General features: G+C 40.6%; 1 pseudogene; it reads right to left on the bottom strand.

Annotated features, from left to right (window-relative positions):
• Positions 1-13,792: 13,792 nt before the first annotated feature.
• On the bottom strand, positions 13,793-32,729 carry LOC130874145 (Golgi SNAP receptor complex member 1-like; annotated as a pseudogene).
• Positions 32,730-72,089: the final 39,360 nt, after the last annotated feature.

Genomic DNA, 72,089 nt, shown 5'->3' with positions numbered 1-72,089 from the left:
AATCTCACAGCCCTCTCTCGAGAGCTCTTCTCACTACCTTCTTTGCCTGGCAAATTCTTTTGCAGCCAGAGCCTGGTTCAAGGTCATGCCCTAAAAATGTCTTCTGTAACTGGTCAAGGGCAAGTTGACTGTCTTTTCTCTAGCCTTACCCTGTTGCAGCAGTGCACTGTCTCTCAGAGTGAATGACATCCCTGAAATAGAATACTACATCTTCTGGTTGATGTGTGTCTCTGTAAATTAGGCTGATTCCATCGTGACATCTTCAAAGTCAGGAACGTTGTCTCCTATGCTTTGCATCCCCAGTCACTGTCAGTGCTGAAACAGAAAAACAACTCAGTAGAAGTTAGGATAGGTGAAAGAATTGAGAAGACTCTTCAGAGCATCAGTTTAACATGGAAGAAAGGATGCCTGTTTCTCAGCGTGTATTTGGATGCCATTGCTGAGATGCTGTATGCAATCATGTAGTCTGGACAGAGTGATAGTCATAGCTCAGATGCAATGCAGGGATTGTTTTATGGCAGAAGTCAGCACTTAATCTGTCCTTTCCCTGATTCTTTCTCAGGGAGGACTTCATTAGAGGGTCCCTAAGTCTGTTTACCAGAGAACCTTGAAAAGTCTGCTGTTCTGTGGGCAGAGTCTGACAGGGTACATTTTCTATTATCTTGCCATTTGACAAAGATTTGTCTTCTTCAGTCTCAGGCTCAGTAACTGCACTTCTTCAAAATTGTTACCTGGGATTTCAGATCTTGTGGATTTGGGACACGAGGTTTAATTTTCTTTAAGATATATATACACACACACACATTGTGTGAGGGTGTGCACATGAGCAGGTGCCCACAGAGGCCAGAGACATAAGATTTCCTAGAGTCCCAGGTGGTTGTGAAATGTCTTGACCTGGGCTCTGGTAATGTCCTCAAAAGCAGTCTCTGCTCCTAACCACTGAGCATCCCTCCCGCCCAGGGCTTAGGGTATAATTTTTCAGAAGAGCTGATTGCTCCCCTTCTCATCAGATTCAGCCAAATATTTTAGCAGGACCTTCAGAGATTAGGGAAAACTTGCCAGAGAGAGCGCAACCTGCACGGCACAGCTGTAGGTGCCGAGACTATTTATGGATCAAAAAAACAAACTCCTTGCTTCCACAATAGAGCACTCAGCTACACCGCAGCTATTTTAATCTGTTGGGAATAGGGGTTTTATTTCTTCTTCCTTTACACTCCTTCCAAATACTTTCCACAATTTAGCCCACCTGGTTACTCATAGTATAATAAGATGGAGGTGGCTGCAGACCCTGGCTTTGGGCAGTGATTCTCCACCAGATATCCTCTTTCTGTTGTGACAAGGACAAGAGGGCATGAATATTCTAGAAAACAGAGACTGTAACTGCATCATCAGGTATTTGCAGACAGTTTGCCCATCACTCTGGAATAGGATGTCCACCCTTTGTGTGGTCCCATACAGGCCTTTGGTGACTCTCAGGCCCAGAGATACACAGCTGAAGAGCCCTGGCCTCCCTGCATGCCACATGCACCGCACTGTGCCAGCATGCCACAGATGGCACTGCTCACTCGCAGCCACACAACAGACAGGAAGTTGCAATGTGCCCCAAGGTGCTGTAAGATGCTGAGTGGGCACTGAACGTTTAAGCTTGCCTCAGAGTTCCAGAAGCACCCAGGAGTGATTGATTATAACCCAGTGAGGCAGCTGGTGTACCAGCCAGGCATCCCGAGGCCAGGTTTCTGTTTGGTGGTTTTGTAATCAGGGGTCAGGCAAACATAGAACGCAGTGAATCTGTGATGCGGTACAGGCCCCTACTCTTGAACCCTGGTTGCTCTGTCAAGCATATATGAAGTGACACATGCTAAGACCACAACTTCCTGCATGAGACAAGGTCACCCAGTGTTAGAGCATCTGTTCTGCTGCTACTAGACACTAGTAACAACCCATCTCGGCACTGTCCAGCATGCACTGCGCTTCTCAGCTAACTTGGTGACAGCATTCAAACTCATCTTGCCTGAATGCTTATAGGAATGTCAAAAAGGCCATATTTGGGACATACCTATTCTGATTCTAAACTAGCCTCCTGAATATTTCTGCCAAGAGGGAAAGTGAAGGAGTCAGCTTTAAAAAGCAACAGCCATAAAGACAACCGGATATGACAACACTAGCCAGAAGCGAAGTTTGGAACTGTTTTCAACTGTCTGGAGAGGTGAGCCCTGTGTGTTCCCATGCACACCACAGAGTAAAGGTGATGTCACATTCTTTAGCACAAGGTTTGTTAGCTACAGCCAGATCACTAGCGAAATGGAGAAAACACTTCACCCTCCTCGTCTCCGGCTTCTCTCCATACGCCCTCGTTTCCCACTTTAGGTCACGGATTGCTTTCTTTTAAGAACAATAATCATACATTGATAGTGCATGTTGAAGGGATTTCCTCTGATGTTTTCATACATACAAATAGCTCGCACTGATGAAACCCAACCTCATCTTTCCCAGCCATCCCCAAGACATCGACCTCCTAGTCTCTAGAATACTATTCTATTTTCAAGTTGTTGCTTTTAGCTTCCACATATGAAGAGTACGTGCTGTCCTCACATACCTGGCTTGTTTCACTGATATCCTTTACGTCCACCCATTCTGCTGCAAATGACAGAGTGTCATCCCTTTTGGTGGTTGAACAATGCTCTGATGTGTAGATGGCCCACATTTTTTGCTATTTATTCATCTGTTAATGGGCGCACTGGCCGACTTAGCATGGTGCTTACTGTGAACAGTGCTGTGGTAAATGTGGGTGTGCAGGGATTATTTGGATGCTGATTTTATTCCCTTCGTGTGTTCAGGAGCAGGGTGACATTTTCATTTTATTTATTTAATTTATTTTGTGTGCATGTGCACATGCATGTCTGTTACATTACATGTGCGGAGGTCAGAGGACAGTTTAGAGGAGTCATTTTCTCCTCCTACCATGTGGATCCCAGAGATCTGATTCAGGCTTGGCAGCAAGCACCTTTACACGCTGAGAAATCTCACAGGCCCTATTTATATATTTTTTGAAGAAACTCCAAACTGCTTTTCATAATGGCTGTACTAATTTAAAAGCCCACTAACAGCATGTAAAACCTGATTTTCCTCTAAATTCTCAACAGTATTTATGGCTTAATTAAAAAAAAAAATAGACACTCTCACTGCAGTGACATGACGTTCCACTGTGCTTCATTACATTTCTCTGATGGCTAGCGATACTGAGCATTTTTTGTCTGATGCTTGGAAGTTTGTATATCTTCCTCTAGAAATGTGCTCAGATTGTTTTTCTCTTTTAATTGGATGGATAAGTTATGCGATTCTTCCTGCATTCTGGGTTTTAACACTTTGTCAGAGGAACATGACAGATGCTTTCATTCCGTAGCCTGAGTCTTTATTCTGCTGATTGTCTCCTTCTCTGCACAAAGGCTTTTCAATGGTCAATTCTTGCTTTTGCTATCTGTGCTGTGGGGCTTCTGACCAGAAAACCAGCACCATAGCCAAGGTCTGAAAGCGTCTCTCGGCTATTTTCTTTTAATGGCTTTACGACGTACTTTTCGGGTCGTTGCTCCATTTTTGAGTTGAGGTTTGTACAGGATGAGAGATAGAAGTCAAGTTTAATCTGCACACAGGGATCCAGTTTTCCCTCCATCACCGATTAAAGGCTATCATTTCTCCAATGTATTTTTGAAGGTTTTCTCTAGATTCAGCTGGCTGTGTACACTTATTTCTAAACTCTTTATTCTGTTCCATTGGTCCGTGTGTCTGGTGTGTGTGTGTGTTGTTTTTCCTGCCAACATTATCCTCCTGTTTTTGTTTTGTCAGGGTTACCATTACTGTGATGAAACACCGTGACCCAAAACAACTCTGGAGAAAAGGATTTATTTCACTCACAGTTCCATATATCAGTTCATCAGCAAAAGCAGTGAGGGCAGGAACTCATGCAGGCCCTGAACCTGGAGGCAGGAGCTGATGCAGAGACCAGGGAGGAGTGCTGCTTACTGGCTTGTTCCTCGTGGCTTGCTCAGCCTTCTTTCTTATAGCACTCAGGACCAACAGCCCAGGAATGGCCCCACCCAAAATTGTCTGGGCCCTTCTCCATCATTCATTAATTAAGGAAATGCCTTATAGGCCTGCCTACAGCCTGGTCTTATGGCAACATTTTCTTAATTGAGGCTCCATCCTCTCAGATGACTTTAATTTGTGCCAAGTTGATATAAGATTATCCAGGATGCCTACCATAGCTACTGTGGCTCTATAGGATGTCTTGAGAGCAGATTCTCTGAAACTTCCAGCTCCATTCTTTTTGCTCCAGATTGTTTTGGGCTGTTTTGTGTCTTTTATACAACCATATAGGCTATGATTATTCTTCCTAATTTTGTAAAGAGCATCATCTGTTTTTTTTTTTTTTAATGGGAACTGCAGAGAATTAGTTCTACCTCATGAATATGGGAAATCTTTCCATCTTTTTCCTGTTCACTTTCTTTTACTAGCACTTTGAAAATTTCATTTTGAAATTTGAAATTTGAATTTGAAAATTGCCTTCCTAGGTTGAGTTTATTCATATTATTATAATAAACAAGATTCTTATAATAATAATAATAGTAATATTTATTATTATTATAATAAACAAGATTCATCTATATGAGAATCAGCAGTATGAATTGTTATTAGTGTAGATAAAAGTTAAGGAGTGTCATTTCTAGATATTTGATTGGATTTACTGGATTTGTGGGTGTATATATTGATAATGCCTGGTGAACTTATACAAGCCAAAAGAAGCAAGTTGGGGGTCCAGATTATTCAAGGGTAACCTACTGATTTGAGAAGTGGTGGAGGTTTGTCATTTCATGGCTTTCAGAGCCGTATGGCCTTCTTAAAAGTCAGTTTTTGTTCCTGGGGCAGGGGTATTACTTCTCCCTTATGGAGGACTGTGGTGGTTTGTATAGGTATGGCTCCATAAACTCACTTATTCAATGCCCAGAAGGAGTGGCACTATTAGGAGGTGTGGCCTTGTTGGGATAGGTGTGGCCTTGTTGGAGGAGGTCTGGCACTATGGAGGCAGGCTTTGAGATCTTACCTGTTCAAGCCATGCCCCATGTGGGATACATTTGTTTCCGCTGCCTGCAGGTCAAGGTACAGAACTCTCAGCTCCTTCTCCAGCACCATGTCTGCCTGCACACCACCATGACAATTATGGACTAAGCCTCTGAAACTATAAGTTGCCCCGGTTGAGTGTTTTCTTTATAAGAGTTGCTATAGTCATGGTGTTTCTTCAAGGCAATGGAAACTCTAACTAAGATGATGACGTTCTTGGTAGTAGATACAAGCCAATTTCCTTTTTCCTGTTCTGGTTCCTAAAAGTCTGTCCAAAAGTCATGCCTTCTCATGGGACCAGTATCACCCCCTCTCCTTAGAGCTCTTTCTTTCTCTGACTCTTGTGAAGTTATAAAGAATTTTCGTATGTTCACATGACTTACCTCCCTGGTCTCTAGTGATTTCTTCTAAAATTGTGTGATACCCAAAGTCAAGCATAGGAAACCGCCCTGACACTCAGTAAACTAGCGTTCAACTCAGACTTATCATTTTTCAAGAATATAAACAACCACATATAAGCACTGGGCATTGCCCGTGGCATGTTCACTGCCATATGAAAGAAAATGAACTGTAGTAATAAAAGATACAGGGGAAAGTGTGGAGGAAAGAAGCCCTAATAGCGGTACAGGCTCTGCCTTCTGCCTGACATGCCCCTGTCCCTTCTATGATTTGCTTGCTAAATTCTTATTTGGTTACATGTATTATTGTTTGGTATTATTCTTATTCTTAAAATAGCCTTTTTTGTTTAAAAAGTTTGAGCTATGGGTCATTTGTACGAAAAAATTGTACTTAATAAAAATGGAGAAGGGGGATTTTGCAGCTGATTAAATTTAGTAATTTGTTTTCAAAAACCCATTATAAATTGAAAATATTGTAAGTTTGAAGCGAATTTATTACACCCAACTACTGAATATCATAGGTTTCTTAGCCTTGTTTACCTTAAACTGTCTTAGAACATATTACTTTAGTATATAGGCTTGATCTAAATTACCTAACATGTAAAATGTTGCATTACTTATGTATACATACACAGAATTTTTTTATAATGATGGGCTATGAAAACACAAAGTACAAAAATTTACATAATGCTAGCAGCCCAGTCTACTACAGGGTATTAGTTGTTTTGTTGCTGATGGATCACTAGACACTGTGGTTCATGGTTGGCACCCAGTATCATGAAGGAGGATCATACCACATATAGATTTGACAAAGATCACAATTCAAAATTCACAGGACAGTGTTTACTCAACATGAATCACTTTTTGACCATCAAAAAATTCAAGCATCATAAGTTGAACCATCTTAAGCTAGAGACTCCCTGTGTAGGCAATACATTTTTCTAGAATGTTATTCTTTATTTCTTATATTTTACAGGTAGCAGAGCTGGATAACAATGATATTCAGGACTCTAATCAAAACCATTGACTCCAAGTTTGCCTATATCCACTTTACTATACATATTACCTCCCATGGACACTCTTTCACAACCAAATCTTCATCACCTTGGCATTCTTAGCAACATTCTTGTCCCTTTGTGCCACCTTCTATGTTGAATAAATGGAGTTAGACTTGGTTAGAAATTGTCCTGAACACAAAGAGCTGGGATAGGACCAGGCAAGATTTGGCAGCCTCTGCAAATAAGGCATTTTACATAATTGATGTATTACTTTAAACACGTCTAAAATTACATTTCCCTGAACTAGTAATTCTTTAAATACAGAGAGAAACTTTCTCCCTGAAGGAACCTAGGATAAATTTCTTTAAACAATAATTAGACCCCATTTTAGCTTTTGAGTAAGTCTAGGTTTTCCCATAATGCATTTATTTAAGTAAGAGTTGCATACTGGTAGTCTTGGGCTAAATTTGGATTTAAATATTGAGATAATTGTCAACGTTTACAAGTAGGAGTTTTTATAGAAAACTTTGGAGTTTTTGCTTGGTTTTTACTGGGATGGCATGGATTTGTGACCTTGATGCCGACGTGAGAGCATGTGGCAACAACCAGCTGAATGAAGAACTGAATGCATCCATGGAGTCACAGTCCCCAGATGATTCTCTATGTGTACGCATGGGGGCTGCAGGGGAAGGGTATATTGCACCTGTGTTATATAGAGACTGAGAAGAGCACATGCATATATTGGGGGGGCTCTCTGCATTTCTAAGGGATCTTTGTCTTAGAGTTTCCACTGCCATAAAGACACACTATGAGCACAGCAACTCTTATAAAGGGAAAAATCATTAATTTGGAGCTGGCTTAACAGTTCAGAGATTTAGTCCATTGTCATCATGGTGGGAAGCATGGCAGCGTGCAGGGCAACACAGTGCTGGAGAATGGGTGAGAGTTCTATGGGGGCCATTTTCATTCAAACCACCATAATCTTCAATGAGGGAGTCTGGCAAAAGTGTTAAAAGAAAAATCTGCTTTTGCTAGGTGCCAGTGAGTTCTGGTTCACCCTGATTTCCTGTATAAACTTAGCATTCTCAAAACCGGCATGTCCATCACCAGTGAGCCATCCCCTCAATTACTGTCCAGGAATCTTCTCTATTGACCTGAATGCAAAGCAAGAGACCAGAACCCTGGTAATTAGCAGACCCATTTGTTGACTCGGTAAAAGAAAGACAAATCTGATGTAGAGGAGAAAATTGGTTTGTTCCTGTCATGGTTTTGAATAGTTTTGCATTGTCTTGTTTTGGTTTGAGTTTCTTGTGATGCAACCCCACTGGGTTGGCAAAGGAGATACGGAGGAACGTTTATATAAACCACCCTATCTCCATGAATTTTCCCCTTTAAGCCACATCTAATGGCTACACACTGCATACAGCAAAGCAAAGATGTTCCTGCATGTCGGCTCAGAGCCAGAACAGCCAAGTTAGCATTTACTAGCACATGGTTTTTCTCTTCTGTCTTATTCTCATTGCGTTATCTGCCTATTACGTTTCAGCTTTCTTGTGAGAAAACCCTGATGACAGACTGCCTGAGTTTATCACTTGCTGTCTGTATATTTTGGGGGCAGTAATGAACTATTCTGGACTTGTCTCCTCATTTTTTTTTTTACAAGAACAATGGCTGTAAGTACGTATCTCAGAGGATCATTGGATTACTCAAGTATAATTTTTAAAAACATTAACTACACAATTCTCATTTAAATATATGGTACTAAGAATATCAGTTATTTGCCTCTTTTAATCATGGTGCCAGGAACCTGGTATAAAACTGGTATAAAGGGGTCAATAAAAGACTTGGAAAACAGAACAAGATGTTGGAGTATAAATCAGGATCTTTGGACTTATCTTTTCCACAAAGTAAAAAGAATTTTTAAGCAACTTCTGCAACATTATCAGCTTCCCAACTTAAAAGAAGAAAACTGATTTTTACAGAGCCTGGGGCCTGATCAGTAATAAATCAGTTTACCTCACCTAAAGAGTCACATGACCCATAAATACAGGTTTATTGTTTAAGTCTTTGAATGACTGCATAATATAGACATTTCCTGTACTTCCAAGTTTTGTATAATTTTATTTAAGGAATTAAATGCAATGATTCCCTTTTGCCTTTAGAATAATGTGGTCAACTCAAAAAAAAAGTGTCAAGTATTTTTATCATTACCTTTAAAAGAAAAAAACTAAGGTTTTTGAAAAATGATCCCACATGGTTGTTATAGTAAGTAATAAAATTTATACAACCTCTTAGCACCATGCCTGGCACACAGTAAGTACTCACTAAATGTCATTTGTAGTTGTCAATTGTTGAGATTAAAAACTGTGCAGTCATACTGTATAAAGGCATAAGGAATTCATCATGTAAACTTCATATATGATCACAAATTTTATTAACATTAAAAGAATGTCCCAAATTTAATTTAAGTAGTTCCATTAGCAATGCTGTATGTTCTCAGTCATGCTCATAATTTTCTTTTTTTTCCCAATTTGCACCAGAAATGTTTAAACACTTGAGAGTCTTTTCAGAATGATCAGTCTGTCAATCAGTTTAGAAGTCCACTGAGCTGTTCACCCTGGCTTTCATGGTCGTGCTTAATATTCTTGTTCTTAGAGGAATAAACGCTTTATCCTCTTTATTTCAGTGTTGAGCGTGGGTACCCACTTCCAAATCTATTGTGCTTTAGACATAATGGATGGCTGATTCAAAAAAGCTCATGAAGCACAGTTGTGAAGCTTGCTACCATTGTCACTATAGCTCACAAAGAACAGTCGTGAGCCTTGCTACCATCGTCACCATAGCTCTGAAGAACAGTCATGAGTTTTGCTACCATTGTCACTATAGCTCTTCTTTCCTGCCCTGATCCAATGAGATACTGAAGTTCTATAAAATGTTCAAGGAAGAAGTAGGGTATCTATGATTAAAGAGTGAACATAGCTAATTGTTAAAGAGCGCACACCTAATAATGGCATTTAGCGGCAAGCTAGCTCTTTTTCATTCATGTTCAAATATAATTGCGCAGCCAACTGCTTCATGCTCCCCCACCTAGTACCTCAGTTTCCCGTGAGAGCAGACACCATGCTCTGGGAGAACTATTTCACACTCAGCATAGCCATGGTTTGGCCTGTGCATACAGATCCATTCTAGGGGCACTTGGAAATCCTGAAAGAGAAAAAGAAGAAATAAGCCATAGCAGCTGCTTTGAACAGCTTTACAGAAGCAAGTTACAGTCAGCAAGGAGCCTAGAAGATTTGTAAGCATCCTGCACCTAATGAGTTTTCCCAGAGAAAAGCAGAAAAAAACCCAAATCGTTCAACTTGGAAATCCCCTCCGTGTTCCTCTATAGGGTTCCAAGGACTTGAAAGAAATTAAGAAATCAATCTTCGAATATACACAAATGATGTGGCATTAACACAAATAAGAAAAATGCTTTTTCTTTCTTTTTTTTCCTTTTTTTAAACAAAAGCAACCCCAGTTGCTATAGTCCCTGACCAATCAACAAGTACATTTGAGCCTCATTGCTTTCCATCCCTCTTGTAGATACGCTGTATCTGAACTTAAGAGACAGAAGAATCTTAACTATAGAAACTCACAGAGACTCATGATAAGAAGGGACTGCCTTCATTTGAAGGCAGTGATCTTTTTTCTTCTTTTGTTGAAAATAGATTCTTCTCTTATAAGATATATCCTGACTATAGTTTCCCCTCTCTCCATTCCTCCCAGCTCCCCTCTACCTCCCCTCTCCCCTGGATCCACTCCCCTTTTGTCTCCCTTCAGAAAAGAGCAGGACTCCAAGAGACAACAACCAAACACAGCAAAACAAACAAACAAACAAAATACAGTAAGACAAGGCAGTGCCTTACAGCAAGGCTGAACAGGGCAACCCGATAGGAAGAAAAGGTTCCCAAGAGCAGACAAAAGAGTCAGTGGTACACCCACTTCCACAGTTAGTCTCACAGAAATCACCAAGCTAACAGGCATAAAACGTAAGGCAGAGGACCTGGTGCAGACCCATGCAGGCCCTGTGCTTGCGGCTTTGGTCTCTATGAGCCTATATCTGCCCTGGTTAGTTGATTTTGGTGGGCTGAGTTCTCCTGGTATCTTACGTCCTCTCTGACTCCTACACTCTTTCTGTCCCCTCTTCTGCAGGATTTCCCAAGCTGTGAGGTAAGGGATGCAAGGAGACCTCCAATTTAGGTGCTGTCTGCATAATGTCTGGCTCTGGGTCTCTGTATGAGCTCCCATCTGCCGAAGGCAGTGTTCTTATTTGTGTTGAGCCCTTAATTTTCCTCACTTCACATGTCTGGAAGAGGAAAGTCTCCTCCTAGAGGCAGGAAATTAAGCTGAAAAAGAACAATTTAATAAAAAGAAAAAAACATACTTAAAAAATAATAATAATGTGGAGGATAAGAGAGTTCACAGACTTGAAAAGCCTAAGAAGTTGTTAGACTCAGAATGCAGATACTGTTTTAACAAAGCATGATAAATGCGAAACTAGGAAAAGACATAGGGGAAAAGGGCTTGGTTAGAGACAACAGATTGCTCAAAAGTGACTGGGAAATATATGGGGCAAACTACAGGAAGACAAGGGTTATTTTCGTGAGGTTTGTTTGTACAGATTCATCTCAGGAGATCGACTTCCTGTCTCCAGTGATAAGAATGTGTTCCTCTTCCTGGCACAGGGAGGGCATCATTCTCACGGGAAATTTATATTCTTCCTTCAGAAGAAAAGGGACAAGCCAAGAACCCTTCATGGATGGGATGTTTTTCAAAGGCCTTCAGCTCAAAATAACCAATATGATAGAGTAGCATATTCTGGGTCGAGAAACTGTCTTTTAGTTCAGATGGTTTCATATCTGAATGTCATTTTAGTCACTCTTCAGACTGCAACAAAAGCCTGTTGGGAAGTGACCACAATACCCCAGAGTGCTATAACCAACACCAAGTGTTGAAAACCCACCGCATCCTTCCGTCTGATCCCATGGCTCACGTCAATGCTATCGAAGCTGAACCTGAGTGTTGGCTGCCACAGTGCAGAGTACTGACTCGCCTCAGCCTCTCACACAATTCCCAGAGTCTCTGTCACCTTTGCCATCACTAAATGCTGTTTCCATGCTTTATTATTGCAAATGCTTTCTTGGGAGCAGGGGTACAAAGAGCCAATGTTAATGCTTTAGTGGATGTTCTTAGGTGTAATGTCTTTATTAACTTGTTCATCCAAACAAGTTGTATAAACTTCCACTATCAGCAAACATTCTGAAAAATGCAATCCAAAGATTTATTAATTTGATACTTACATGCTGATGGTAGGAAAATATTAAAAGACTTTTTTGTAAGTAAACTAATTGTATAAGATTATAAACCTGAGCATGTACAGTGGATAAAAACACTGCAATTTTACACACAATTGAATCTGAGTGGAGGTGTACCAGAGCGCTCATTGGCACTGCCGTGGTGTGACAGCATGTGCAGGGCCAAGCGTGCCTGTCATGTGTTCGCAACCACAGCTGCAGTGAAGGTGTACATCGCAAGGGTGAGCACTGCTGGAAACATCTCAAATTCATTGCCCATTTGATTTTTTTAAATTAATTTTTGTTTGTATAGTCTGTAACCTTTTACTCTTGTGAGATTTTTCATGATCCCCATGTTCAGTTCTGTGATTCCCAATTTGAGAAACTGAGCTCTTGTGGGAGGGGGTGAGCTCAGATAAGACCTGAGTCTAACTCACCTGGGTGAATACCTGCACATTCACTGAGAGAACAGAGGCAGATGAGCAGAAAGGGGATTCTTTTGGTTTTGTTGTTTGTTTGCTTGGGCAAAAAGTGATGATAGTTCCTCTTTTGAACACAATGAGTTTGATCTCATCATGGAGATGTCAGTGGTTGAATTGAGCACAAGTCTGTCAAGCTCATGAGCAGATAAAAGCTGAGATCAGAAATTGGAAAAGCATTAATATATAGATAAGAATGTTGGAGGAGGACAAGAGGTCAGAATCAAGAAGAAGGTGTAAGAAATTCTTTAGATTCCAGAAGAGACAAGGACTCCAAATGACACAGGAAAGGAAAATCTCAAGGAAGAAACTTTCAGTTGTGTCAAATGCTGCCTGGAGTTGGTTCGATATGTTTCTTTCATTACAAGTCTTTCATTGAAATATCAGCAAGAATGCCACTCCATTCGTTCATTCATTCAAACAAGTATTTTTAAGTCCCTATTATATGCCTGGAACTCATCTAGATCCCGGAGCTAGCACAAGTAATAAAACGGCAGTGGGTAAGCAGGCTAAAATGTTCATCAAGATTCTGACTCTTGTGTTGTGAGGAATCCTGTGATGCGAGGAATGAGGTAACTTGTGTTTCTGGTAACTTCTACCGTCCTAATCACATTTAGCTTAGAGTTTGTGTTCTCTCCCCGAAGGACACCATGAAAGAACTAGTCAGCATCTAGTCTGGAAAGCAAACCCAGCTTGCCTTGTCCTCATGTGTTTTGATCTGCTGAGGTAGCTACGGCTGATTTCCCCACTTCCTAAGATGAGGAGCTGTGAGAAACTCAGTTTGGAAGTCTTCAGACACTTGGATTTTGGCCAAGGCTATCACATTTCTGTTGAAGATCTGCCTTGCTCCAGGTGTTGTTGCAAAGACTTTAGTTAGCAGGGCAAACAAACTGATAAAGCCTCTAGCTTACTGTAGAGGGTAGGGTGGGTAGTACTTGAGGGCATGGACTAAGGCAAATGTCTATCTATTCACTGCTAAGTTACTTTGTCTTTCTCTGCCTCAATTTCATCACCAATCAGGATGAGCGAAATGAGTTAACAGTAAAGCCATCATGTAGTTAAAAGGTAAGCTTTACAGAGAGGAAAAGCAGACAGGTTGAGAATTTTGCTTACATCATAAATGAGGGGACCTGTGAGATATTGCAAATAAGTCATACAAAATATGAAACCTTCTCATAATCAATGATGCTAAAATAAAATTTAAATAGATATAAAACCAGCCATCATGATCAGAATGATGACTAAATTTGTTAGATTTGGTAAGTATCACTTGAGTCAGGTAGGAATTACCTAAATGATGGTCAGGGAGTGGGTGTGGGAAGGAGAAGGTGAGTCTGAAAGTGAGAGTAAATTTGAAAAACTCGGGGTACTGAGTGTCACCTAACCTACTGCTCTGTGGATTATAAATGGGTGAAAATGGTGAGCGAATGTTCAGATCTGGAGGAGCCATCTGCAGCATGTCCGGAGAGCTAGATTTTAAGGACAAGGGAAAGAGACTGGAAAATCTGACACAGAGTGGGAACTAATTTGTATTTTAATGAGGTTTCATGGCAAAGAGCTGTGTGGAAAGAAAACAGACTGAACAAAGGAAGACGAACTGGATCTCCCTCTCTCCCATATGTCATAATCCAGACTAGAAATGGAGGTAGCCTTGACTAGGGAATTACAAGTAGTTATAGGTTAGAGATTGATTCAAGGTAATACAGTCAGTTGGACTTACTGAGCAATGGATTATGGTGGACAAAAGAATGGATAAAAATCAAACTATCATTCATGTTGCTAACCTGGGTACCCGGAGAGATGGTGAATCCACTGACTGAGCAATTGGTATAAAATCAAACTTTGGAGGGTTTGATAGTATAGGTAAGTGGGTTCTCAACCTGTGGGTCATGACCAGTTATTATGATTCATAACAGTAGCAAAATTACAGTTATGAAGTAGCAACAAAATAATTTTGTGGTGGGGGGGTCACCACAATATGAAGGACTTTGTTAAAGGGTCACAGCTTTAGGAAGGTTGAGAACCACTGGTCTAGGTTGTAGCTTGACTGGATCTTGAGTCAGCAAAGGACACGTGGATGCAGGTCTGATAAGAAGGATTAACTCGGGGTGGGGAAAGCCTGCTCCAGGGTGAGCAGTGGCTTCGGGGAGCAGCCTTGATATGAAGAGGACCAAGGCAAAAGCATGCTGTCTGTGAGTGTGCCCTTGCTGCTTCTTGCTGCTGAGTGAGTCCATCCTGTTGTTGCTACCTCCATCTTTCAATATTATCTTGGTTCAGCTCCTGCCACCTTCTAGTCTGGACAGATGACCGTTGGCTCCCCAGGAATCCTCCAGGCCTTCGGCACCATGTTTGGACTGCTGAGGTACTCCACTTGGTGGCACGAGAAGCAACCTTGTTCTCAGCCTGTGTAGTGTGCAGAGAAAAAGAAACTCCTAAACAGGAAAAGGTGATGATCAGCTAGGAAGACAGAAAACTAGGAGCGTGTCAAAGAAGGGCTTTAGGGATGATGGGAGGTGGAAGGTGTGGTCGACCATAACAATAGCCAACAACACACACCATGTGCCCATCACGGTCGCTCTAAGAGCTGTCCCCATAGAGCTCATCCTCCTTCCCGAGGACTCCAGAGGTAATTGCTGTTATTATTCTCCTTATAGTAAGTAAGGAAGCCAAGCCAAGGAAAGACAAATAACTTGCACAGACGTCTTGCTCAGAGAAGAGTCGGGATTCTATGGTCACGGAGTTTATGCTTGCCACTGCTCTGCTATGTTATGGTCTCATACTTACCACACAGCAGGATGGGAAAGTACATTCCAAGAGAGGAGTGGCTGGGACACAATTGCAGCTTTGTTTTGTTGTTGCTGTTTCTAAGTTTAACTGTAAAGGGGAGAGAGGCTAATACCTGGATGTGAAGAAGGGGAAAAGAGAAATCGCATTGTGTTAGATGTGTTGTTTCTATGTTAAGATGAAGGGCTGGCAATGTCACTGCCAACTTGAGAACCTAACAGGGCCATGTGGAAGGGCAGCTGCTAGGCACTCAGGTACCATCATAAGTGATGACTCAGGTCTCAGAAAGCCCAGATCCCACCCACCACAGCACAGATGCCTCTCTTGGCAACTTCTCAGGGTTTATGCTAGCCAAAGCCTTCTCCATGGGTCCTTTGATCTCCACCTTTTTTTGTATTTGAATTTTTGTAATGATAAAAATAACTCCTACGTTCCTATCTTGGCTCATTTTTGATCAGGAAAACAAAAATCAGAACCTAAATTAGCATCTGGCTTGTTAGTTTTTTTTTAAATTGAAGTATTTATTACATCCTGCCTGTAGCCTTACCTCCTCTCACCCCCTCCCCTCCCCTCCTTATTGTACCTCTGTATCCCACTCAGAAGGGGGCAGGCCTCCCATGGCTATCAACAAAGCATGGAATATCAAACTGCTGCTTTAAGACCAAACACCTCTGCCTGTATTCAGGCTGGGGAAGGTAATCCAGCATAAGGAACAGGTTCCTAAGAGCCAGCCAAAGCACCAGGTCCCTGCTCCCATTGTCAGGAGCCCCAGGAAAAGACCAAGGTGCATAGCTGTCACTTATGTGCAGAGGGCCTAGTTAGGTCCCAGACAGGCTCCTTTGTTGTCAGTTCAGTCTGTGAATTCCCATGAGCCTGGTTAGCCATTTCTATGGGTTTTCCTGCCATGTCTCTGACCCCACCCCCACTCCCTGGCTCCTACAATCCCTCCTTCTTCTCCACAGCAAGTCTTCCCAAGCTCAGCCTTATGTTTGGGTTTGGCCTTGGATCTCTGAGTCTTCCTCCATCAGTCACTGGATGAAGGCTCTCTGATGGGGTACTCACCAAACTGATCACAGTTCAGACTAGGCCAGTTTAGACCAGGCGTCCAATGCTACTAGGACTCTTAGCTGGGACCATTGCTATTGACTGGTGTGAGTTTGTCTTACATGAGACTTCTTTTCCACCCATTCATCTTCTTGCCAAAAAACTTCACAGATGCCTAAGGTATACCTGTAGACTGTTTTTGTTGTTGTTGCGGTCATGAGTCAAACAAATGAGATGCTACTGTAGTTTGCTGGCTCTCACAGGGATTCCCATCAAACCTGAATAACCTCTAGACAGACAGCTAATTTCTACTGCAACATTCTTTTGTGGGGCTTTTCTTTGGAAGGCAAATATTAGTGTATATAATTTAGAGATCTACGATGAGCTGATAATCTTCTCTGGTGTCTCCTGAACAAACAAAACAAAACAAACAAAAACCATTTCCTTCTGTAGAAATTGTGAATGAGGTTTGAGGAAAGGAGCACATGCTTGTCTTGTGTATTTGCAAAAAGAGCCCCACCCCCCAAAAAATCTGTTTGATGTTTCTCTATTCTCTTTGTATTTTAAACTATTACAGTAAGGTATGTTTATAGGACAAATGACAGTCAGATAGATATATAAGTAAATGTTCTTTGATGGACTAAAATGACAAGATATAAATGGGACCATAAGAAACACGGAAGTAGGATGCTAAAGATACCTCACAAAGTCTAGCAACATCGTCAGCACCCCTTATCCAGGGTGTAATTCAGTACCAGAGATGAACTAGAGCCAGGGCCTTGATGTCTGTGAAGACTGTTGAGAAAATGAGTGTGCATTAAACTCTCTGTGGGACAGCCATTGCTTCTCCTCTCCAGTCCTCCATTTCAAGTCAGTGGTTCTCTCTTCAACATTTATACAATATTTTAAAAAAAGCATTTACCTAGATCCCTATCTCAGATACTCTCTTTCCTCAGAACAATGTTACTGATGTTGAACATCTGAGCTAAACGCATCTGTAATAGTTTCATAAATTTGGATTTACACATATGAGACCACCATTTCAACCCAAACAATGAACACACCTGTCACCAGGAGGTTCCTCTCTCTTGCCTTTTATAAGTGTGCAATCTTACTACTCTAGCCCCACTTCCAGACAACCACTGATACGATTTCTATCATGATGCAATGATTCCAGCGGGGGGGAAAATGACATCTTGAAATTTGCAGGTAGATCTAGAAATTTGCAGATAGATCTAGAAAGCATCATATCGAGTGAGGTAACCCAGACCCAGAAAGACAGTTATCATAGTACTCACTCATAAGTGGCTTTTACACATAAATCAAAGACAAAACAGCCTACAATCATAATCCCAGAGAACCTAGACAACAAAGAGGACCCTAAGAGAGACATACACAGATCTAATACATGGGAAGAAGAAAAAGACAAGATCTCCTGAGTAAATTGGGAGCATAAGAAAGTTGGGAGAGAGTAGAAGGGGAGGGGAGAAGGGAGAGGAGTGGAGAGAAATATATAGTTCAATAAAAACAATTTTAAAAAATCCATGTCTCCAAGAATTTCATGTAAATAAGATCAATAGATACTTTAAAATTTTCTTCTATCAGTTATAATAATTTTGAGATTCAAACAGATTGCTGGGTAAAAGTTCACTCTTTTTGACTAGTATTTCATTATACAGATAAATGGCAAATTTATGAGTCATTCATCTGTTGATAGATATTTGAATTCTTTCAAATTTGGGACTGTTATCAATCAATCTTTCATGAACATCCATGTAAAAGTTGCTGTGTGGGAATAGTCCTGAATTTCTTTGGAAGAAATATGTAAAGTAGAATAACTAGGTTATATAAGTGCATACCGTTTTAGGAGATGGTCCAGTGTTTTTAATAGTGTGTATGCTATTTTATTCTCTTAGCAGCAGCGTGTAAGAATTAGAGTTCCTCCACATCGTTATCAAATTTGATATCAGTCTTTTTAATAATAGACACACCCAAAGCCATGTGATGGTGTCTCACAGCAGGTTTAGTTCACATTTCCCGGTGGCCAGTGATGTACATGTTTTCACAAGCTTGTGTGCTGTGCTCTGTCTTTCAATGTGATTTGTAACACTTTCTCAATCATCCTGTTTGTTCTTCTAAAATGCTTTTCAAAGAAAACCTTTACTTTTTTCAAATTTATTCACTGGTTTGCGTGAGTATGTAGGTGGGCACATTTACCGTATTATGTATGTGAAGGTCAGGAACCATTAGAGGAGTCAGTTCTCTAGTTCCACCATGGGACCCTGGGGATTGAGCCCAGGACCTCAGGCTTGGTGGCAAATGCTTTTAACTGCTGAGCCATTTCTCTGGTCCAATTTTAAAAGTCCTGATATTGTTTTGTACTTAGATAAATGGTCCTTTAGGTGTCACACCTGAAAAAAAAATCTTTGTCTAAACTGTATCCAAAGATACAAAGATTTTTAAAGCACATATATCATCTTAGATATTATGCATTTTGTATTTATATCCAGTTGGACGATCAAAATTTGTGGAAATGATGACTCTTTCTTTATTAAATTGCCCTTGTATCTTTGTCAAATACTGCTTTTTACATTTCTGTGCTGAGTCTTGTGTGTTACTGGCGTTCTCTTCTATTTTGAGACCAAAACCATACTGAATGTTCTCATTCACTGTAGTTTTACAGTGTCATGAAATGAGGTGGTGTTCATATTTAAATTGTTCCTTTATTTCAGATGCCTATGTGATTAGATTCTTTGCATTTCCATGAATTATGAAACCTATTTGCCAATGTCACCAAAAGGAGCTTGCTGAGAGTTTTTTTTTTGTTTGTTTTTTTGTTTGTTTTTTTTTTAGCATTATATTTAACTTGTAAAAACAAAACAAGAACAAAACCGGGAGATCTGATACCTAACTGAGAAGCTCTGCTACAGACATGGCAATTCTCTCCCCTGCATTATGAGTTCTAATTTCTCTCAGCAATATTTTTGCATCTTTCAATGTATAGTCATACCCATGTTTTATAAATTTTATCCCTAAGTATTCTGTACTTCTACTGTATATTTGTTTTGTTTCAAACAAATTACCCCTCACTGTGTGAAGGACACATAACTGAGGCAGGGGACTGATTGATTTTCAGTGAGATCTGCCCACTGAGCCACATATGAAAAGACATTGAGTGGTGGCTCTCCAGGAAATTCCAGATTACCTGGAGATTCTGGGTAGAAATATAATTGATTCTTACACGTTAATTTTCATTTCTGAAAAAGATTTATATTTAGTTGTATGTGTGTGTGTGTGTGTGTACACGTGCATAAAAATGCATGCATGGCCACCTGTGCCTGTGGATGCACATGGAGGCCTAAGGTATTGGTTGTCAGCCATTCAGTATGAGTGCTAGGAACTGAAGTTGGATCCTCTGCCAGAGCAGTCTGTGGTCTTAACCACTGAGCCATCTGTCTCTTCGGCCCCCTATGTGTTAGTTTTCTAACCTTGCTGAGCTCAGTCCATAACTTTAGTGAGATTTCCATAAAGAGCTTTGTACACAGACGAGTGCACTGGCTTGTGCACAGGAGTTTTACTCTTCCTTTCCCACCTGCGTAGCTTTTGTTTTTCTTTCCTTTTTGCACTGGTTTGAACCGCTAATACAATGTTTAATACAGATGATGGCAGGCATTGTTGACTTATTTACTAAGAGAGGGTTGTTTTAGTTGTTGTTGTTTTAATTTTTTTGATTTTTTGGTTCTTTTGTCAAGACAGGATTTCACTGTGTAGCCCTGGTTGTCCTGGAACTTGCTCTGTAGACCAGGCTGGCCTCGAACTCACCGAAATCTGCCCACCTCTGCCTCCTGAGTGTTGAAATTAAAGGTGTGCACCACTACCGCCCAGTCAATACCTTGAATTTTTTAAATAAAAGATATAATTACATTAAATTAAAATAATTAATGACCTCTGGCCCCTTTTTCTTTAATTGTTGTGATACACACACACACACAGATATATACTCACACACATATATATGTAAGCCAATATATGTATGTATATATGTGTCCCTATAAATGCAAATACAATCTGTTCAGTCCATATATTGTTACTTGTACGTATATGATGTCACTACTTGGTATTGAGTTATCAAGTTATGGACTGGCAAACACGTTCCTGCAGAAGGCTCTTTTCTGCCGCTCTCCCCATTCTTTAGTTGCCTGTAATTCTTTGTCGGAGTGGGGGTGGGGAAGTTGCAGTCCCATGAGAGAACTTAACAAATGAAACACTTCCCCAAATCTTTAAGGTTACAGTAGGAAAATTTAACTTCCTTTTAAAGGAATTCTCAGTCAACAGATTAAAAGGAGACATCATAATCAATAGCCCTGGGGTGCAAAGAATCATTCGGGATTATTGAGGACCCACATACTAACTAGACACACTTGATAGATACTGAGGGCTGGCTGCAGGTGAACTACACACATCTTGGTGGGTAGTTTATAATTCCGGCATTGTCGGGGCCCGGTCTAGGAGATGGGTGCTGGGAAGCAGATGGGTGCTGGGAGTCATAACCTTCAGCAGTGAGACCTTGCCTGGAGAATTGGAGGAACCTAACAGGTTTGGGATGAATAGATTTGCACCTAGCACAGGGTGCCTGCTACTTCAGTCTTGAGGGATGGAAGTAGAACAGTCTGGCTCTGGAAAACTTGGCACTGTGAGAGAGGAGTCCAGCCATGGGGCACATGGGCTATCAGGCTTCAACACTCACTGAAACCCAAGCCCTCTGTTTTCAATTGCTTATATACCTCCTCAGGAGAAAAACAAACAAACAAACAAACAAACAAAAAACAGATGAAAACCTTTTTCTTGTTATCTGTTTTCATTTTAAAATTAAGAACAATGTGTATTCAAGACTAGCCTGGTCTAGAGAAGCCAAGGCTACACATGGAAACCCTGTCTCAAAACAATCAAGCAACCCAACCAACCCAAAGAAAAGAACGACATGTGTTTGCGAAGTAGCCCAGAAAACTGGCGTCCACTTGGTCCAGCTAGGTCACGGCACCATTGTTCTCGGATTTGAAGTCATCGTTGCGCTAGACTAACACTTGGTAGCGCGTTCTCCCTTCCTAGATTTTATTCCAGATCAGGGCATGAATGCAGGTGGCTGTTGTGGAGAGTCCCCGGAGCTGTCGTGCCAGTGTTAGTAAGCACAGGGCAGCAATGGGACGGTACAGATGCCAGCCACACCACCGAAGAAGAATGAGGTTTTGATTCTTCCTAAGTTGACCCAGTGAAATAGGCTGTTCACTGGAGGGAATCGCTAACCCACATGTTCATTTTGCTATGAACTAACTTGAGCATTCCTCTCTGTGGAGCCATATTGTCTTTTGTTGCCATAGCAGTGGTATTTATTATTTCCTCTATCAGGCTATCTGAATTTGAAGGCGGTCATGATCTTTCACAAGTAGTTCAGCTCCTCCATTGTTTTCTCCAGACCCTCTTTTATATGGCTCCGTGTCTTTCAGACTGATCCCATGTGATTCTCCTTTGCTGTCACTGCCATTGAGTTTGCTTTGGCTGTGTCACTCATGGGTATAATCTTGCAACATATGTCCAGGTGGCTGCAAAGAATGTGTCGGTGATGGATTAAATGAAGGGGTACCTGTGCTGTTGCTGTCTGCCATTTTATCATTTACTCCTTTAAGTGTTGCCAAAACCTGTTTAATTTCAACGTCATTGTCTAGAACATTCGGGCTTGGCTTGATCCGTTTACTAGGGGTATTGTGTCGGAAATATAACTGTCTAGTCTTCCACTTCAGGAACTGCTGTCGCATGAGCTGTATGTAGCTTGCTGATGGACACTAGTTTTAGGTCAAGCTCATTGCCCAGCTTTTGAGCTTCTCCCCCATGGTCTCCCCAGCAATCATTGCTTCCTGATGCCCTTAGTGTCAGTGGGGATCAGTTAATTATCTTCTTAATGTGATTTAAACCAGAAAACCCATCACATATTTGCTGTGTAGCTGCCATTTCCATTCCTCTTTAATAAATGCAGCCTTCCATCTGAAGGACTTCCTTTAACATTTATTATGCTAAAGATTTGCTGTCAAAATGCCTTTCCAGTATTTGAGTGTGAAATGTTAGTTTGTCTTCCTTTCTGAAAGACATTGTCAATGGTTATACAATCCTGGGTTGAGACAATATGGCTTGTTTTAAGTAATTTAAAGTGCAAGCCACCATCTCCACTCCTGTTTTCTCCCGTCTTTCCCTTGTGTTGTTTCTATCCCTCCACGTGCTCTCTTCCTTATCTCGGTTCTTCCAGGAAAGATCCCCTCTTCTGCCTGACATTAAGATGCATTCCTATCGTTGCTTGTGAAAAGTTTTACTATGCTGTGTCCTTATGTTTATTTGCTGAAAGTTATTTGAATTCTTTGCATATTTGTTTCATTATCTTCAAACTATTGGGAACCTTTCAGACTGAGCTCTTCAGGTATTCTTCCCTGAGTCTCTTCCTCACCCCTGCTCCCTTTCCCAGGCACACCTTGGGTACTGTAGTTAACTGGCTAGGCTGCTGGAAGATAGCCCACAGGGTAACGCTGGTTTGTACATTTATATTTCCATGCTCCTCTTTCTGTTTCATTTCGAATGGTTTGTAATCTTCTGTCTTTACAGTGTAGTGATCATCTTTTTATTTCTTTCTGGGTATTATATTCTGTTCAGTATTTTTGTGAGTGTACAGATGGTTAGTCCTCCATGACTCTCATTTGATTTTTTTCCCCTGTTCATACTCTTGCCCCTTTACTATTGTCATCTTGACTCTGTTCTTTTCATATTAAATCTATTGTATGCAGTCTTTTCTTAATTATTTTTATCTCCTTTTGCCATATGTGATCTGCTGTTATTTTCAAGCAATGAATTAGAACTTCTGGCATTGTTGCTTTTACCTCTGAAGTTTGCTTTGGTTGTTTATATCGTCTATGTCCCTAGTTGTTTTTATTCTACTTGATGTAGAATATAGTTGTGGTACCTTGTTTAGTGTTTTGGCTAATTCTAGTGCTTGTGCCAGTTCTAAGTCAGTTTTAGCTATTTAACTTATCTCCTCATTTTATATATTTATATATTTAGTCTCATGCCTTTAATATATTTTCCTTTTCTTCTTTTGTCTTCCTCTCCCTTGCTCTTGTCTCCATTTTGAAGCTTACGTTGTTGAGGATTGGATATTTTTGATACTTTTACAAATAGTTCTGGGTACTTCTGGAATGTAGTTAAGTTCCTTGAAAACAGTCTAATTCTCCTTATTTGCTTGTTAGAAATATGTTGGCCAGGACCGGTACAGTTATCAGCCCAATACTAATTATTTCCCTGCTGCAAAAACCTGTTTGACCCTTGAATATTGGGAACAGACACTATTTTTTTGGCCCTGTGTGAAACTCAGATACTTGTCTTAAGATGTCTCTATTGCCCCCCCCCTTGTTCTCGTGTGTGTGTGTGTGTGTATGCCTAATGCTTTGGCCAGCAACTCAAAGGTACCCTGTAGCCCTCCACTGTTTGCTCATGATCCCCTTCTGGTGCTTAGGTATGCCTCCTTACTCCCTTGCTTGCTCACTCTTTCTTTTCTCTTTGAGCCTCTGTCTTGAGAATCCTACCAATTAAACATCATCAGATTCCCAACTTTCTTGCTTAGCTCAAATAGTTCATGGAATTCCACTTTGCGCCAGAGGCTGGAAGCATTTTTTGGACTGTGAGATAGGACCACTATAATGCTTATCTACCCTTATCCTGCCCATGTCCCTGAGATCACTGCCCTTAGTTCTTTTATGTCCAGTATCATGTAAACTGAGACTTGATGTATTTTGTCCATTTGCAACTATTTTATTTTTTAAACAACAAAAAATTAATATGTATGTGTTTGCTTGCATGTGTGTATTGTACCACATGAATACCTAGTGTCTACAAAGACTAGAAAGTACATCAGGGAGCCTGGATCTGAAACTGTAACTGGAGTTACGGATGGTTGTCAGCTGTCGTGGTGTGCTGACAGCCCTTCCTAGGCCCTTTGCAAGAGCGACAAGTGTTCTTAACTATGCAGAGTTTTTGGCTAATGCAAATGCAATAGCTAAACGTGGTCCCTGTTATTCAGCTTAGCCATAAATAGAGTCTCCTGAGGTCATTCCTCTGTAATTAGTCAATACAGCTAAGCAGATGACTTTGAGGAATGACCAAGCTTGAGAAAAAAAAAAAAACCCCAAAAACCCCAAAAAAAACACCACAACAAATATCTTCACTCTGCATAGACAAACAATTGATACATTGGAAGGAAGTATTCTTCATTGACTTCTTTGAAAATCTAAAACTAGAAACTTTCCTTCTGGCTGCTGTAGCCTTCTATATAGCTAAAAGCCCCGGTATCATGCTATCTGACACAATTTTCTTCCTTCCTTCCTTCCTTCCTTCCTTCCTTCCTTCCTTCCTTCCTTCCTTCCTTCCTTCCTTCCTTTCTTTTGTGTGTGTGTGTGTGTGTGTGTGTGTGTTTTGGATTTGAGGTCAGCCTGGTCTACAAAAGCTAATTCCAGGACAGCTAGGACTACACAGAGAAATGTTATCTCAAAAATCGTGTAGGATAAGCGGAAATGCCAGGAAAAGTTTGGAAAGGAACTGGAGGAAAATGGAAGAAAGTTTAGACCATGATGGAGTTCAGAGAAAATGGGCGAAAAAAGAAGGAAAGAAGGAAGGTCAGAGACTGTAGTATACTGTTTAAAACAATTTGGGAAAGCAAGGTGTCTCCTGGACAAAGCCACACAGCAGGAGAATCTCCATCTTCAAGGGTTTGACTTGCCTCACTGCCTCCGGAACTGACGGGGTCAGTCTGCGGAAATGGATCCCAGGCAGGAATGCTGTGAATATGCCTAAGTATAGCATCTCAGCTATCAGTTAACTCCCTCCAAGATCTGAGAGGGGCAGGAACAGGTGTGTGTGTGTGTGTGTGTGTGCGCGCGTGCGTGCACGCACATGCTTGCACATGTGTGTGCACACACATATCTACAAAGACCAGGAGAGTGGGTCAGGTCCCTTGGAGTTACAGTCTGTTGTGAGCTACTTAATGTGGGTGCTAAGAACCAAATTTAGGTCCTCTGGAAGAGCAGCAAGTGTCCTTAGTGACTGAGCTCCCTCTCCAGTCCTAAGGGGCATTTTCACAGTGGTTGTTGCTGCAAAGAAGTCTCTCAGACCAGAGCAGCTGCTTAGAAAAAGCAGCAACTCCCCAAGCTGCCCTGAAGGGGAGCCACTAAGATGGGGCACTCTCCAGCTGCTGAGCAGGCTGTAGGTTGTACAGCGTGCCAACTTTGCAGCTTCTGCCCACTGTTACCCAAGCTGGGGTGACCTTTGGTGATGTAGCTGTCTTTGGATCATTTCTGCCCCTGTAACTAACCCCTCATTCGTATTCATGCAAGTGACCCCAATAAAACTCATTGGTTCACCAAGGTGGACTTTGGTGGCTTCGGTACTTTGATCTGTGGTGGACTCCCTATCTGTGGTGAGTAGACATGGGTGTAGCTTCTCCGAAGGAAAAGTCATACAACCTCTGACAGGAAGCTACTTAAAGGAGGAAGGGTTTGCTGCTTCTTCCAGGTCAAGGGGGTCATTCAGTCCATCATGGCAGAGGACATTACGACAAGCAGAGAAGGGATGATGGCAGGGTCCCAGCCGGTTCCAGTGCATCTCTAGTCAGAAAGCAAAAGTGAACAGGAAGTGGGACCAGGCTATTAAATCTCAAGGCCCACCCCAGTGACCTGCTTCCTCTAGCAAGACTTAGGATCCTAAAGGTTCTGTAACTTTCCCACTTGACAACCAAGAGGTCAAATGCAGAATCTTAAGGGGAACAGTTCACATTAAAACCACAACAGCGACTGTAGGAATATTGTCTGGTTTATGACAATATCTTCAACATCAGGTGACTAGTATGTGGGAAACACGTTTTATCAACTAAAGTATTTCTTGGAATATACAAGGTACTTAATATTTGTCAACTATGAGAAAAGAGGTGAATAAATCCCGTGGGATAATGGTTTTACCCTGTAAAGATTTGTTTCTTGTACTTGTACAAAATGCTGATTGGCCAGTAGTCAGGTAGGAAATAGAGGTGGGGCAATGAGAACAGGAGAATTCTGGGAAGAGGAAACTCAGTCTGCAGTCAGACGCAGAGGAAGCAAGATGTGGCTGCCTCACCAAAAAAGGTACCAAGCGATGTATGGGGCTAACACAGACAAGAATTATGGACTAATATAAGTTACAAGAGTTAATAAGAAGCCTGAGCTAATAGGCCAATCCGTTTATAATTAATGTAGGCCTCTGTGTGTTTATTTGGGACTAAACGGATGTAGAACCTGGTGGGACAGAAACCTCAGTCAACAAATAAATAAGCACACAAAACAAAAACAAAGTCTCCTAACTCCTTGGCCATTTTCCCATCACTGTTCCTGCTTTGGTGAAAGTCGACATGGAGAAGTGGGTTAGGATCACAGAGTACAAAATCTGCCTGCTTCCCCTTCCCTTGCGGTGATTCCCCAGTTAGACAGTGATTTACAAGGACAGATATATTCCCCCAGGGAAAAGAATGAGACTTGGCTGTGGTCTGGGCAGGTGCATTTACGGACACTTCAGCCCTGTACATCTCAAGCACTTAATCCACATGAAATAATGATAGCTCACACTCCTGAATCCAGTCCAAGCTAGCAAGATCTATATCTTGGAGGAATATATAGCCCAGAAGCTTACAGCAGGGCCTCCAAGGCCCTTTCTTTATTTATTTGGCTTAAAACAGTAAAAATTACTCTGTCCCAGTTCTAGAAGTCTGAAATCAAGGTGTCAGCAAGGCCGGGCTCCTCTGAAGGCTGCAGAGGAGGCTCCTGTCTGCCCAGCTCCCGGCTGTTGGCACGCTTTGGCGAGCACTTCCTGCAAGCCTGCTATAGTCATTGCTTGTCATATGGCATTCTCCCCATGCGTCTCCTGTCTCTACATCCAAAGTCCCTTGTGCGTTAAGTTTCTTTTTTGTTTGAATTGTGATACAATGTGCATATCGTGAAATTTTCCATTTCGGCTTTTTCAAGTGTGTGTGTGCTGTGGAGTTAAGCGCATGCGCCCTGATGCACCGCCATTCCTCGCCAACTTTCTCCTTTCGCAGAACTGAAATTCTGCACACGTACTTTCTCATAAGTAAATACTTTCTCTTGTTCCCTACTCTCTCAGTCTCATCCCCAGGAAGCCACACTGCTGCTCTCCTCTTTGTGAATTTGACCAAATTGCTTTAGGTGTTTCCTGTAGGGTCCTTAGATTGTTCCAAAAGGCCCGAAGACACCTGATATTCAATTGCAGAGAGCAGCTTTATTCTCGAGAAAAACCAGCATGCTGGGGCCCACCCAAAATGACTTCGACCCCTGGGGAGGATAAGGCAGCCCCTTGTAAGCCTGCTTAGGGGAATTATAGCTGTGGGTAAGTGTACTTTGAAGTGATTGGTTATAGACCCTTATTGACACAGGAATCATTTTGTGATTGGCTCGATATCTGGTCAGCAACTGTAGCTGTGGTGCCAGGGGTCTGTCTGCTGTGTTAGGGGTTTGTCTGACTGAAAATACCAAGAACAGTTTCTGTTTGTGTTCAGGTCATACCCTGATTGGCTACCAGACTTGACATACTTCCCAAGAGTCTGGTTGAAGCCAAACATGAGTCAACATGGGATGTGGGATAATATGGGGCAGAGGATTTAGCAAACTGTCCCCTGTGGGGGGGGGGGGGGACAACTGGCCCAGTTCCTTCATTTCCTATGAGTGGAATAATGTCAATTGAGTTTTAGGTTGTCTTCCCTGTTTCTTTTTAACATATATACATAAATATATACACACACATAGATATACAGATAGATGATAGATAAATAGATAGATAGATAGAGAGAGAGAGAGAGAGATAGAGAGATAGAGAGATAGATGTATATCTATGTGTGTGTATGTGTGTATTAAGACAGAGTCTCTCACTAAATATATACTCACCCATTGGGCCAGAGATTTGCTTCCTTCTGCTTTTCCAGTACTGGGGTTACAGAGAGGTGTGTCCCACTACACCTGGCTTTCCCCTTGGGTTCTATATCTTATAAAATGGTAAGTTTCCTTGTGATTTTCCCAAACATTAGTTTTCTACTTTCTCCTCTTCCTCCTCCTCCTCACTTAATCTCAAGTCCCATGTTATAGACCTAACCTTCCAGTGCTCCAGAATGTGACTATTTGGAGACAGTTTTGAAATGTAGAAATTAAGGCTGAGTGTGGTGACACACCCCTTTAATCCTAGCACTCGAGAAGCAGAGGCAGAGGCAGGCACCTGGATCTCTGTGAGTTCGATGTCAGCCTGATCCACATAGTGAGTTCCAGTACAGCCAGTGCCAAGTAGAAAAACCTAGTCACTCAAGCACGTGGCTCTGACAGGCCTTGCCCTTCTTCCTGATTACCTCTGTTTTGGTAAAATCCATTAGATTGCATTTCTAAAGCTAGCCCACAAGGTCTAGTCTCTTATTTGGTCACTTTCTCATCATGAGGCTGACTACCAAGGTCCAGGTATTCAAGTATTGAAGTTCAGTAGTCAACCTCTACCCCGTTTGGCACACCTAATTACATGCCCAATTAAAATAACCTCATCCTAACACAGGTTTTTCACTTGAACCTTTATAAACCACCATGTTCCTATGTGCCATGCCAGTCTCCTCTCTATCCAGACGCAGTCTTTTGTACCTTTGGAACAAATACCACTGCCCCTTTCCCTTGTTCCCTTCCCCTTCTCCCTCATCTTCCATCTCCTGTCTTTGTCTCTTATTCCCTGCCCCTTGTCCTTCTAAGGAAAATAAGTCTCCTCTGTGCTGAGAGTTCATCTTGGGTGTCCTGAACTGATTTTTCTTTCAGACCTTGTCTCAAACAACAGAAGAAAAAAAAGGAGAAAAGAAGAAGGAGAAGAAGAAGAAGAGAAAAGGGGAGGGAGGAGGGAGAGGGGGGAAGAGAACAAAGAAGAAGTGATTAAACAAGAGGTAGGAAAGTTTAATGTTTAATCACTTCTTTTGAAGACCATCTTCAGTGAAACATTGAAAGATTAGCCCTTTAACATAAGAATTTTAGAACTGTGTAATTCAACCAGTCACCATTTAGGGCAGCTATTGCACTCAGGAAATTAGTATCCATAAAATTCTCTTAAGTATTTGATAGGCCTTGTTTACATTTGCTAATTGCTCTCTGTCATTTTCCTGACCCATGATTAATGCAGGGTTCCATCTCGAGTTTAGTGACCTCATCTTCTTAGTCTCCTTTAATGTGAAACAGCTCCTTCATCTTCCTTTGTTCTTCATGATCTTATTTTGAAGTGTGCTGTTCAGTTATTTTATACAAGATCTTTTAATTTGCATGATGACTCCTCATGATTAAATTTAGGTTGTGCATTCCTTCAAGAATACCACAGAAGTTATCTTGTGTCCTTCTCAGGATATCACATCTTGAGGCTGTCATGTAGGCAGGGGCATTTAAAGACACTTTCAGACCCGCATGCTTCAACCATTCAATACATGAAAAAGACAATAGTTCACTTCCCTGAATCCATTCCAACCTGGCAGACTTCAGTGTTAATTTGTCTCATTGCTGGCAGTGTTATCTTTAACCATTTGGTGTAGATGATGTCTGCCAAGCTTATCCAATATATATATTTCCTTTATAACAAATGCGAGTCACATGAAGGATACTTTGAGACTATGCAAACTCTCTCTTTTTCAAAGTTGTATTATTGTTATTATTATTATTTGGATGAGGGGGTATGTGCTCATGAGTGCAGGTACCCATAGAAGTCAGAGGTGCTGAGGACCCCTGGAGTTATAGGCAGTTGTGAGCTGCCTGATGTAGGTGTTGGGTACCAAACTCAGGTTCCTTTGCAAGAGCAGTTCATGCTCTTTACTGCTAAGCCATCTCTTCACCCTCTGAAAACTCTCTTTGTATCCTTACTGTAAGTCTATGTGTTAATTTCAGCCTCAATTGATCATTTTTTTGCTTCAGTAACTGTGACTACAGTATTTTCTAGATGGTGATCCAATCTTCCTAGTATACCTTCTACACTTCCTAACAGGAGCTGAATGCAAAACAAAGCTTCTCTGCACATCTTTCATCTTAGAGAACTTGTAGATTTTACTTTATTCTGTTGGTGGTAATCCAACACTAGTCATTGTTACAGTGCTCAGAGTTGTCATTACTGGATCATTGGGATCCATTCATTTGGCTCCGGCATCATTTTCATGTAGTCCTATCATATTTCAAAAATTTTCTAATCTCTGACACCACAAAATACTTCACATCATCTTTTTGTTTCTCTCTCCCAGCCTGGAATATACCTTTTTAATGGTCCTGGTTCACTTTACTGACATTTTATTAAAACAGTTCACATTTATAGATAATAAACACTTAGTTGGCTTGCTGCTGACAGTTGCTTCCTGACAATCTCTAGAGTTCAGGGGATGAAATGCGTATATGAATGCGCACATATGCACAGACCTTCAAGTTCCTTCCTAGATCCAGTTACTGGATCTCTTAAACCTTGAGTTACCACACCATCTCCAGCTCCAACCCAGCCTTTACAGAAGGTATCTAGTTTTTCTGGTTTCCTTGTCAACAAATGACAACCTCTTATCCTTATTATCCCTTTCGTCACAATTCATCTGCTGATTCACAGAACACACGTGACAGTTCAGGAAAGCTAAACTAACTTTCTTGAAGCAAGCCTGTTACTTCTGGTACTCACATGCACTTTCTCTTCTCCTCTGGAATTGGTCTGTGTAGTCAAAGCTGCTGTTTTCAAAAGTCACTGTCATGAGTAACCACCCCCATGCCCTTCAGTATGCTTCATTACCTGTCAGAGTTTGATTTGTCCTTTTAAAAACTCATATTCCATTTGGATCTTCTTCCTCTTAGTTTCCATTATTTCTTCTCCCTGTCTGAGAAATGTTAACACAGTCCTAAAAGTCACAGCCATACAAGTTTTGTTTTACTTAAGAACTGTCACTCCCCCGTCCTTTCTCCCACACGCCCATTCCTTCCCCGCCCTGCTTCTGTTCACCATCTGTAGATAAACATTCTTAAAGCTTTCACTTGATTCTTTCTCATTTATTTCCCAGCAGTCAACAAATCCATGTGTATCTTCTCATCTCTTCTTTCTTACACTCAGACTTAACTCTTGCATGGGGCTTCTGCTCACCCAACACCACAGCCTAAAAGTTTTCTGTAGTGGTCCATAGATTACTCCTGTATGCTTTTTTCTGGCTGCTTGGTCCTGCATTGAATACATCTTTTTATCCAACCTATTTGCTATATTTGATTGTTTTTCATGCTGCTAAATGACTACATTTAATGAATAGCTTATATGTGTGTTCATATTGCTGAAAGTATACTCTTTGAATAAACCTCTAGAACAACTTCTGGCAATTGTTTCCACTCGTGCTGGGTTAGCCAGTGACCCCCATACTTATTTTTTATTATGTGTTGCCAATTCTCCTTCAGAAGAGCACTAGACTATATCCACACACGAGTGTTGGTTCCATATAGCACCACTGGGAAAACGTTCTCACCATTTTTTAACATATCTTTCTGATGGATGAAAAATATACTTCAGCGTCATTTACCTTATCACAGATTAAAATTTGTATAAAGTTTACTTATAAGGGGAGTTGACCAGGTCTTTATAGATTTGAGAGTGATTTATTTATTTATTTATTTATTTATTTATTTATTTATTATGTATACAATATTCTGTCTGTGTGTATGCCTGCAGGCCAGAAGAGGGCACCAGACCTCATTACAGATGGTTGTGAGCCACCATGTGGTTTCTGGGAATTGAACTCAGGAGCTTTGGAAGAGCAGGCAATGCTCTTAACCTCTGAGCCATCTCTCCAGCCCCTTGAGAGTGATTTTTATATTTTACAAAAACATCTGTTTAAGTCTTGACATTTTAAGTTAGGTCTTTTTCTCTTGCTTAATTTTTGCATACTAGAGCTATCATCTTTGAAATATATTTCAAATATTCCTCTCTATTTTCCAAATTCCTTCTGATTTTTGTTAGGGTGGTTTTGCTGTGCAATTTCTCCTTTGTGTTCTTAAATTGGTCACGAAGGTTAATGGATTCAAAACTGTGTCCTTGAAATAATTTCTAGAGGAGCTTGAAGTGGATCCAGCAATAGGTTTTTCCCCGCCTAGTTCTGGTGGACAACCTACAGCAGAAGCGATGGCCTATTCTGTTGGCTGTGGGGCTGTATTGTAGGGAGGTGGCCCACTCCTGTCAGTGAGGTTTCCACTTAATAACCCATGACTTCTGGGGAAGTTTTTCCCCTACACTCTTTTCCTCCTCCTTTTTTTTTTTTTTGGCTCACTCGTCTGAGCTGCCTTCTTGCTGACTGTTCCCATGGTCCTTTGCCTGTAGATCCTTGCGTAGCTTCTCCCCTGGCTGGGTCTCTCCGTCTTCATCTCTTTCCAGATAATTCTCCTCTAAGTTTCTGATGCTGCCTCTTCCACCGACTGAGCAAAGTTCCCAGTTGAGCATCCTCACAGTACTCTGTACTCTCACCAGTTCCCCTGGAAGCGCTCATCACATATAAGATGACACGTGCAATGCCCATGTGCCACCATAAATTAAAAACCATTTTTGTCTTATTTATCTGTATATTTATAGAACCTGGTTCAATTTTTTTGCATACTGGTTATGCAAAACTTTTGTTATGAATATTTTGTAGATTGATTGGAAACTATGATTCAGATTTGGTTCTGCTGGTTCCTATGTAACACCTTTTCAGTTCTATTTTCTGAACATTCTTTCCCTGGGATGCAAGTGGATCCTGAGAAGGATTAAGTATTTTCTCTGAAGATCACTGAGTTGCTAGTTGTGCTTAAAGATTACCTGATTGAGAAATATATTTGGTAGATTGGAGTGAGTCAAAGATACATAGATGGGGCCTCACTTGAGATAATCATTTTTATTTTTATTACATTAGTTTTTATTATTTAAAAGAATTTTTATGTTTAAATCTGTGTTGACCATATTCTTTCCTTCCCCTAAGTCCTTCTAGATCCTCTCCCCTTCCCTATCTACCCAATTTAAGTTCTTTCTCAGAAGACAATTGAAACCCAGTACAAAAACAAAATAAAACCACCCCCAACCCCACCAAACTGTAACTAAATAAAAGTATTTGTGTAATCCGTTATATGTTGGTCAACTCTCCCGAACAGGAGGCCTGTCTTTGGTGGTTGATACCCCAGTGCCACTCTATTGGAGAAGAACGATTTGTAGGGCAAGAATAGATTCTTGGTTTGACCAAATCCTGGGTCACAGAAGACGTCCAGGATGGTCTAGGCAGGAAGAATTAGCTCATCAAGCTGGTGTTCAATGATGCCTTCACATCCATGAGTTTTTGAGAACATAGGACTCCTAGCGGAGTTCAAATAGTTGGTTTGGAACAGTAAGGCCTCAAATGCTGTTACTGTTCAGCAAATGGAGAAATCTACAATGAAATTTTAAGTAGTATGTTTCTTAATATATTTTCTATTAGGTTTTCATTTATATATGTTTTAAATAATGTAAATACTCTTAGAGATTATTTAGTTTACACACCTATTTCAGAGCACAGTGTATCAAGGTCCTGAAAATGTACATGACTTGTCTGTTGTTTCCTTTTCTTCCAGCATGCAACATGCTACTGGTGTGGTGTTTGTAGTTTAGAAAAGCAAGTATCATGATTAATCATAGAAACACGCATACATAGAAAACACCTTGTCCAGGTCACTCGACCTTGTAATCCTCAGAAGCTAACATCACTCATGATACTCATTATTATGAGATCATTCTGGAAAAATCTTTCAGAAGCCAAACCAGGAAAGGTAACAACAGTAGGTGTTTCAGTAGGAAACTGTGATGGACTCTGCTTTCATTAGGGAATAATTACTACCTTGTTTACTTCAGAATATTTTATAAAATACTCTCATTAACTTGATTCTGTTGGGTTGGGACTGGGGACAAATTTTATGGCTCTCATGAGGAGTCATTCAGCCATACAGACAGTCATTGATTCTAATCCTAATTTAAATAATAGTCAATATTTTTAAAAGCTCTTTTGCAGGCACCCTGGAAATTCATTGATTAAGAATTAGTTTCACCAGGCCCTGGTGCTTCGCTTTAACTTACACCCTCTTTCTTCTTATCATAGTTCAACTATGCACTGTGGTTTCCCAGAGAATAATTTGTCTAGGAGTCAGCACAGTCTGCTAGCTTAAATTCATGTCACTTTACATGAAGCATAGTGAGTAAATTACACAATTTCTTCTGTAGAGAAAGATAATAATATATGTCCCCAAATGCATGTTTTATTCCCCTTGTCTCTAACTCTCCACTATAGTCATGAATAGGTGCTGCAAGACATTTGATCATACAGTGAACCCCAAGATTGTGTTATTTACTGGAAAAACCTGCTTCTGGCTGTGGTGTGGCTCAGCCCTTGCACACACCTTTAATCCAAGAGCTTTCTGCTTGAATATTGTAAACAGGGTTAATAAAAATCAGACTTAGGTGAAGAGGTGGAGCAAACATCCAGAGTAAGAGGAAGTCAAGAGAACAGAGAGCGAGACAGAGAGAGAGAGAGACAGAGAGACAGAGAGAGAGACAGAGAGAGGAAGTAAAAGTTGGAGGAGTTTTGCTTCAGAGGCATAGGGGAAAGCTCTCTTTCTGGGGTGATGCCAGAGGGGGAAGCGGCTGGGTGTTTTCTCCCCAGCATCTGGCTCAGGGGTTATTTTATTGCTAAAATAGAACAATAGAAACTTAGTTAAAAACAATAAATAGGTTTCTTTCACACTCTAGTTACTTGTTTAACTAAAAGGATCTATAATTTCTAAATGGAATTTCAATCTATAAAAAAATTTTTCCAACTTTACAGCAATCATATTGCCCACTGTTTGGGCCATCAGCTCATTTGGGAAGTGACTTCCACAGTTACTACAAAAGAGCCACACCAACACTGATGAATAGAGTCCTTTATGATGGAATATTTTATATTTCACCATTCAATATGTTATTCTAGTACTTGAAATGTAGCTAGTGTAGCCGAGAAACTGTATTTTTCGAGTTTTATTTAAATTAGTCACCTGAAGCTGGTAGCCATTTTACTAAATAGCACAGGGATTTATGAATGACCATATTTCTCAATATACCACTGACTAGAATCTATGTTTATTGCTGCAACCTAATGCAAAATATGCAAAGCATTGAGGTCTCTGCATGCTCCAAAATGGAGGTCAGTGGGTATACAGCACGCCTGTGCCCTGCTCTGCCCATTTTTTCCCAGGGAAGTCTTTTTCACCCTTGGTTCCACATGAAGAAATACTTGCCAAGAACATCTCATAGAGAACCTCCACCAGTTCCCTGCTCCAAACTTAATGCCCTAAGAGAGAAGATTACAGCCCTCTTTGGTCGCAATAGAGCACAGCAGAGATCTCAGATGACCTAATTATATCCCTAGGGTCTTAGAGAAATAAGCAACAGATAAACCAAAAGAAGGAAAGAAATAAAGCAAATTCTAAATAATAAGAGTTCAAGCTAAACTTATTAAAACTAATTCTAAAAGAACAATATAAATCCAATCACTAATTCGGATGCTAGCGAGCAATTGGTTAATAACCAAAGAGACATATTCAAGAGATGTACAAGTGGTTAATATATGCATGAAAAACATGCAGCGTCTTTAGACATTAGAGATTTTCAATTCAAAACTACTTCAACATTTTACTTCACCCTGATCAAAATAGCAACTATCAAGAAAAGGAAAAAAATCAAGGGCTGGTAAAGATAAATGGAGAGGGGAACATTTATATCCCATTGGTGGAAATGAAAATTAATTCATCCTTTATGGGAGTCAGTAAGTTCCTCAAAAACCTAGGACTGCTTCAAGACCTAGATACCTCACTCCTTAGTTTATGTCCACAGAAACCAAATCCAGTCTATGATAAAACCGGCACAGCCACATGGTAATTTAGCACCATTCCTAACAGTCAAGTAGTAGCATCAACAGATGATTAAATAAAGAAAATACAGTATTTATGCAAAGTGGATTATTTGAAAAGAGCAGAGTCCTGTCATTTGCGTGAAGTGGATGGAAGTTGATATTATATTTAAGTGAAATTAGCCAAACTCAGATAATCATGTATCTCATGCTTTCTATAGTATATGGAATATGAAAAAAGAAAAGATGGCATTAGAAGGGACACTATTAGAGAATAGGAGGTCAGCGGGAATGGGTAAAAGAGGGAAAGTAGGGTGTTGATATGGTCACTTTGTTATATGCATACATGAAGCCATAACGAATCCATTCTGTAGAGCTAATTCATGCTAGGAAGATGCTGGACTCTCTCCAAACTGTCTCAGTGTGAAAACAGTCACGGAGATGAGGATGAGGTGGTAATGTTAACAGTCGTGATGGCCACAGTAGCATGAAGCTGAGAGATTCTGAACTCAGTATGTGCTGTGCAGATTCTCTGTTTCATCTGCCACACTCCCAGCCCCCCCCCCCCAGGGCGGGTACACACCCTACCATTGTTCATGGCTGAGGAAAGGGGCACAGCCTGTTCACTGCATATGTGTCAGGCCAGGGGACCAAAGGCACGAGCTCAGGCTTGGGCTCAGGTGCTGTCCCTCCACCCATAGGGTGGCGCAGGTGTGTTGGCAGGATCAGTTTCTTCTGGTCAGTGAGGGCGGGAACTCTTTTACCCTTCTCTTAGTTTTTTGGTGGCTACCTCCCTGTGTCTCTATGTCATCTTTCTCAGTATATATCATGGCAAAATTTGCCTTTTTTAAATTGGGAAAGTAGTCATGCCGGATTAGGTCCATAAATGTTTCTATATAAAGACCTTATTTAAATTTAATTATTTTAGATGTATCTATTTTATTCTATGTGTGTGAGTGCTTCACCTGCATTATGTGCACAACATGTGTGCCTGGTGTCCATGCAGGTCAGAAGAGGTTGTCATACCCTCTGAAACTGGAGTTGTGGATAGTTGTGGGCCACCATGTGGGTACTGAGCCTGGGTCCTGTTAAAGCTCTTCACCTCTGAATTATCTCTCCAATTTTAGAGACCTCACTTTCTCTAAAAACATGTTTATTTTATACACTAATGGAGTCCAGTGAAATGTTTCCAGGCAAACATTTACCATGGGCTGATCACATCCGGTCAACATTTTCCATCTTTCCAAACCTCCCTCATCCTTCACAGGCCCTAGCAATCACTATCTTATTTTTTGACCAGCATTTGTCTGTTCACTTCCATACATGAGAACATGTGATACTTGTATTCCTATGTCTGGATCTTTTCATTTAACCTAATATCATTCTTTTCCATCAATTTTGCCACAGATGACAGGATTTCGTTCTTCTTTGGGACTAATACTCCATCATGAATGCACTCCATATTTCCTTTATCTGTTCGTCCACTGATGGGTACCAAGGCTGATTTGTCTATCTTAACTGTTGTAAATACTGATAGAATAAACACTGGTATGCTGAATCTATTTCCTTTGGATGTATGCCCAGAAGTGGGGCAGCTAGATCGTAATATATAGTTCTACTTTGAGTTTGTTGAGAAACCTCCACCTTGTTTCCCACATGGCTATGCTAACTGACATTCCATAAACAGGACACAAGTGTTTCCCTTTCTTCACAACCTCAGCAATATTTGCTCTTTGTTTTGTTTCAGTACAAGCCATTCTGAATGGAGTGAGATGGCGTGTTTCTTTTCTCGTTGCTATGGTCAGAAAATAATGGACAAATAAAACAACTTTAAAGGAGCCAAGATAATTTATTTTGGCTCACAGCTTAAAGAGGCTGGGTTGGCTGGTTTTATTTCAACTTGACATGAGTAGAGCCATCTGAGAGGAGGGAACCTCAACGGAGAAAAAGAGATTGAGCTATAGGCAAACCTGTAAGGCATTTTCTTAATTAGTGATTGCTAGAGGAGGATCCAGCTCGTTGTGGGCGGTGCTACCCCGGATTGTGTGTTCTAACAAAGCTGACTCAGCGAGTCATGAAGAGGAAGCCAATAAGCAACGCTCCCCCTTAACCTCTGTATCAGCTCCTGCCTTCACAGTCATTCCTGGATTTCCCTCAAGGATGGACTGTTGCCTGCAAGCGTAAATGAAGTGAGCCCTTCCCCCTCCCCCAAGCTGCTTTTGGTTGTGTTTCATCACAGCAATAGAAACACTAAGACAGAAGTTGGCACCAGGACTTTTGGGTATTGCTGTGACGCACTTGACCTTGGATTTTCAGGGAGGGTTGTGGAAAGACTTTGGAATTTTGGGGCGGGAAAGTCACTGTGTGCTCAGGGCTCAGTGGGCCGCTCTCTTGGAACCTAGAAAATAATACTGCAGTGCGGATAATGGAGGCCCGGCTTGTGACGTTTCATCGGGAAGAAAAGACTATTGGGGAAGCTTGATGTTTTCACTTAAGAATCTGTGGTTCTGAGTCAGGTGGTGGTGGTGCACGCCTTTAATCCCAGCACTCAGGAGGCAGAGGCAGGTGGATCTCTATGAGTTTGAGGCCAGCCTGGCCTACAGAGCTAGTTTCAGGACTGCGAGGGCTGTTACACAGAAAAACCCTCTCTTGAAAAACCAAAAATGGAATTTGTGGTTCTTGTAAGCAGAGGGGTTCAAGAATCAGTTGTGATTAACAAACTATCAGCACTGCTGAAGGAGAACCTTTGCTTTACTGAGGCAGTTGATGCTGGCGAGCTGGAGCTGAGAAAGTGCTGTGATTCGTTGCGGATCATCAATCTGGGAGTATTTCCTCAGCGTCAGCACATAGAAGCCAGGTGGTACTGGTTTTGAAGGCACGCAGGGGTCATGGAGACCAGCTGAGGGCTGGCACCGGGAGAGGCCAGGAGAAGCTATTGGTGAAGCCTCTGTAACGGTTTCAACTCCAGGACTGAGAAGGTCATAGAGAGAAGTGGAGGTTTGACGCCATGACCAGAGCCTAGAAGAGGCCGTTGGTGAAAATGCCGCCCAGTTACAGGAGGCACCCAGCATTTTGGAGCTGCCAGTATCGTGGGGTGACCACCAAGGACAACACCACTTGTGGAGAGGAGTGGACTTGAGCCTGGGAATTATGTTGTGTGTGCTGCAGAGGGCAGAACCAGAGAAGTGACCCAACCCTTTGGAGGACACCACAAGATGGTGAGTGAATACCAGACGCTGGACAGTGAGGATTTTTTGTTGTTGTTGTTGTTGTTGTTGTTTTTTTACACTGTTAAAGTTAGTTTTGCTTTGTTCAGATTGTAACTGTGCCCAGGTTCTTCCTTTAAAAGAAAATATTTGACTGGTTTTGCAGAAGCTCACGGTTTTGAAACTTTCAACTTTCAAAGTGATGGTGGAGTGTTACAGACTCTTTGGATTGTCTAGAGACTGAATTTTTAAAGTGTTTGAGTTTGAAAAGACTGAGGGAGTTTTAAAGTTATTGGTATTTTATATTGTGATATTATTAACATGCCATTTGGGGGACAGAGGAGAAAGCAAAGATTCTGGATGGAAAGTGATGTTTGTGTGCCAATTTGTGTTCTCTCTCTCTCTTTTTTTTTTTTTTTTGGTCAATTTGATCTGGCCCCAGGCAATCCTGTAGGACATTTTCGTAGTGATTGATGTGGGAGGACCCAGCCCATTCTAGGTGATACCACCCCTGGGCTGGTGGTCCTGGGTGCTAGAAGAAAGCCAAATGAGCAAGCCAGTAAGCAGCACTCCTCCATGGCCTCTGCATCAATTCCTGCCTCTAGGTTCTTGCCCCGACTTCCCTCAATGATGTGCTGTTAGGTGGAGGTGTAAGGGGAACAACCCCTTTCCTCTACAGACTGCTTTTGGTCATGGGGTTTCATCACAGCAGCAGACATGAAGGCAGAGGGATGCAGTCCATCATGGTGGGAAAGGCATGGCAGCAGGAGCATGAGGCAGCTGGTATCCTTGCATCCTCAGTCAAGAAATAGAGAACATTCAGGAAGTGAAGGCAAGCTATACAAATACTGATTAACTTCTGCTACCTCCTAAAGATTCTACAGCATCTCAAAGTAACAGCACCAGCTGCAGGCCAAGTGTTCGGACACAATAAATAAATGATCTGAGGTTATCCACAGTCAAACAATAGATAGTATCTTAATGTAGTTTTGATTTGCATGTGTTTGATGACTAGGAATATTGAACATTTTCTATATATCTTCTGGCCATTATAATTCTTTGGAAAAATGGTTCTGTGCAGACCGTTTACTCACTTTTAGTACAATCATTTAATTAGTTCCTTGTGTATTTTGTATGTTTACTCTCTATCAGATGAGCAGCTGGGAAATACATTCTACACATTGCCTCTTTGATCTTTTTTGTTTGTTTGGTTTTGATTAGTTTTCTAGTTAGGATTTTTTGCTTTGTCAATTTGTGTTTTCAGTTTTTTAAGGATCCTGTCCAGGAAACTATTACCTGACCAGTGTCTTGATGTGTTCTTTTTTCTTTTCATATTTTCAGAGTTCCAGATCTCTAAGATACTGATCCACATTGAGCTGCTGACATCCTCGCACAGAAATACATGTAGGCAAGACACCAATGCACATAAAATAAAATAAATTATAAAAATAGCAAAACTTGCTTTGTATGTGAGTAGATGGTCAATTTTGGAGAAAGTTCCATGAGGTGCTGAGAAGGTATATTCTCTTTCTTTCTCTCTCTTTTATTTTGTGTGCACTGGTGGTTTCCTGCATGTAGACCCATGTGAGGGTATCAGATCCCTGGAACTAGAGTTACAGACTGTTGTGAGCTGCCATGTGGGTGCTGGGAACTGAACTGGGACCCTGGAAGAACAGCCAGTGCTCTTAAACTCTCCAGCCCAAGAAGGTATATTCTTTTGTTGGGTGAGATGTTCTGTGCATATCTGTCAGGTACATTTGGTTTATAACCTTAGTTAGCTCCAGATCCAGAATTTCTCTTTAGTGTTATTCTGGCTCTCTGTCTATTGGCGAGAGCCGGGTATATAGCCTCCCATTGCAGTGTGTGAGAGAGTGGGGTGTTACAGTCTCCCACCATCAGTGTGTGACTCAATGTGTAATTGAAGCTGTAATAGTGTTTCTTTTCCAAACTTGAGTGGCCTTGTGTTTGGTACATTGAGCTGCACATTGCAATGTCCTCTTTGTGGTTTTTTCTTTTGAGTCTGTAGGGGCCTTCCCTATCTCTTCTGATTAATTTTGATATGAAGTCTATTTTGTCAGATACTAAAATGACTACACCAGCTTGCTTCTAGGTCCTCTTATGTTGGGACTAATGAGTCCTGGCCTTCAGCTGCTCCTCCCTGCTAGAACCTTCTAATTGAAGTTACTAGAAGCTGTGCCTACCTTAGAGAATCAGATGATGGGATTTTCACCTGTTGGCCATTGACTGCAGTGTATTTAAGCCTCCATGGTGTTATTAAAGGGGGCTTTTGGTACCAGTGTTTGAAGGTCTGCGTGTCGGTCTGTCTCTGCGTGTGTATTCTCAACCTCCAGCCCCTTGCCCGAAGCTGGCGAACTGGGGTCTAGCGCATAGAATGCATACTGGGGCTGCGGTGCACGGCACATTTATTTGGAATATCTTTTTCTGTCCTTTTACTCTAAGGTGTTGTCCACTTTTGTTTGCTGTTAAGGTGTGTTTCTTAGATGCAATAGAAGGATGCATCCTGTTTTTGCATCCATTCTGTTAGTCTGTGTCTTTTTATTGGGGAATTGAGATCATTGATCATGAGAGATAACAACAATCAGTGATCATCATTTCCTGGTATTTTGTTGTTCGTAGTAGTAGTAGTGTGTGTGTGTTTGTGTGTGTGTGTGTGCACATATATGCACATGCTTCTCTTTTGATTTTACTGGTATGGAGTTACTTACTCCTCATGTTTTTTGTATGTAGTTATTCTCTTTAGGTTGGAGGCGCTTTTTTGGCATATTTTGTAGGGCTGAATTTGTAGGTAGATATAGCTTGGTTTTATCATGAAATGCTTTTATAATTCCATCTATTGTGATTGAAAGTTTTGCTGGTATAATCCGGGCTGACATCCGTGGTCCCTTAAAGTCTGCAGCACATCTGTCCAGGACCTTCTGGCTTTTAGGGTTGGATAGGTCAGGTATAATTCTAATAGGACTGCCTGTATATGTCATTTGCTCTCTTTCCCTTGCAGCTTTTAATATTCTTTCTTTGTACTGTATGTTTAGTTTTTTATTATGTGCCAAGGGAACCTCGTGTTCTGTCTACCTTCTTCCCTGACCTGAGTGATTTGGGTTTTTTTTTTTTTTAACATACATTCTGATTTCTTCATAAACCCATGGTTTGCTTAAAAGTATGCTCTCCCTCTATTTTTTAAAGTTTCCTTTCCTACTTAGCCCCATCTTGAGATATGGCCGTATTCTAGTCAGTTGACTAGACAGCAAATGTTGGAGAGAATGTGGGAAGAGGAACCCTTAGCCACTGCTGAGAGAAGCACAAACTAATACAGCCATCATGGGAATCAGTTTGGAAGTTCTAAAAAGTTAGCACTACCCTGAGCCCAGGTCGTCCTCTCCAAGGCAGACGTCTAGAGAGCCCCACATCTGAAGTGCACGTCAGGGTTGTTGCTGCTCTTTTTGTGATAGTGAGGAGATGGCACCAGCCTGGATGCTTGCCTTCTTTCTTGATGAATAATTTTGTAACTTTTTGATTGACAATTTTTTTTAAAAATGTTACCTTTATAAACTCATTGTCTTCTGAACCTACAAAAGTTTCAAAGTTTCTAATGAAATAATATCTGATAGTTCTATTGAGGATCCTATGTAAGTCACATGAACGCTTGTTCTTTGACTTTCAATAGTTTTATTATCATGTGGCTTATGTTCACCCATTTGGTATGTGTTAAGTTTCTGGAATTTTTAAATTTATATATTAAATGAAATCCAGAGGATTCCAGCAATGATGACTACAACTTCTCTCCCTCTCTCTCTCCCTCCCTCTCTCTCTCTCCCTCTCTCCCACTCACTCTTTCTGTGATCTAGAATTAGTGTACTGGTGATGTATGATGTGGTATATGTCCTATGGGCTGCATTCACTTTCTTCTATCTCTTAGCCTTCTGGCCAGCAGTTTCCATCTTCCTATCTTCAGGGAGCTGATCCTTTCTCCTGCCCACTTTCATCTTCCCGGGAAATCCCTCTAGTGAATATCTCATTTCAGGTATATTTTTTCAACATTGGAGTTGATTTATTGATGTCCACTTGTCACATTGTGTCCATATGTCACTTTCTGATTTTCTTTACATATTCCTTTACTTTTTGTATTCTTTTAAAACTAGTTATTTGAAAGGTTTTTATTTTTTTCTAGTAAAGCCACCATCTTCTTTTTCTCAGGGACAGTTTCTATTGGCTTCTTTGTGTTTCCTTTGAATAAGCTCTATTCATTCTTGCTAAAAAATGAAATTGACTAAAATTCATTGTCTTAGTTAGGGTTTCTATTGCTGTGAAGAGACACTGTGACCATAGCAACTCTTACAATGAAAACATATAATTGAGGTGGTGGTTTACAGTTTCAGAGGTTTAGTCCATTATCATCTTGGCAGAGAACATGACATGGTACTGGAGAAGAAGCTGTTACATGTAGACTCAAAGGCAATAGGAAGTGGTCCTTCTCACTGGGAGTTAGCTTGAGCATAGGAGATCTCACAGCCCAGCTCCACAGTGACACAGTTCTTCCAACAAGGCCACACCTACTCCAACAAGTCATGCCTCCTAATAGTGCCACTCCCTTTGGGGGGCATTTTCTTTCAAACACCACATTGTAATTTTCTATCTGTACTGCCTAGTTTTTAGGTCAGCTTGACAAAAAGTAGAGTCATTTGGGAAGAGGGAATATTGACTGAGAAAATGTTCCTACTAGACTGGCCCGTAGGGCATTCTCATGATCAATGTTTGATGTGGTTGGGTCCACTTCACAGGCAGCTGGTGCCACCACTGGATGGTATGTGAAAGCAGACAGAGCATGTCAGTAAGCAGCGTTCTTCTGCAGCCTCTGCATCCATTCCCATCTTCAGATTCCTGCCTTGAGTTCCTGCCCTGGCTTTCCTCATTGTTGGAAAGTGTTTGATGAATAAATCCTTTCTTCTCCAAGCTGTTTATGGTCATACTATTTCATTAAAGCAGTAGAAAGCTAACTAAGACACCATGCAAGCCTGTCTCTGGGAGATGCATGCCTTCAAAAAAACTCTAACATTTCCAAATAATTACCCCACACAGACTCCGACAGTTGTCTGGAAAGACAGATTTCTGATGGTTCTGAATCTGCAATCTTCTCTTATCCTCCTACAATGATTGCTTTTGGTATGTCAAACCTTACATTCTTAAAATATGCCATCTGGCCAGGATACATTATCATTTTTATATATGGTTGAATTTGGTTTGCTAGAATTTGTCTCAAAAGTTTGCACCTATATTTATGAGGGCAATTTTGGTACTTGACTTTTAGTAAATTTTGTGTGGTTGAGCATGAGCTGAATGGTAACCTCATTGAATGACTTGAAAAGTCATTCCTCCTTTTCAATTTTATGGAAGAATGTGTATAGAATCTCTATTAAATTTTCAAAAATATTTAGTTTAATTAACTGGGGAAGCCATCTGGACCTGGAGTTTCTTTTGTGGAAAGATTGTTAATGACATATTTCATCTAAGTTGTCAAATTTATTGGCATAAATTTATTCATAATATTTCCTTATTAGCCTTTTAATATCTCATGAGTCTGTAGTAATGTGCTTTATCTATTTCCTAATACCAAATATTTCTGTCATTTTTTTTGTTCAGTCAGGCCACCCATTTATTGCTTGATTTCAAAGAGCTAGCTTATCTTCTCTATTTCATATTTTCTATTTCATTTATTCCTTCAGGGATATATATTAGGGTCCGATTCTTTGGATTTGGGTGCTGTTTCTTTCTGTTACTGCTGGCGGAAGTGAGTGTCCTTCGTTTCTCTCCTCTCTAGTATTGGCATTAACCCTATAAAATTGGGTTATCCAACATGTTAAGGTGTTGAAAGTTTTTATTTTTATTAAGTTCCAGATACTTCTACACTTGATTGTAGCCAAAAGACCAAGAAGCTGTAGAGTTGAGGCTATTTTTCAGTTTGCCTTTTGGTTTCTCTGGGACATGTCTTACTTTAAAAGTGTAGTATTAACACTCTAAGCTGTCAGGGTTTTTCAGAAATCTTCTAGTTACTGGTATTTAACTTAATACTAGAAAGAGAAAATAGCATTCCTGCTTGATGCCAGCCCTCTAGGTACCTTGGCAGAAGGCCACAGGGAAAAGGGAAGAAAAGTTTCCTTGGCTAACAGCTTTAGAGGTTTCGTTCAGCTCATGGGTAGTGAGGGCAGGGAGAAGCTCACACTGGTGGACAGGAGAAAGAGCAGAGGGAGAATCAGGAGAGGAGCAGTGAGGATATAGTTCCCATTGACACACCTCTCTCTTCCTACTTTTCCATCTAGGCCCCACTTCCCATATTTATCAGCCCTTACAAATAACCTGTCAAAACCCTAGATCCACCAAAGAACTAAACAATCTAATAGGAAGTATTCCCGATCTTCTCATCTGTGGAAATTCCTTCCTACACATACCCGAGGTGTGCTTTACTGATGTCCTAGGCATCTCTCAGCCCAAAGAAGTTGACCATTAAGAGTTACTGTCACATTTCAGTATTTTTAATTTCTTGAGCCTCTTTAGCACCCCACAAGATGGTATATCTTTATAAGTACTGCTTACAAAGATCACTTGAGAATAGCACATTCTCTAATATATAGATTTCAATGGGTTTTAACGAGGTAAAATTAAATAATACTTATTGAAGTTTACTATACCATTGTCTTTATGTGAACCTACTTTGTATCAATTATTGTGATAAGACTATTGAAATCTCTACCAACAGCTGTCCAGTTTTACTTGAATTTTCTATGACGCATAATTCTACTGAGGGGAAGGATACCTTACTATTGTGAAATAAATTTCTTTACATTAGTGATAATTTTTATTCTGCAACATATTGTTTCATTTTAAAACAGTTAAAAAATCATACATTTTTATCTCAGTCCATTTATATCTTTATCCTTTTGAAGTGAGTTCCTTATAAATATAGAGTTGCATCTTGTTTTTATTTAGTCTGACAACCTCTGCCTTTTAACTGATGAATTAAAGGCATTTACTTTAATTATTGAGGATTTAGTTCTATATTTTCAATTCCTTTTTCTGCCTCCTTTTGCATTAACTGAGTGTATTTACAACTCTATCTAATTTTGTCACTTATTTAGTACAACCGTTTTGCCACGATAGTGGTTGTTTGGTTTGGGGTTTATAGTCTGTATCATTATTTTGTCTATTGTAAGTGACAAACTACTCATGAGAGACTCACAATCGTGTCCTTCATTTCTCCTCTTACAACCTTTGATCTACCATCATAAATTTTGCTGTATAAGTGTTAAAAATCATAGAATGCATTATTACTTTTATTTATACCCTGGTATTTTATGGATTTTTAAATAATATAAAAGTTTTGTATTTCTTTATGTAATTACTGTTTCCAAAACAGCACAGCATTATGGGGTGGGTATATATATTTGAAATAGATCTCATCAGGTTAAAAATCGAAATATAGGCAGAGCAGATTTTTTTCTGAAGGCTGGGAGGGTGCACATCCATGCATTTTTCAGCTCTGAAGCCGTTTGATTCTGAGGCTGAGCCCTCATATTGCTGTTGGTCTGTTTTTCCTTCTGCTGCCCACTCTTTCCCACCCTTATGATTATATTGCGCCAACTCAGATAATCAAATGTCTCCACATTGCAAGGTTAACTGACTTGCAAACTTAAATCCATCTCCTCCCTTCATTACTTCCCTTATATAACCTCTTTATAAAGATTAGAACATGGACGCTCAAGGAATATGTTCTGCTTATATACCATGTCCCTTTTCTTCTCTGAATGCCTTTGAGGTTTTCCAAAGCAATATTTTCTTTGATTCTTTGAGAATCTCATACAGTGTATTTTGAACAGATTCACCTCCCCCCTACCCCTTACCATTGCCACTCTTTCCCAACTTTGAGATTGCTCTTTTCTGTTTCCCTGTCTGGTCCAGTTTGTGTGGCCCAGTGAGTCTTGGGAGTGGGGCTTGCCCTGACATAGAGTCATTCTACTATGGGTCACATTTTTACAAAAAACTAATTCTTCCTCTCCCAGTGACCATCAGATGTCCATAACTCCTTGACTACTGGTTAGACTTTGTTCCCTCTTCCCTGTCTCTGTGTTGGGACTGTGTTTGGCTGACGCTTGAGCAGGGCTTATGTATGCTACCACAGTTGCTGCGTGGTAATATGTGAATCTGTCGAGCCGTGTCTGAAAAACACAATTTCTTGATATTATCCACCATCTCTGCCTCTTGCAATCTTTCTGTCCCCTCTGCCATGAAGATTTCTGAGTCTTGGGGGAGGAGTGTGATTGAATTCAAGGCTGAGCATGCCACAGTCTTTTGCACATTGAGCAGTTGGGGGTCTCTTTGTTAGCACCATTTACAGAAAGGAGGGACATCTCTGACGAGGGTGGAGGGATGCGCTAATCTATGGGTCTTTTCCTAATTACTGACTCTTAGAAACTGGTAATGATATGCCTTCCTGTGATTTTTTTTTTGTATTGATTTTTATTGAACTCTACATTTTTCTCTGCTCTTTTCCCTGCCTCTCCCCTCCCCTTCAACCCTCTCCCAAGGTCCCCATGCTCCCAATTTACTCAGGAGATCTTGTCTTTTTCTATTCCCATGTAGATTAGATTTATATATGTCTCTCTTAGGGTTCTCGTTGTTGTCTAGGTTCTTTGGGATTGTGATTTGTTGGCTGGTTTTCTTTGCTTTATGTTTAAAAACCACTTATGAGTGAGTACATGTGATAATTGTCTTTCTGGGTCTGGGTTACCTCACTCAAAATGTTTTCTAGCTCCATCCATTTGCCTGCAAAATTCAAGATGTCGTTTTTTCTGCTGTGTAGTACATCCTTACTCATCAGAGAAATGCAAGTCAAAACAACTCTGAGATTCCATCTTACACCTGTAAGAATGACCAAGATCAAAAACACTGATGACAACTTATGCTGGAGAGGTTGTGGGGTAAAGGGAACACTCCTGCATTGCTGGTGGGAGTGCAAGCTGGTACAACCCCTTTGGATGTCAGTGTGGCAATTTCTCAGAAAATTAGGAAAAAACCTTCCTCAAGACCCAGTAATACCACTTTTGGGTATATATCCAAAGGATGCTCAATTGTACCACAAGGACATGTGTTCAACTATGTTCATAGCAGCATTGTTTGTCATAGCCAGAACCTGGAAACAACCTAAATGCCCCTCGACCAAAGAATGGATAAGGAAAATGTACATTTATGCAATGGAGTACTACATAGCCTATGTGTGATTTTATTTCTTATTCTTTTCTGTTGACTTTTTTCTGAAATTAAGTTTATCAATTTTTAGCAATTTTGGAACATTTTTCAATCATGTAATTCAAGTAGTTCTACATTTTGAGGAATTTACATTATTTTATAGTCAACTAGTACTTTAGTTTTTATCAAAACATTAATTATGCATATTTGTGGGACTTAGTATGAAAAACCATGCAAGCATATAGTATGTATTGATCACATCCAGCTGCATTCTTTATCCAGGCTTCCAGGCCCAATTCTAGTATCACCATTCTGCTGTTTAGCCTCCATACAAGTAAGAACACCTGGCACTTACATTTTCATGCCAGGCTTATTTCTATCAGTTTTGCTGCAAGTGGAAGAAATTAATTCTAATCTATGGTTGAATAATGCTCCATTGTGTTGGTGTATAACATATTTTTATCCATTTACCTATTGGTAGGCACTGAGGTTATCTAGGGTATTGTGAGCAGTACCACAATAAAAATCAGCATGAAGAAATTACTTATATGTAATTTGAATCTTGAGAATTTCATACCTATATGCAATATGTTACTCCTTCCCATTTACCACTTCCTGCCTCCAGCTCTTCCCAGAGCTCCCAACATACGTTCCTTTTCCTAATTCATGTCCTCCTCCTCCTCCTCGTCCTCCTCGTCCTTCTCCTCCTCCTTCTTCCTCTTCTTCTTCTTTTTTTTTTTTTGTAAACAATCCCTTGAGTCCAATTAGTGTTACCCTTGGGTGCATGCATTGGTGTGTGGCCATTCACTGGAGCGAGGGCAGTCTACCAGGACCACACTACTGAAGGAAATGGTTCTCTGTTCAGGACCTATCAGTTTTTACTGCTCCTAAGATAGGGGCAGGACCTCGTGAGTCCCTCCCTGATCCACGCTGGAATTCTAACCAACTTGATTTTGTGCAGATCTTATGCAGGCAGCCACAGCTGCTGGGAATTCATGGATGCAATGGCCCTGCCATGTCCGGAAGATGTTGTTTTGCAGCAGTCTTCTCTACCCACTGGCCCTTACAATCTGCCCCTTCTTCTGAAATACTCTCTGAGCCTTAATAGAGGGATGTGTGTGATATAGGTGTCCCGTTTAGGTCAGAGCACCCCATAGTTACTTTTTCTCTCTGTTTTAACCAGTTTATATAAACTGATATTCACTGCAAAATTAATACTGAATCTTTGTATTAACTGATATTCACTGCAAAATTAGTGAGAGCTGAGAGCTGCACTAATCTATGGGTATAAAGATAAGCATTTAAAAGACAGTTCGTTACTCTATCTGTTTAACATAATCATAGTAGTAGGTTTCCCCCAGCTCTATCATAGGTTATTAAATAAGTTTACAGTTCCAGGAATTCATCCTATAGAGTGGGCTTATATCCAATCAGAAAGTGGTTGGTAACCTCCATAACAGTTATGTCTCTATTGTACCCATAGGCATACCTTGGCATGCCACTCCTTATTATAGCTCACAGGGGTCACACACTGGTCAGGACACCCACAGTAAGCTGCACAAGTTCCTTTCAGCACAGTGAAAGCTGGTCAGCAGGGAGCTAGTTTACAGGTCAGTACCAGCTTGATTCCTCCATGGCCTATGACCAAAGTGTGTGCTGTCTTCAGCAAGAAGATCTCACCGTTAAGTTTTGGTGAGTAATAATAGCAGTGGCATGTGTTGCTTGTTAGGGTCTCTGGGACCCCGGAAATAAGTGTTGTATGCTAATTTGCTATCCTTTCGCTCTAGTCCCAGAGGTGGGCTAGCAGGATAATGTGGTAGTTTTGTTCTTACTTCATATGCCTTTCTGTTGTTCTCCTTCGTGGCTGTTCAAGTTTATATGCCCAAGCATGAAGCATGAATTTCTCTTTTTTTTTTTGACCTCACCAGCATTTTTGAAATTGCTTTGATAAAAGCAAGTCCAACTAGATTGAGAAGCTAAGTCATTACAGTTTGATTTGTGTTTTTCTAATGGTTTATGCTATTGAGCCTTTTTTCATATAATTATTAGATATTTGGATTTTTTCTGTTTAGAAGGGTCTGTTGAGATCATCTGCCAACTTTTAATTGTATTGCTTGTTTTTACCAATACGTTTTTGAACTCTATCTATTTTCAGTATTGACTTTTGATCAGATGAATGCATGTTAAATATTTTCTCCAATGTTGTAAACTGTCTCTGCCTTTGTGATAAGAAGCTTTTTGCTAGGTTGTAATCCTATTTGCCTCTTTTGGTTTTGTTTTCTGTGCTTTTCTGGTGTTATCAAGAGAATTATTTCCTTTACCAATGTCTCGTGGCATTTCCTCAGACTTTTTTCTAGTAGTTTCAGTGTTTTGTGTCTTACATTTAGTCTTTGAACTATTTTGAGTTTACTTTTGTACAAGATGAGGAACAGGGGTCACACTTCAATCTTCATAGAATCTCTTTCCCAGCAGCAACTGAAGAGCCTGTCCTTCCTCCAGTGCATGTTTTTGACAGTTTTGTCAAGAATCAGTTGCACAGTAATAAACATTTCTCAGTTGTTTGTATTTCATCTTTTGAGAGATGTTTAAAACCATGCCCCATTTTAAGATGGGATGGTTGTTTCCTTGATGTTTCATTTTTAAAGTTTTTTTTTTGTGTATTCTAGATAGTAAGCCTCTGTCAGATGTGTAGCTGGTAAAGACTTTTCCCATTCTGTAGCTCTTTTCTGTACAGAAGCTCTTTAGTCTCCTGTGGTTCCACTTGTCAGTTGTTGGTCTTAAAGAAAGCCTGTGCTATTAGAATCCTTTGAGAAAGTCTTTTCCTGTGCCTAAGTTCAAATGTATGCCCTGCTTTCTCCTCTCTCAGATTTCAGGTATCAGATCTTATGTCAAGGTCCTTGATTCATTTGGATTTGAGTTTGAACAAGTTGAGAGATAAGGGTGGGTTTCATGCTTCTAGCTGCGGCTATCTAGTTGAACTAGCGCCGTTTGTTGGAGGTGTCCTGTCTTTCGTCTCATGTATATTTTTGGATTCTTTGCCAAAAATCAGGTGACCGTAGAAGTGTAGGTTTATATCTGAGTCCTCAATTCTGTTCTATTGATAAATGGGTCTGTTTTTATTCCAGTAGAATGATTTTTTAAATAACTTGAAATCAGATATAGTGATAGCTCTATCAGGTCTTTTCCTGTTCAAGATTGTCTGCGCTAGGATATGTGTGTGTGTGTTTTCAAATAAAATTTAAGGTCTTTTTTTTTCAAATTCATGTTATGGGAGTAACCAAGCACTTTTTGCTTGGCTCTGAGATGAAAGCCATACCTAGCACTTTAAAAGTGGACAAGAACCTATGACTAAATGGGTAATAAGCCCTAGTGTGTGTGGGGGGGACCCAATCTTATTATTCTAGGGAATTGACACAGTGGTTAAAACAACACTTAATAACTCTCCCCCCCCCCAAGAGTGGGGACTTCCTCCTGGGTCCTGGATTAGGCACAACCCACATCCAAACACCTGTTTCCACAGAGAGATCCTTTATTAAGCAGGGAGGAAAAGTTAAAGTGGCTGCTTTCTGACTCAGGCAGAAAACAGTAGCCAATGACTTTGCAGGTGTGATTTTTAAGAAGAGAAGGGGAGGTCTGTGTTAAACAGGCTAGGATGTGGTGGTAAAGAAGAAAGGAAACAGGGAGAAGAAGGAGGGGACCAGAAAGAGGGAAAGGGTATTCGTTCCAGATGGACAAAAGAGTGCCTCTGGATAGAGGGGAGACAGATGTGGCCCATAGGAAAATGGTGGTTTATAAAGGTAAAGGGGGAACCCCATATTAGGATGAGGTGTTTAATTTTAATTGGGCATGTTAGTGAGCCAAAGGGGGCTTCTGATTGCTGGACTTTGGTAGTCAGCCTCAGGAGGAGGAAGTGGCCAAATAAGGAACTAGATCTTGATGGCTAACTTTAGGGATGTAATCTAATGGATTTTAGCAAGGCAGAGGGAATAGGAGAGAAGGGCAAGGCCTGCCAGCGCCGCATGTTTGAGTGGGGTAGTATCCCTTCAGGTACACCAATAGATCAGAGTATCCCTTGACCCTCATGTAGAGAGTTTCTAATTGCAGTAGATGCTGATTAACACACACACACACACACACACACAGAGAGAGAGAGAGAGAGAGAGAGAGAGAGAGAGAGAGAGAGAGAGAGAAAGAGAGAGAGAGAGAGAGAGCTGTTTCAGGGAATAGGAGACAAAGAATGCTCATCCCTAAATGGGACATCATATCACATCCATTCCTCCCAGGCTCAGAGACACCTTCACAGAAGATAGGGTGATGTTGTGCGACAAGACTTTTCCTGGAGAGACACAACACACATCTGCTCACCACAGATAGGGAGCCCAGGACAGACCAAAGTATGAATACCATCAACGTCCATCTTGGTGAACAAATGAATTTTATTGGAATTACTTACAGGAATATGTGTGAGGGGTTACTTAGAGGAGTATAAATGACTCAAAGACAATTATATCACTAAAGCACAGCACAGCACAGGTGACAGGTCACAAAATCTGGGTACCTGGAGTACACTGCACAGCCTGTGGGTAACTCATCAGGTTAGAGAGTGTCCTTTTCTAAAATACTCAGTTGCTCTAAACTTCTTCCAGGCATCTGATCTGGTCTCAGTGTTCTTTACAGTCTGACTTGTCTGAGAGTATTCTCAGCAGTATTTATTGCTTATTCGTGGGAGGGAGGGACCTAATGAATCTGATAAGTTTTGGGGACTTCCTGAAGCTATTTTGAGTTATTTGTCTTCTGGTTAAGGAGCTTCCCTGCAGCATGGAATGTTTCAATCTTGGAGAAAACTGCTGCACAACCTCCACCCCTTCATTTGGCTCCTTCATTCTTTGTGGACCTTCTTTCATGATGATCCCTGAACCTTGGATGAAGTAGCTATAGGTGTGGAGCTGTGGCTAAGACTTAGGCCACTGTGCCATCTCAACAGTCACATGTTCTTCAGAGTTTCCTCAGTGTTTACATATGGATGCTGACAATGATGATGATCTGTGGGTGTTAACACATGTTGAAAGCAGTGTGACAGGCACATCACACCCATCTAGTAAACCAATAGAAGCTGCTTCCCCATGGGGACCTATGACCTCACCAGCCATGGATTTTCATACTGCTTTACTGTGCCAGATGTGAACTGATGTGGAATGTCCTTCTGTATGCTGCAAATATGTGCTGATATATGCAGTGCAAATTCTAATTGGTCTTAATGATAAAACCCAGAGTCAGATATCGGGGGTAAATGCTGAAATGTCAGAGAGACAAGGGCCACAGCCACCTCTTACCTCACCAACTTCTTGACCAAAAAAGGACCTAAGTTCCTGTCTCCACCCTGCCTTATTACTTCCTCTCTCTGCCCAGCCATATCATTGCCTGTCTCTATCTCCCTAGAGCTGGTATTAAAGGTGTGGGCCACCACTGCCTGACCTCTATGGTTAACTAGTGGCTAGCTCTGCCCTCTGATCTTCAGGCAAGCCTATCTGTTAGAGCACAAACAAACTGTCACCACAGTAAACTCCTCCATGTGGGGCAGGCCTTAACTCCAATCTGAAGAGTTACTCATGGTCTTACCATTCATATCCAGGCCACAATTGCACAAGTCGGCAATCCTGCCGGGCATGTCTGCACTGTGGCACTCAGGGTCCATAGCTAAGAGATGTCGTTCAGTTCACCAGCAGCAGCCTGCGTGGTTCCCTCTGGCACGATGAAAGCCAGCCAGCAGGTCAGTCCCCGCTTCATTTCCCCATGTCCTACAGTCAAAGCATGGTCTTTAGCAATAGGATCGCACCATCTAGTTTTATCACACAACCAGTATCACTACCAATAGACTTTATGGTTTTTGGGGTCTCAATGGCTTCTCCAGCCAAGAACTCACAGGGAGGTAGCCCGGCACTGGGGTTTTTATTCAGCAACCTTATGGCCTCTAGGAGTGTCATTTTGAACATCTGAACATTTTGGATTTTTTTTCTTTCAATTAACCCAGCCTCAGTTAGGTTGTATTGGATAGATGTACTATTGCGCTAGATTGTCTTTCCAGGACCTTTACTAATCTGCAAGGTGTCCAGAGGTGAGCATTATGTCCTCTATATAACGAGACTGTCTCCAGAAGGTGAGCAGGACAAGGCAGTATCCTGACCCATCATCCTGTAACAACTAGTAGGTTACGGAGAGATAACTTCCGTAAAGCACTGTAGCATCTGTCGTCGTCTGTTCTCAGCAGTGTCGGGCAATCCCAAAGGTTCTCACTAAGATACTGAAGTTCAGCACTAGTAGGGATTAATGCAGCCCTGAAAGGCTCCATCCATTTAGATCAAGGTTGAATACAAAGCATGGATATGAGGTGCTAATTTAATTAACTTGCTATTGTAGCAGGCTTTTTGGACTACCATTTCCCAAATCATGATACAGAGACTTATTACTAATTATGAAAAACTCAGCCTTAGATAAGGTTTGCTTCTAATTAGTTCTTATAACTTAACCCATTTTTATTACTCTATGTGCTGCCACATGACTCATGGCTTTGCCTCTCCTTTTGCATGTGCTGCTTTCTCTGAGCCAGGCTGGCGACTCCATCTTTCTTCTTTCCTGAGACTCCAGTGTCCCCAGAAGTCTCTCCTAATCCCTTCCTGCCTAGCTATTGGCCATTCAACTGTTTAATAAGTAATCACAGTGATACATCTTCACACAGTATAAAGGAATATCCCTCAACACTCCATAATCCTCATTCAATCTCTCTGCGCCATTATATTTCCATATCCTGGCACTTCCTTGGAGCTTCCCTACATTTCTCCACTGATAAACTCAGTGGGGCTAACTTTATCTGCTCAGACCCACTCATGGCCAAAGGTGAGTGTGGCCTGCTCTCCCCCGATGCACCTGCTAATGTCCTGGGTCAGAGAGGCCCTGAGCTGTCATAGTAGCTCTAGCTATAGTCATTGCTTCTCTGTCTACCATACCTCAGTATTGGGGGAGTTCCTGGCTAGGCAAACCATCTCCACCCCTCTCATGACCTTTTGTCAGAGGTAAATGTGCCCTCCTCAGTCTGGGCTGGGCGTCTAATTGCCCACCCCTGGAACAGGCTTGTCATCTTCATGTGTTTTCTTCTATTGTGGATGTTTCCTGAGAACTGGTCTTTGGGATTTAAAGCTTTCCAGAGCCCCTTAATACACATTGACTTTCAGCAAGGCGATGATGGTGCACACCTTTAATCGCAGCACTTGGGAGGCAGAGGCAGGCGGATCTCTGTGAGCTCGAGGCCAGCCTAATCTACAGAGTTAGTTCCAGGATAGCCAAGGCTACATAGAGAAACCCTGTCTCAAAAAACCAAAAGCAAAACAAAACAAACAACAACAACTGTTTTCAGGGCATCCCGAATTTAAGTGGTGAACCCCACTAATAATAAGGTATGCCAGATAGATGAAGACTGTCAACCCGAGATTCCTCCACGAGAAACTCCTAATTCTGATGGCTCAGCCTTAGTTGCACATCTCACTATCCATACCAACAACCATGCTACCACTGTCCTGGCACAAAGGCACATTAGCACACACCATACAGGAAGGGACAACTGTACTCGAATTTCCTCTGCAAACACTCCACTTTAGGCTTCTCAGCCTCGGTTGCATGCCTTGATACTCATAACCAAAAACAATATGCTCATTCCTCTCCAGCTCACCTTTGGTTCTGTTGTGTCCCCTTTTGGGAACCAATTTGCTGTGTAACAAGACTTTTCCTGGAGAGACACAACACATGTGTCTACTCACCACAGATAAGGAGCCCATGATGGGCCAAATTAAAGACACCACCAAAGTCCAACTTGGTGAACCAGTGGGTTTTATTGGGGTTACTTATTTTATTGGGGTTATTGGAGCAGAAATGGCTTAAAGTCAGCTGCGTCACCAAAGCCTGCCACATGGGTGACAGTTCACAAAATCTGGGTACCTAGAATGTACTTCACAGCATGCAGATGGCTCAAAAGGTTGGAAAGTGTCCTTTTCCAAGTGACTTGATCTTAACCTCTTCCAAGTAGCTTGGCTGCTTTCTGTTTTCTTCTAGGCATCTCATCTGGTCTGTCTCCTTGGCAGCTTGGTTTGTCTGAGCGCAATTCTCAGCAGTGTTTATTGTTTACTTGTGGGAGGGAGGGACCTAATGAATCTGGTAAGTTTCAGGGACTTCCTGAAGCTATTTTGAGTTACTTGCCTTCTGGTTTAAGGAGATTTTATGAAGAAAGGAGATGTTTCAGTCTTGTAGGAAATTGCTATGAAAGAGATTGAAGGAGCTAGAAGTGGTAGACAACATCAAGGACACAGTGGAGCAGTTGTGCATATGAACACACAGTGATTGTGACAGCATGCACAAGACAGGAAAAAGTAGCAACTAGATAAAAAAAAAATCCCAGCATAGAAACATGGAATCTCCACACTAGTAGAGGAGCTAGGAATGTCGTTTTTCTTTAATGGTGTGACCCCTGCTAGATTGACAATTCCAGGGTAGGACCCTCTCCCAAGTCTAGTTGAGCAGCACAAACTGAACTTAACAGAGGCAACTTCAGAGTTGGATGGGGATGGATAGGAAGATGAGGGTGGTGGTTGTAGGAGTTGAGATAGTGAAAGTGTTCAAAACATAACAGCTGGAATCCTCAAAGAATTGGTTAAAATGTTGTTCAAAATGAGGAAGCAAAAAAAAAAATCAATCACTTTGGATTGTGTAGGTCTATTTCTGGGTCCACTACTGTGTTTCATGTCGAGAAATGCGATAGAATGATAACTGTGACTTTCATATTCTTGCTTGAGAATACCTTAGCTGTTATGTATTATACATGAATTTTAAGGTTGTTATCTCTACAAGTAGAGATTGTTATCTCTACTCTTGTGGAAGATTCTCCTGGAATTATGGCAAGAATCCAATGGACTCTGTAGATTGGGTTGGGATGAATGGGGATCTAAGGAATGTCATTTCCCTCCATGAGTGTGGGAGGACTATCTAGTTGATCTTCTCCGGTGTCTCTCACCAGTTTTGCGACTTTGATGCATAGCCTCTTCACTGGCTTGCTTCACAGCAGACCTAGATGCTGCTCTGCTTCTGGATTTGTAAATGGGGTGGTTTTCACAGTTTGCTTCTCAGAAAATTCACCACTGGGCTTCAGAGAAGGTAATGATTTTTGTCTTGTGTTCTGCCATGTGGCTGAATTGGTTTTCTAGTTCTAGATGTTCTCAGTGAATTGTTAGGCATTTCTGTTTTAGAGTCATATCATCTACCAACAGGGATAGTTTTACTTTATTTATGCATTTATGCACTTTTTGTTTCTTTCTCTTGCCATTTTTTTTTCTGGTTTAAACTTCAGTTACTACATAGAATTAGTAAAAGTGGACAATCAATGTTTGGCAAATCTTAGAGAAAATGTTTTTAGTGTTTCTCATTTGGTTTGACATGTGCATTGGTTTGTTGTATATGACTTTTATTATATTGAGGTATAATACTTATATGCCCAGGTTTGTTCAGGACTTCATCATAAAAGGTGTTGAATTTTATCAAATACTTTTTCTGCCTATATGATACTATTGTATGACTTTATACTTTATTCTGTTCCTTGCTTATTTATATTGAACCATTTTAGAATCCCTGAAGTAAAGCAACTTGGTTTTATTATATTGATCTTTTTGATGTACATTGAACTTAATTTATTAATATGATATTGAGAATTTTTCATCTATGTTTATCAAGGATATTTGTCTATAGATGCATGAATGTATCTCTATATATATACATACACATATAGATATGAAAGTATGTAAGAATGAATGTATATATGGTCTTTAACAGTTTGTGTTAGCAGGGTAATTCTAGCTTCCCAGAATGAGCCCTTGCTTTTTCCATTTGAATCCTGTGGATTAGTGTGAGAAGAATTAGTATTGGCTTTGGTTTAGAAGCCATGATTAAAATGGATTGTATGAAAAACATTGCTGTGGAACAATGGTCTGTACCCTGTCAATTGTATTTTAATAAAACGCTGATTGGTCAGTAGCCAGGCATAAAGTATAGGCAGGAAATGAGAACAGGGGAATTCTGGGAAGAGGAAAGATTCAGTCTACAGTCATCACCCAAACATAGATGGCACAGATGAGAATGCCTCACTGATAAAAGGCACCAAGCCACGTGACTAACAAAGACAAGAATTATGTGTTAAGATGTAATAATTAATTAATGAGAAGCCTGAGCTAATAGGCTAACCAGTTTATGATTAATGTAGACTTTTGTGTATTTCTTTGGAACTGAATGACTATGGGACCTGGTGGGACAGAAACCTCTGTCAACAAGACATTACATATAAAAATTTGCAACGTCATCAAATCAGGAGGATTTTACTTTTGGGGAAGGCTTTTAATTACTGTTTGAATCTCGTTATTTATTAGTGATCTGTCAGTTCTCCAGCATCCTTGGTTCAGTTTTGCTATGACATATGTGTCTGTAAATCAGTTTCCTCTGGCTTTCCCACTTGGTTGGCATATCACTTTTCTTATAACCAAAAATGATCTCTTATGTCTATGGTGTCAGTTCTGATGTTTTTATTATCCTCTGAATTTACTTCGGTAGTCTCCTTTTGTCTCTGTTAGTGTCATTAAATTTATGCTGTTGTTTAATGATGAAGGAATGAATACTGTTGGTTCATTGACTGTGTCTGGTTTTAGTCTTTGTTTCTGCTCTGATCTCTGTTATGTCTTTCCTTCTACTGGATTTGGGCTTGGTTTATTCTTAGGATGCTACATTAGGTTGCTGATTAGAAGTGTTTCTATTTTAATGGAAGACTTTTCCGTATCAGCACTGCCTCTGGTCTCCTGCGCAGGTCTTCTGTTTTGGTTTTTGTTCTTTTGTGAATCCATTTGGTTTGTTTTAGCACACGGTTACTCTTCCTCCTGACTCCCTCAAAAGCTAATTTTTAAAAAGGGTGTTCAGTCTTCCTATAGTGTGTCATTTTCAGTATTTGTTATTGGCTTCTAGTTTTCTATTAGAAGCAGAAAAAACTAAATGATTGCAATATTAAAGATTCTATTAAGATGTATTTTGTATTTGCACAATACATGGTCTGTTCTAGAGGGGTCCATGTGTTGATAAATAGAGCGTATATTCTGCAACTCTCGGATAGAATGTTCTTTAAATGTCTGTTGTAATAAGAGCGGCGGGGCTGTGTCCCCGGCACCCAGCCGCCCGCATGGCTTATGCCCCAAAATAATTACACGGAAACTGTATTCTTTTAAACACTGCTTGGCCCATTAGCTCTAGCCTCTTATTGGCTAGCGCTTACATATTGATCTAACCCATTTCTGATATTCTGTGTAGCCCCACGAGGTGGCTTACCAGGGAGATCTTAGCCTGTGTCTGTCTGGAGTGGGAGAATCATGGCGACTCCCTGACTCAGCTTCTTTCTCCCAGCATTCTGTTCTGTTTACTCCACCCACCTAAGGGTTGGACTATCAAATGGGCCTAGGCAGTTTTCTTTATTAGTTAACCAATGAAAGCAACAGATAAGATACAAGAACCACCTCCATCAAATGTCTTAAGTGAATTTGATCTGTAGTATAGTACTGATGTCTCTGTTGCTTTCTTGTCTTAATGATCTGTCCATTGAAAAGAAAGAATTATGGGAATTCCCCACAGTTTCATGTCTATATTCACATCTAATGTCAATTGTATAAAACTGAGGTTTAAATGGGCTTCTAATAATTTACTCTTTATTCTCTGAGAATTTTGGAAACTATTTTGATCATTCCAAACTCATCTCCCCCTTCCCAATCCACCCAAATTTTGTCCTAATTTTCTTCACTCATCAATTTGTGCTGTCCATACTTTCTTGGATATGGTCTTTTACTAATTCATGATTGACTTCTCAGGGGCAATACTTAAGTGAAATTAACTTCCCCTCTTTTAGCAGCTATCAGTTGCTAGCTCCTTGGCTAGAAGTAGCTCTTTGTATCCGACTCACCTCTTCACGCTGGGATTTGTTCTGATTTGATCTTGGGTGGTGTTTCTGCATGTTGTCACAATCATTGTAAATGTATATATAGCTTTCTTGCTATGTCCCCACGACACTATTTCATTTACTCGTTCATTGCCTCTGGCTTTGGGCAGTCTTCCCACCCGCTTTCTCACCATCATTCCTGAGCCTTGGGAGGAAGGGATATGATATAGGTGTACCATTTAGGAGAGAACATAAGATCCTGCGATCTCTTATTCTCTGAATCGTGGGTCTCTGTGTCAATCACTATTGGAAATGCAAGCTTCTCTGGTGAAGGTTGAAAGAGGCATAAATTTAATCTACGAGTATAAAATAATTCTTTGGAAGTTAGTTTGATACTATATCTATCTAACAGAAGTAGTAGGTTCTACCTCCCCAACCCCATATTTTCTTTAAAGTATTTTTATATGGGTGTGCATGAGATGTTTGAGTTCATGTGCCTGTCATATACCCATGAAGGTTCTGACGTCTTTCTGTATTACTTGTTACCTTATTTTTTAATTATTTATTTTTATGTATACGAGTGTTTCAACTGAACATATTTAAGTACACCATATATATGCAGTGCCTGTGGAGGCCGAAAGAGGGTGCTTGATCAACTAGAACTGGAATTAGCTGCCATGTGGGTCCTAGGAACTGAACTTCAGATCTTTTGCAAGAGCATCAAAGACTATTAACCACTGAGCCATCTCTTTAGCCCCTCCTCCAAATCACCTTATATTTGGAGACAGGACCACTCACCGAACCTGGAGTTCACCAGTTGGCTGGACTGGCTGACCGGTGAGCCTCTAGGACCAAATGCCTCCCAAGGGCCCACATTATAGGCATTTGCCACACCCGCAGCAGTTTATGTGGGTGCTGGGGACCTGAGCTCAGGTCCTCATGCTTGAGCAGCAAGATTTTTAACCACTGAGACATTTCCAAAGTCCACATTATATTTCCTTGATGAATTGGTGCCTCGCTTACTATACAGTGACTTTGTTAATCTCTTATCTTAGTTTTAGTCTTAAAGTCTATGTCATCCTCCGGAAGGGGATGATTTTCTCTCCTCTAGTTGTGGATCAAGGACAGTGGGTGCTGGTACATTTCTCTTGCTAATCTGTTGTCCTAGGTCGTGGAATCTTAGATTTTTCTGGTTTCTCTTTCTCCTGTAATTTCCTGTGTTCTTCCAGTCGCAAATCTGAAAATGCAGCTCTTTACCCACTTGTTGTGGTGGTGCACGCCTTTAATCCCAGCACTCAGGAGGCAGAGTCACTTGGATATCTGTGAGTTCAAGACCAGCCTAGTCTGCAAGAGATAGTTCCAGGACTGGCTCCAAAGCTACAGAGAAATCCTGTCTCCAAAAACAAAAAAAGAAAAGAAAATTTTATTATTTAGATTTTTGTACAAGTATATGCTGCAAGTTGAGCTGTAAGTTTTCTCCTGTGCCCCCCTCCCCTCCCCTTTCTTCCCTGTGTCTCCCTCCCCTCCCCTTTCTTCCCTGTGCCCCCTCCCCTCCCCTTTATCCCCTGTGCTCCCTCCCCTTCCCTTTCTTCCCTGTGCCTCCTCCCCTTTGTTCTCTGTGTTTCCCTCCCCTTCCCTTTGTTCCCTGTGTCTCCCTTCCCTCCTCTTTGTTCCCTGTGTCTCCCTCCCCTCCCCTTTCTTCCCTGTTCCCTCTCCCCTCCCCTTTCTCCCCTGTGCCCCCTTCCCCTCCCCTTTATTCCCTCTGCCCCCTCCCCTTTTTCCCCTGTGCCCCCTCCCCTCCCCTTTCTCCCCTCTTCCCTTAGTTCCTTTTGCCCTTGACAATTTTTCTTCTACTTTGTGTCATACTCTCAAACACCTGGCTCTATGTACCTACATAAAATCTAGGAATCACAAATGAGAATAAACATGGCATTTTGTCTTTCTGAGACTACTGGTTTAATTCACTTAACATATATGTCTCCAGCTGCATCCATCTTTTTTTCATAAATGACAAAACAATATTTTTCTTTATGGGTCAAAATGTCCCATTGTGAATGTATGCCATATTTTCTCTATCCACTTCTCTATTGTTGGACACCTTGGCTGGTCCCATAAACTAGCTATTGTGAAGAGTACTGCAATAATGTTGATGTGAGAGTGTGTCTGTGATATGTCTGTCTGGAGTCTCTGGGTGAACAGCCAGGATCTGTACAGCTGGGTCATAAGGAAGATCTAATTTTAGGTTTTAAAGAAGTCTCCATACTTAGTTCCATTGTGACTGTATTAGTTTACATCTCCATAACAATGTATAAGGGCTTCCTTTTGTTCATATCCTTGCCAACATTAGTTCCCTAATGATTGGCATTCTGACTAGGGTAAGATGGAGTCTCAATGTACTTTTAATTTGCATTTCTCTGACTAGTGAACTTGAACATTTTTTAATATTGGATATGAAAAATCTAATATTCTAATAGAAGTTTATTAGCTATTTGTATTTCATGTTTTTAAAACATTTATTTTAATAAGTTGATCATATTCTTTCCCCTCTCAAACTCCTCCCATATTCTCCCTACCCAGCTAATTTTATGTTCTCAAAAAAAAGAATAGAAAATGAAAGTCTAAACAAACTAAAAAGGAAAAGACAACAACAAAAAACAAACAAAATATCACAGGAAAAACAGTCTGTTTCTGTGTTGGTAATTATTCCTGTGCCTAAGGCTGCCCTTGAGAGTAATTGATATATCCTGTGACACTCCAATGGAGAAAACTGATTTCCATTTTCCAGCAGGTATTAATTGCCAATAGCTTCTTGGTTAGGGTCCGGAGGTCTTGCTGTTCACTTCTGCTCAGCACTGAGATTTTGTCTGGTTTGAACCTGCACAGGTGTTGTGTGATATGGCACAGTCTCTATGAGTTCATGTGAGCATCAGCTCTGTTGTTTCTGGAAGGCACTGTTTGGTTGGAATCATTCAGCAGAATTGGCTCTAATGGTCTCTCTGCCTCTTCCTCTGCATAGATCCCTGAGCCTCGAGGGAAGGGGGTTGATAAAGACATCCCACTAAGGGCTGAATCCTCCATGGTCTCTCACTCTCTGTACATTGTCCAATTGTGGGTCTCTTTGTTAATTACCAACTACTGCAATAAGAAACTTCCCTGAGAGTTGAGTGATACTGATGCTATATGTTGAAAACTGTCTATTCATTTCACCTGCCCACTTACTTGATCGAGTTATTTGATTTCTTGTTGCTTAGGTATTTAGATATTGTGCATATGTGGTACCTGTGCCCTAGCACATGTGTGGAGGTCAGAGGACAACTTTCAGGAGTGGATTCTCTCTACCACGTTATTTCTGGGAATTGAGTTTAGTCAGACTTGGGGCCAAGTCCTCTTATCCTAGCTCCACCACATTTCATTTTTATTAGGTAACTTGAAGTCCTTCTGCAGACACTGAAGTTTTTACTTTTAAATTATCTTTTTTTTTTCTGTTTCTCTTTGTATATTTTCTATTTACTTTGGAAAATCAGGAACCTTTTCTTCTGCAAAGTTAAATCTTGAAATCCCAGTCTATTTTTCATGTCACACTTCGTAATTTTATTTCTGAGGCTCAGTTTGGTTCAAGTTTATGTCTTTTGTCTCTCTTAGTATTTAAACACTTATGGAACACAGCCACAATTCTTTGAGACCTTAATCTTCTAATGTGTGTGTCAGTTATGACATGAGCCAGTTTGAATCAACTTACTACATCATCAATTGTATTTCCCTGCTGTCTTGAAAAAAATCTGAATAAATTTTGATTGGGACCAAATAGCTTAAACTATATTTGTGGTATAATCTATAAGTATAAACATCACAAATGGTATTGATCTCTACTGGTTCAAAGGCTAATGTTATCTGGATAGAGGTTTATCCTTTGAAGTTTTTCTGTTCAAGGTTTGCAGGGCAGAACTAGAGTTATTATTAGCCAAGCACTAATTGTTTTCCACTTACTAAGCTAATAACCAAAAGTCTATCCAATGCCCATTTATATGCTGGTTTTCCTGTCTGGTTTCCAAACTTTGTCTTAGCGCCAGGAATTATTACCTTGATCATTTCAGAGTTTTCCTCATCCCCAGGCAGTTTTATGCATATTCTGATCAGTATTTGGTTCAATATTTAATGGGAGATTGCTGTAGATGCTCAGAGTTCTCTTCGGGGTTACCTCTTTTGACTTCTTGTGATGTTCCATTCTACCATTGTGAGGACTGCCATTATCTCCTATGAATTTTGCATTGCTTGTTTTCAACTCAGGGAGTTCGTGAAGCTCCACATGGAATCTCTGTTCCAAGCTCTTCTTTCACGCCCTGCAAAGGTCCCTGGACTCCAAGCCAGAGCAACCAGAGTGCTTCCCCGTTTACTTCTTTTGTTTCCTGTTTTTAGAGGACCACTTACTTTCAATGCTCAAGATGTATCTTGGAAACCATTGTTTTATATAGTGAGTCATCATTCTGTTGCTGTTTTCAGATGGGAACTTAAATAGCCCCTCTGATTGTATATTGGATGGGAAGCTACACCCTTAGAACCTCATTTTTGAGAGTGGAATTATTATGGGGGTAGGGAAAGGGAATAGAATTACAGAAGTTATTTTTTAAATAATGTTATTTGCTTTTATGACTCTGTTTATGTGTGCTCCTGTTGTAGAGGAATCTATCCTCCTCTACCATGTCTCTACATGAGACATTTATTTGGTTTCTCTTTACTAGCTTATTCTTTAGTGTCCTAATTGTACTCCTTCTAATATCTTAGTTTTCTGGAAAGGATGCTTTGGGGTTGTACATTATAGATAAAGAGCAAACACTGGCCCAATATTGATCAGCAACATGTAGCAACAAAGAACTTCATTATGAAGTAACGCCCAAGAAAAAATTATAAGGAATCCATGCAGAAACATCTTTCTGATATAACTACACGAATCAAATGCAAGATCATTTTGAGAGTCTTCTTATACATACCAGTCTGTTTCCTGACCAGTGATAACTTATACAATGATATTATTTTAATGAATATGAGAAATTTATTCATCACTGAACTGAATTCACTAAATTATTATGAAGACCATTGTTTGTATGTCCCAGGTACTAACTCTCATTCTTTCAGGCTGTATCTATGTGCCTCCCTTAAACACTTTATGATTCTTTTCTGGATCCTAGAAATATATATATATATATGTGTGTGTGTGTGTGTGTGTGTGTGTATACATACACACACATATATATATAATCTTAGAAGTATATATATAATGACATATATATATATATCATTCTCTTTTAACTTTTGAATGTATTTCACTCAACATCTCTTCATTATTTGGCATGTCTATATCCTCAGTAGCACTTAGCATATTTCCTATGACCTAAAAAAAGAAGCAACCTAATAAATGATTGTCATTGAGAATACGCTTTCAAATATGTACATGCCTTTATATGTAGCTACATACCTTGTTTGTACACTCTCTACTAACAGCCCCACAATTGCCTTTAGAGAGGAATCAATGCATAGGCCACTAGCATCCTTCATTATAAATGTCATTCCTTCTACCAGTAGCCATCGCTGCTCTGTAGGTCTAAGAAAGCAAGGCTACAACAATCCCAAGAAGTCCCAGCTGTTGAATTTAGGATGAAAGGCTTTATTTTTCTAACTATGAATATTTTAAAGATGACTATGCTTACCAGTGGTGTTGCCAGTCATTTATGATGATAAGACTGCATGTACCATTTTATCCTTAGGCTGAAAGGTAGCAGGGGAGTCCAGACACATATAAGCAAGACACGATAGCTTTCCACTCAGGATAAATGATGAAAAATGAGGTCTTTTAAAGGAAGGTTTTCAGCACAAGTTACTCTTTGCTTTATTAGTGATTTTATCAACCTTATGAAGATTAAGAATTTGCTTTTGGTCCCTACCGTTATATCTTCTATAAATTCCTTGCACACATTCAGGGTTGAATTGATGGATCTTTGTTTTGCTAATTTCTCAGGCTTCTGAGGGAGGTTTATCTATCTCTAAAATCACAGGGGAACACAGGATCGGATTATCACTTGGCACTATTTCCAGATCTGTAGAATTATAAGTACACATCAGACCTCCCTCAAGAAATGAAGTCCCTTTGTTAGATCAGTCTACTTAATTTTGTTGTCTGCAGTATCTAGAGGGGGGAAATTTAGTAAAATATTTAAATGGTTCCTCCTGATGTTTTCAAAACAATAGTGAAATGGAGACTGTTTATTATGTTTTTAAAATATAAGGGCTGTATTATATGTGAGCTTTAATAGACTTACTCTACATAGAGGTAATGCTTATCCCAGAAACCATAGATTGTTAAATAAAAAGCCTAATGCCAGGGGGTGAGATATCTCCTTTCTAGTGTTGCTCAAGGAAGATTCCAAAGACCCCTAGACAAAACAAATTATGGCTAAATTGCTCTTGGTTGGCCCATGACTTAATGATATGACTCTAATAGCTATAAACAACACACTTGGATCACAGAACATGGAGAAATCTAGTTAGTATTGGCCTGGAAGCTTCTTCCCTGCTGACTGGCTTTCATATACTAGAAGAAGCTATGCAGGCTGCTGATGGGGAAAAGCAATCAACAGTCTTACCTCACTGTGAATCCTGACCAGGCATGGGTGCAATAGTGGCATAAATGTTCAGGAGTAACCAACTGCTTTCTTAATGGATTTAAGAATTGCTTCACAGGAGTTAATCCATGCCTGATACTGTAAACCTAACCAAGAATCTATAACAGGGGAATGTACAAATTCTAGGGGAGAATATACTACTATTATTTTGCTAAAAGAACATAGTATCAAGGTACCTTCTAAATACATATCTCAGTGACTTTCAACCCTCACCAGAGAAGCTCCCTTTTGCAGTGGATGCCCTTTAAAACAGAGACTCATAACTGGTCAAAGTGCAGAGAATAATCATCTGTGGGGTGCTAAGCCATAATGGAACATCTATATCACGCACTCTCCTCCAAAGCTCAGGAACTGGGGATAGGGGTAGACAGATTTTTAAGAACCAGAAGCTGGGGAGTACTTAGAAACAGTGTCTTCTAAACACAACAGAACCATATTTATGAACTCAAAGCAGCCACAATTGCCTTTGCAGGATCAATACAAAATCAAGCCAGTCAACAACCCATCACGGTTTAGGGAGGGACTCATGAGCACCCACCTCTAGCTGTGGAAGGCTCTATGGCAGCTAAAGGAGGGAGAGTCAATTTTCTTTGGGAGGGTGTGACCCCTGGTAGGTTGACTATGCTCTGGTGGATGACCCCACACCTGTGTACATATGGGACAGCACCTATTAGGCTCAGTGAGTCCTTGAAATAGAGGGGGAAATTGGGAGAGGGACATAATTAGAGGGTCCAGGAGGAGATGAAGGGGGAAAGTAGGAGGTGTGTATGATCAAACACATTGTATACATGGGAAAAATTCAAAGAATAAGTAAATATATCTTTTAAAGATAGGGGTCATTTTTTTTTTTGCCTTTAGACTATCCTTCACTCTCCTCTTTGCATTTGCCTGTTTTCTGTTCTCTATTGAAACAACACATTAACTTTCTATTTAAGTCAGTCAAAATGAGTATTTTATTGTATGTATAGAGATGGGTTAAGTAAATCACCTTGGGCTGGATTTTTGCTTAAAGCCATAATGAAATAACAAGAACTACAGCAGATTATCCACAGAAAAACAATTAAAGGTCAAGTTTGAGAACTAAGTGATAAATGATGGTTAGCAATGTCCTCTTCTTCCCAAACATTTTCCTAGTCAGTAACTTCTCTGTATTCCACTGTGGAGAGCCTGGACCATCTTTCAAATAGACATATGACCTTGCACCTTAACACTCTATGAAAAGATTCAAAATGCCCACTGGTTGGTTCACACTGAGCCAAGGAGATTCCCAGAATGTGAGATTTCTATTTTTAAATTTCAGATTAGTAAAGGTAACTAAAAGGAGCTGGCCATTCCAGAAGGTCTTAGCTGTTGTGGTCGGTTCTTCCATGGAAGATCTAGAGCCTCTCAGAGGGGTCTGTGAACTGCTCTGTTCCTAATGCACCTTCATGGTTGAGCATTCTCTCTACCTTGGGTGTCCCGTTCAGCCATCAGGCAGCTTTTGTAAGGATATGGTCAGAAACCAGCCCTCCTACTCTGTAGTCCACTTTGCACACTTGGTGCATTTTGGGGGGAAGCTGTCAGGAAGACTCCCAACCACTCCCAGCCATCTGTGTAGCACTGAGAACCAGCACAAGTGAGTCATCGCTGCTGCAGCAGAGTAAACCAGCCAGGGTGAGTTCAGCCTCCTATTTCTAGGGAGGCATTTAACGAAGACTGACCTAAATTAAATAAAAATAGGTCTTGATTAGTGTATGACTAGCCTGCTTATTTTTCTAATTAAAAAAAAAAAAAACCTTTCTTCCGTGCTTAGCAACCATTTGTGAAGCTTGGTGATGACAAAGTTGTCATTTGTTCCTCTTCTTTTCTGTCCCCATCTCATTCTTTGGGTCTCTGAGCATCTAAGAAAACCATATATCAGCATCTTTGCTAGCCACGTTTATATGAAATACCCTTTTCTCTTCTCTGCCCCATTCCAGCGATCTACACTGTTTTCTCATCTACATCAAGACATCTGATTTGGGGGTAGGGCAAACTGGTGTTTGCCACTCTGTCAAGAAATCAGCCTGGATTCTCTCTCTGTTCGATAACAATTTTTCCACTGAATTCTTCTGATCTATTTAATGGCTGGCTTCCCCTCATTTTTCCTGTGCCTGTTGCAGGGCTTACCAGCAGGCACTGGGGTGAGGCTGAGAGATGTGAACAACTTGAGATTTTGATTTCCCTTCTTCAAGGGCGGTGATCCACAGCTTTGATAAAATGACCAAAGGCATCACCTGGACACACTAGCAAAAGGTGTTTCTCAGGTGCTTCTCTTTTTGAATGGTTTTGCTAGGGTCATGAAGGCTACCTCAAGAGATGTCATTGATTTCTGGAAAATGTAACAATTATTTTAATTCCACATCTTTCAGGAACGGGGAAATGGTCTGGGCCACAGTTGATAACATAGGCTCTTTCTTGCTCAAGTATTCTGGGGTCTGTGGTTCCTGTGTGCTATAATGAAGACTATGGCTAGTTATTGTAATATACAGCAATGTTTTACATGTCAAGTGGACAGAGGGCAGGAAGCAATGTCCTGAGGTGTTGGAGTCCTCTCCCTGGGTGACATCACATCGTTTTACCTTTGGCATCCTGAATACTCCTTTGGCAATCTCCTATAAAGGAATGAACAATTGATTTAGTTCCAAAATTGCTGCCTTCTAATGATTTTTTTAATGCTTCACCCAGGGATTTTTTAAAATATATATTTCCTCTTTTTTAGGGGGTGGGGGTGGGGAAAGGCTGGTGTGGGGATAGCAGATGAGGGGAAATAGGTTAGGATTGGATCTTGCTATGTATCTTATACTGGCCCCAAATTAGGTAGCCAGCCCAGCCTAGCCTCAAACTTGTGATAGTTCTGCCTCAGTTTCCCTAGTGCTAGGATTATAGGTATCACCATGCATTCTTCCTTTCCTTTATTCCCCTGTTTTTTTATGGAGTAAGAAAAACATATCAGGATATTGACCCTGAATTCATAGTTCATTCACACATACTGTTGTATATTGTTTGACATTTTAAATTGCTTTGAATATTGCTGTTTGTGTGTACAGTGTTTTTAGTGTTGCCATTAACTTTATTACTACTTTTACAATTACTATCTCCCGCTAATGTTTCTCCTATTTTGTTATTAAATGAATATGGAAATTAGAAGTGGAGAATAAGCAAATTAGGACTCCTTTCTAAGACAAGAATGGAGGGAGTATTTAAAAATAGTTATGTAATTATGATTTGCTTGCTCTGTAAAGCCCTTTTATTTGCCTTTCCATAGAAATGTGTTGAGGAGCAAATTATCCTTTGCATTTGTTTCATTAACAGAAAGGAAATAGCCACCCAGCACCCTTGTTGGGCTGGAATGTGGTCCTGAGATGCTCAGTTCACAGGGATGGGGCAGGTTTGAGGACTGCACCTCTTTGTGGTGATGAGGAAGAGTAGGACCATTGCAGCAGTGGAGCTAACTGTCGGCTGTCCTCTTGATGTATAATAGCTCACTCACTCTGAACAGCAACTCTTATTTAAAGATGCAGAGGGAAAGCCAAGTGGCTCGTTCAAGGACACAGGGTAAATGAATGATGGTGCCCAGGGTTTTACACTCTGTGTGTGTGGGTGGGGGGGGGGTCTCTAAGTACCTGCACACATAGTCTCTGTTCTATTCCTTTTCCCTTCTTTTGTTGCTTCTCATGTTTAGGGTGTTCTAAGGCCATTTGCATATGTGACTAGCCCCAATATTTTGTGATTATTTCACTTTCATTGGTTTGTTTTTAAAGTCCAGATCTCACTGTGTAGCCCAGACTGACCACAAATTCTGGGTGCCTCAACCTCCTGAATATTGAGACTAGAAATATGCTACATTTAGATGCTTAAATATTTAAGGGACTTTGGTATGGGAATTACCCTAGCAAAAGAACGTGGTATGTAAATCAAGTTAGACGCAGTACATAAAGTTAATGACATAGAATGTAAAAAATGTAGCCACTAGAAACTCAGATTATGGCGTATAATCTTGTGACAAACTTAGAATAGCATCTATTTTTCTTTGTCTGTATTTTGTAGTATCATTAGCCTGTGAAAGGTTGTGTACTTGAGTTCTAGATTAGAAAGAATTTGGGGGAAAATCACCAATTCATATAACTTACGAATTTACTTTTGTTGAAAAAAAATAATGTGTCGTGCTATACCACTGTGATGTAACAGTTTGACAAATTTGTTTCCAATTCAAACTGTGATTGAGTCAATGGGAGAATATTATTGGAAAAAAACAAGAAGTTCTTTATGAATGTACAGACTTCATCACATCCAGCCTTCAGAATTTGGATGGATGACTACACAGCACATTTTTGAAAGGTTTGACCACAAGAAAAAAGTCTTACTAATCGTTTATCTTAAGACCTAAAAAATGACCTTTGACCAAAAGATAAAGATATATCCTGAAATGCTGATTTCTGTCTGACAAAAAATAGAATTATTGCAATCCTAAATAATACATTTAGGATTGAAAGATGTTAGCCCAGGGAATGAGACAGACAGTTCTGCCTAGAATGGAGAATGGAATGGGCCCATGGACACAAAGCATGCTCTTTCCTGGGCTCACTCAGAAAGCTCCTGCACCCGTGTAAAAAGCCATACAGGCTGAAGGAAAGAGTAGACAGCATCTCCTGAGAGGGGAGGTCAGCTCCTTCCTGGGGCCGGCAGCAAAGCAGGTATTCTGCTCTTCTTCCTTCCAAACGGAGGCTCCACAGGCTTGCAAAGCCAGAGGCTCCA

This window comes from Chionomys nivalis, chromosome 5 (genome assembly GCF_950005125.1).
Source record: "Chionomys nivalis chromosome 5, mChiNiv1.1, whole genome shotgun sequence".
Classification (NCBI taxonomy): Eukaryota; Metazoa; Chordata; class Mammalia; order Rodentia; family Cricetidae; genus Chionomys; species Chionomys nivalis.
Note: the sequence above shows the minus strand (reverse complement) of the source record. Positions and strands in the feature narration are given on the sequence as shown.